At 37.9% G+C, this 72,089-nt stretch overlaps 1 protein-coding gene and 3 pseudogenes across 1 annotated transcript; all 4 read left to right on the plus strand.

The window, feature by feature from the left end:
- Nucleotides 1-17,656: 17,656 nt before the first annotated feature.
- LOC143622763 (L-type lectin-domain containing receptor kinase IX.1 pseudogene) lies at nt 17,657-19,608 on the plus strand (annotated as a pseudogene).
- Nucleotides 19,609-21,617: 2,009 nt separating this feature from the next.
- On the plus strand, nt 21,618-26,605 carry LOC143622719 (L-type lectin-domain containing receptor kinase IX.1-like; annotated as a pseudogene).
- A 6,934-nt stretch (nt 26,606-33,539) lies between these two features.
- Nucleotides 33,540-35,437, plus strand: LOC143622720 (L-type lectin-domain containing receptor kinase IX.1 pseudogene; annotated as a pseudogene).
- A 2,448-nt stretch (nt 35,438-37,885) lies between these two features.
- LOC143622721 (L-type lectin-domain containing receptor kinase IX.1-like) lies at nt 37,886-40,108 on the plus strand. The gene has a single exon (XM_077093784.1). The coding sequence runs from the start codon at nt 37,931-37,933 to the stop codon at nt 39,875-39,877; it is 1,947 nt and encodes a 648-aa protein (XP_076949899.1). The 5' UTR covers nt 37,886-37,930; the 3' UTR covers nt 39,878-40,108.
- The last annotated feature ends 31,981 nt before the right edge of the window (nt 40,109-72,089 follow it).

Raw genomic sequence — 72,089 nt, forward strand, 5'->3', positions numbered from 1 at the left:
TGCGCACTATCATCATGTGACCCATTACCAAATTATGCGTTCAATGTTAGATTGTGCGTGCCCCTGTTACATTGCGCAAACACAAGGCTAGTGAACATTATATGTAGTAGTTGAAACTTGAAATTTAAACCTCAAGAATCATTGAATAACTGCATGCATAACGATGGCTTCCTCTTCATTTTGAAGCCATGGTTTTATCTTCTGTTCTTGGTTTTGGGCGTTTCTAAATCGTGTATTTCGGTGTAACACTTCAAAATTTTCTTTTTCCTTTTGATTTTTTAATGCATTGTAAGGCTTATTCATGAAACTTATGTAATCATTCCTGATAAATAACATGAAACATGTTATCCATTTAATATCATATGTTACAACGTCTTAAACCATTTCCATCGAACGTATCATGTGTATTTTTTTATCGTGAAATGTCATAATCAATTGTTATACCATGGCTTTCCTAAGTAATCTTGTAACAAGCATTTTTATTTAAAACATTTGTTAAATGTAACTATAGTTCTATGTGTCATAATTTTATTTATATATATCACACATATCATAAATAAATTGTGAATCTTGGACGATTTTGCTTTTAATTAAAAGATGAAACAATATTTAAATGAACGGGCTTAGTTTTTCAAAAATAACAAAGCCCAACCTTCATTTCTTTCCTTTAAGCCCAAACCCAACCCCATTCTATTCCTTTATACCCTAATAGCCTCCTCATAAATACAACCATAATCCCTAGCTTCTTTTGCCTAACTATCCTCCCCTCTTGCATGTGTTCTTTAAATTTTCAAGGTAATACAATAGTTATTTAGATTAATCTTGTGTTGTTTTTCATTTAATGTAAATCGTGTTATTATCTTCTTTAAAATGGTCATAGAACCATCACATAATCATGTCTTGGATCTTATATAATCAATACGACACGGTGTATGTGGTGGGGGAGACAAAGAACATAAGGTTCTAAGTTGATTTTTGATGGTCACACCTTAACAAGTTCTTACATCGTTGTATCTTATGTTTTTATTGTATTTTTTTATACAATAGCCACAAGGGTTTGATGATACATCCTCTCTGCATGATGTATCCATCATACCATAGATGACTTACATTTGTTTTTTAACAAAAACAATTTCAAAATGTTTAGAACATTTAAATAAAATAATTTGAATTTGACAGGAAATTTGGTCAACAAATGTTGTGCCATAACTTAACAAACTGAAATGATGCAGAATCAAAGCCTATGATTAAATTCATTGTGTTGTGGTTCTAATGATGCTTTATTTTCATATTTATTCCTTAGTATGACTCCATAGTGGTTGATTCAATGTTCAAATCTGTACCTTCTTAGAAGAATGACAGTTTATGCCTATCTCGGGTCTGAATATGGACGAACTTTTTAAGTGAAAGTTGTTCCAAATAGAATGATTTACTAACCGGAGAACTTTGAAATTTTTAGGAATTTATTTATATATAATTTTCTATTTATTCTAAAACATAAAGTTGTCCAACCCCGATTACACTTTTCATTGCTACTTTTTGACTAAAAGTTATAAGATTGTTATATAAACATATTCCTTAGTTATTGTTCATTTCACTCAACAATGAAGGTGAGTAATCATATCTCTTTTTTACTTTTGAACCACTTTTGGGGTGTACCCCACTATACCATGTACCTGTACAATAAAACATGCTTTTTATTCATTCAAACATGCAATTAATATGTTGTTATTTGTTTATTCTATGCTTGTGTTGTTTTTTACTTGTTATTTAATCAATCAATTTAGTGTGAATCATCAACTTAACAAGCCATCGGTAACGATGATAGATCTATTGTTTGACACATGTCCAAATTTGACCGATTTTGGCATTTGGACGATCGAAACTGACATTTAGAATAACCTTCGGGTTGTGGAATCAAGTCAATGAGGTCTGATCACACATGTTATTGTATCATATGTGCTTAGAATTTCATTTAACTTGTTTGATTTGTGTTTTCATTATATATGTGTGTACTCATAACACCATGGTTGCTCACCAACTATTCATAAAGTTTACATGTTATTTTATACATGATGCGAATACACAGGATTGATATTACATTTGAAGTTAAAACATGAAACCACTTTGGAACTAGGTTAAATAAGTAATGGGCAATGTTATCTTGTTTTGTTTATGTTTTCATTTGAGAGAACATGTATCATGAGACATAATTTAAATGTGTTGAATAAATTATTATAACTTTTAATATTGTCATGAGCTATGAACAATCTCATTCACGCCCCAACGTATAATCTGTCGTCGGTTGGGGTATGACAGATTGATCAGAACCTTGACTATAGGTACTAGGTTATAACTTATTCGACACCATGACTTAGTTTATAGTTGATAAGAATAGGGCCCAAAAATCTCAAGTCTTGCAAGTTATTTTCCTTATATGTTTATATGCTACATGTTTATCTGTTCATACTTTATCCCATGTCTCTCTCTCTCTCTCTCACACACACACACTTATATTATAATATATATTCCAAATGCTTTATGCATATCCTATGTTTATATTCAAATATTTTGTGACTATTTTTGTGATTCATTTGTGTGTTGATTCGAGTTTCGTGAATTTTAATCTATTATATTTTATCCAAACATCCATAACCTAAGTTTCAAAAATCTTATAAGTTTCATATTCTTGTAGCATGTCTTCTCACCATCTTCATTATCATTCTGACAACTCTGGCCGCAAATTGGCAGCTCAAATTGCTCACCAAATGGATGTGGGGATCACAAACATGATGACTTGAATCCAATAAAATCTCAACGCTACTCTTGCCAACCAAGGTGGTGCCAATTGCAACTACAGGACTTTATCTAATGCTAAACCACCCAAGTATGATTAATCTGAGGATGCACGACACTACTCCAATGGCTCGAGAGTATGAAGAATACCTTCCTCTATACTGATTGTCCCAATAACAAAAGACTCGTTATGCTAGAGAGTCATTGAGAAAAAGCGCTCACATGGTAGAATAACGAAAAACACGTTCGTGGCACGAATGAAGCCATGGCTCTACCTTGGAGCAAGCTCAAGGTTATCATGCACAAAGAGTTATGACCTAGGAATGAAGTGATGAAACTTGAGGTTAAATTTTAGAACCTCAAACAAGAAAGTGGGGAAAATTTAGCCTACACCATTGGTTTCAATGAGCTTACCCTGTTGGTTTCTCACTTGTTTACACCACTCTATCGAACCATCGAGAAGTACATTGGGGGCCTTCATATGTGGATCGAAGACTCGGTTTGAGTCGTAACCCATCCTCCTTAGCCGATGCAATCAGGTTAGCTACATACCCACCTGTTAATGGCACACATAATCATAATAAGGTGATAGCGATATAATTTAATAACAAAATATTCATCCGCAAACTAATTAGCATTGACAAGATAATATAACAATGTTAAACCTGGAACCAACCTGCAAAAATATGGCTAAAGCTGCAAAGGAACCTGTCCTCTGGAAGTGGAGGAATTACTTGAGTTTTTTCACTGACCCTTCGATCCACATCATAAATTGATTCAGACCCACAAGGAATATTCTTGCTATGTAGCTCCAGGTCAACAGTTGCAACTTTCAGCTACAAATTAACATAAGATGTTAATTTTTTTTTTAAAAAAATATATAATAATGTCATACACTCAAACTCACCTGACGAAAGCTAAGACTGCCAGCACGGAAAGTTCTAGCAGCAAGGAGCTTCTGATATATCTCTTCAAGAAGGCTCTCTCCAGTTTCATAATGTTTTGCAATACTCATCAGGGTATCCTGCAATAGGCGTTTAGTTAAAATTAGATATAATCTTTAAAAGAACTCTTCTTACAATGTGACAACATAATACCTGTGATAGCACCAATTCTCCATAAATTGATAAGGTAAGTCAACAACATCCCATTCAATACCACGTATACCAGCAACAAGGCCCTCATCTTGTTTTGTTAGCATGTGCTGAAGTGCATGACCAAACTCATGAAATACAGTCTCCACCTATAAGCATCACACATCATGTATTAAACAATTTAAATATTTAAATTTTGCAATGCTTTTCTCCTTATGTAAATATGTATTGCATTTACCTCGCGGAATGTCATAAGGCTTGGCTTTTCTCCAACAGGTGGCATTTGATTGCAGACCATATGAGCAATGGGCAACCTAACCGAGGTTTTGTCATCTGATTATATAATATAATGTAATTAAAATGTCGTGAGTAATTTAAATAATCAATATTGTGAAATGATAGTTCAAAATAAACGAGATTGTTATAAAAATAAGATTTTTTTATGAAACCTTGTATGAGGACTTTGAAGACAGTTTAAAATTTATGTAATGGGACCAATGTTACAAAAGTCGCTAGGCGGTCCCTAGGCGGCCGACCCCCTTTGAGGGAGTACTCGGGGAGTACTCGGACATGATAAATATAAAAAAAATTAGATTTTGGGTAATATATATATATATATATATATATATATATATTTAAATTTCATAAGTTTACTAATATTTATAACAAAATAAATTATTATCAATATAAATAAGAGAAATATATTTTTAAACACTAAATTATTCTAAAAAATGTTAATAATTAATTAAAAATAATGATATTCGTTCTTTAATATTATAGAAATACGAATTATGTTGTATTTTTTAAGTCAAAATAGACACAAGTTAACCGACTAGATGCGATTCAGGCTATGTTGACCACCTTTGACCAATTTTTAGTAACTAGGCGGAGTTAAAGAAACTCCCATCGGCACCATACCTTGTAGCGAGTACTCGGAGAATACTCGGACTTGTAGACCTACTTTTACAACGTTGAATGGGACTTTACCAAGGTAAAATTTATCATAAAACCTTTAACACAATGAAATTCATATGATAAAAATTTTGTTTATAAAAGTCTTAATGAACAAAGATGACATATTAAAAATCATTATGTATAGTTTAAAATATTTTTAACTTACATTGAAGATATCACAATAAACGAAATAATATAATAAAAGTTGTGGTGTGAAATCAAAACGAGAAAATTTGTTTAGAAACTTTACCATGTGAAATCAAGATATAAAAGAATTATTCACAATGAAAAATAAAATTTATAAATGAGAACTTGTGATGAGAATTAATATGACAAAATAAAAGGAAAATTGTTTAAATCTTTGAAATTTGTAAATAATGTTTAAGATTTAAAGGCGGAAAAATTATGCATGAACCACCATGACTTGACGTCTCGACGATAAATTTTAAATAAAAATGAGATAAAATGTGGAGTCGAACATGTGCACGTATCATCGGGTCTTTCATGTTTGCGACTCAAATCACGATAATAACAACCATAAAATTTAGATACAACAAGATGTTAAAAACACTTGTCCACGTATCACCGTGGCTTTTATGTCTTAACATCAAAATATAAGGAGGCAACCGGAACGCTTGCATTCGACAACTTAAAGTGATCGTCTCATATGAGAAAATCTTTAAGGAGATTTGAAACTACGGGATCCAAGTTAAGCTCGTGATCCATAAAACACAATAAAAACTAATGTTTTTGCGGTAAGGTAATAATACCTTAGATTATTATGAGAGTGTGTGTATGTGTATATATAAAATTAAATAAAAGTAAGGTAAGGATACCTTAGAACGTTTTGAGTGCTTGTGTATATGTATATATGAGATTAAATAAAGTACACAAATAAATAAGTAAATAAGCGCAATGAACAATTAAGTAGGGCAATCACGTATAAGCAACACGTATAAGGACCATAAAGCAAAAACTATAATAAGCCGTTACGTCTAACCGCATATCCTATAGTCATGGCTCTGATACCAATTTGTCACACCCCAACTAAAGGCGGCGGAACATGCCGAGGTACAACGGATTTCTCAAGAACACAATGACACTATTAAAGTGACAATATTTACTCAACTTGTTTATTTCATTCAATAATTACAAATACAACTTGTTCACAATAAAATACAAACAATTACGTCAACATTCGTTAAAGTATCCTAAAGGTATGATCTAAGTGATGAGTCTTCAATCTTCACAATCAATCAAATAGTAAACCTATAACATGCATAAAATAGATTTGATCAACACGAATGTCGGTGAGCAATACACTAGTTTTGACGTATGTATATAATGAGGCAAAAATCACAATTTATATGTGAAAATAGAAAAATGCAACAACCATTGTAAATGTAAAGCAATTAATCGTGGCTCCTTTCTACTTGGTAACAACCAAAATACTCGGAGAATGAGGATCCTTTCTAATCGGTAGCAACCGACATACTCGAATAATGAGGCCCTATTCTATCCGCACTTAAGGTAGGATAGTTAGGGGGAGTATGATCATACTTATTGCGTTCCAACAACGACATAAAAATAAACACTCGTGCACATAATCAAATTGAGGCATAAACAAAGATCGAGCAAGTATTCGTACAAACACATAATGTTGAATTGTAGATTTGATAATGAAATCATAAAACAAGTAAGTTGGAATATGGTACGCATGCTACCCCCAAAAGTATAAAAGCGTAAAAAGGGGGGAGTGTTATTACTCACGTGAAATAAATAACTTGAAGGGTTGTTTGGGATACACGGGGATAATAAGTTCAACGAGTGAGGTCTAGGTTAAAAGGGTTTCGGTTTAGAATATGGTCTTGAAAGACTTTAAAGTAAAATAAAATGACAAGTTAAATAATTAATCAAAGTTTGAGGTTTAAAATGTAAATACTTGAGAAATTAAAGTAACGGTTTTTGAAAAGTAAGTTTACTCAAAATCAAGTCTCGGTACTCTATTCATTAGTTTTACTTAACCTATGTTAAGTAACTATGTGTGTATATATTCAATATTGCAAGACCCTTTGTTAAATAGATACTAAAAAAAGATTTTTACGAGTGTTCGGTTTAGTCGGTTCGGGTCTTGATAAATTGTCAAACCCGAACCTGACATTTCCAAAGTGATACATGGCATGATATAACTCAATAAAATTTAAAAGAAACTTAACCAAGTGTGTAGTTCTATTAGGAAGAACCTCTACATCCGTTAAGCGAGTGTTTGGCTTTATCGGTCCAAAATTGTTATAAGATCAAGTTGAATCCGACATACCAAGTATTTTGAGAAAACAATGAAAATTAGTTTCATAATATAGTTTTAAAGAAAAATGAGATTCGGTGACCCAAAACACATCTAGTGTGTCTTAAGCGAATGAACCCGTTTTAGTTCGGTCTTGGTTCGGTCCTTGGCTCGGTATAAGACCAAGGATGGTTGCCACATACCCAATACCATAGAACTTATTAAAATGAACTTAGAAATTATAATACACAAATATTACTTTTAACATATTAGTAAATCATTTTAAATATAAAGCATTTAAACAAGAGTTCGGTTTTGGTTCGGCTCTTGACTCGGAATGAAACCGAAAATGGTGGCCACATACCCAATACCATGGAACTTACAAAAATGAGTTTACAAACTAAAATAAACAAAAACTAAACAAGATTAGTAAACATTAAACAAGTTAGAAAGTTAGTCAAGGATTGCAATAATCCTCCATGTAGCCTTGCCTTATAAGCATTTCACCTCAACCGACCATGACCGGAGAAGTGAAAGCCGAAGGAAACAAGGGGTGAATATTTTATATATGTTGTAATAACAATCTTTAATTATATGGAGTTAGTTAGAATCAAAGAAATGTTCTTGTTTAACCCTTGGAAATCAAACAAGAAAAACTTGAAAGATGGAGTTTGGAGCTTAGATATAGAGAGTGTGTTGGAGGTGAAAGAGCAACCAAAGAAGGGTGTAGTGGTCTTGATTATATAGGGAAAGAGTAAGGGTTTGGGTATAATGTTGCTTTTAAGGTTTACATGCAAATGGATAGGTTTAAAAGGGTCAAACAAGATATAAACAACCAAAAACGAGTTAGGAAAGCTGCAGATGCACCAGTAGGCGTTGCGCAACCCCCTGCCCCTTAGTGGCCGCGCGGCGCGGCGCCCCTAGGGGTGGGGTTGGTCTCCAGCTTTGGTTATTTGGCAGATTTGGTCCATGCAGTTCGTTTCGAGGTGTTTTAAGCGTTATAAGAGCATTTTAAGAGCTGTAAAATGTGTTTTCGCGATCCGACAAGTGTGAGATGATTATGAAACATAAAATCTATCATTTTAATAATATCTAAGGGTTCGGGATACGAATCGGGTCGGTTTACAATAAGGAGGCAAAAACGAATCGAATCGGAAAATGACGAATGTCACAGTAATGCAATAAATATTCAAGCGTAAAGTAAATGAAATCAATTAATGTCATCCTCCCGTTCCTTTAGCTGAGGCTGTAGTAATAGGGGAAATGAGAACCACCTTACAAACAACCGAAGTCGTAACATTAGACGGCGCAGGTACGTCCCGCCCTCCCACTATGCGTATGTGTTTGCGTAACTTCCACCATAAATATAGTAAACACGTTGCAAGCAAGTTCACATATAGTCATAAACAATATGCAAGAATAGTCTGAACATGTACGCTAATTGTGAATCAGTTTATAAATAACTACATAACTAACGAGATAAAACTTGTGAAATGCTAAACCCCAAAAATATTAAAAGCGTTAAATTGGGGTTATGAAGAACTCACTTGGAATAAGGAATACGGTAACAAGGAGATGGTAACGACTAAAGCAACTAGATGAATCCGCGAGAAGTCCCGTTAATTTATCCTAGTTATTAAAGTATATACAAAATAAATATCTAAAACAAAATAAACGAACTAAACACGGGAACAAACATGGGTTTATAAAATTTTATTAATTTAAAAAAATGTATATATTTTTAATCGATTAAATATGTATATATATATATAGGGGATGGATATTTTGAGAACTTGATGAGTTGTAAGAATTTTGAGAACTCAATTTTGGACCACATATATAATTAAATGGTATGAAATATGTGGTTGAGATTATATTTAATTAAAAAATTAATCAAGAGAGAGAATAAGTATTTTTGATGATTACACAAGTTTAAATGTTGGTTACACATGTGTAATAAGTTGATTCGGTGTGTAAAAAATAGTGTAATTTTTTGTACATTACTTACACTTACGTATTATACATGTGTAAAAAAAATAAAAAAAAAATTGTAACGTTGAGTTCTTTCGAGTTCTTAAAACTTAAAGCGGTTTTCAAAAGAAATCAATAATATATATATATATATATATGTATGTATATATATATATATATATATATATATATGATTAGGATCATGTGAGAATTATTTTGAAATTGAGAACTATGAGAACCATTTTAGACCACAAAAAACCCAAAATTTTAAAAAAAATCATTAAACATAAAAAAATGCAAATATGAAAAAAGTAAAAAAAAAATCAAAATTCTTATTTATCATCCCGGTTTCATTAAAAAAAAACGTTTCAGTTTAGCTAAATTATACGCATATGTATAATATGTACATATATGTATATACATGTTTTTTTATAAACATATGTACAATTTAAGGTAAATCATAATGTGCATATGTGTATATTACGTAATTAGAGATTAAATGAAATTATACATATGTGTATAATACGAAGTTTTTTTTATGAAACGGAATGAAATATAAGAATTTGTTTTTTTACTTTTATTAAATTTTTGTATTCTTTGTTTTATAGTTTTTTTAAATATTTTTATTGAAGTTTTTTTATGGCTTCTAATATTTTCAAAGTTCTCAATTTCCAAAGGGTTCTCTTAGGATCCTTACCATATATATATATGGAAAAGATCCAATACAATAATACCTTAACGTACAATAGGTACGCAAATCCATTTTTTCACGAAATCGATCTATGAAATCACATTTAAACATCTCGGAATTGTCAATACATATCCAATTAATCAATGGTTCAACGAAAAAAACAGTTTTGGATGGTTAATCGATCAATTTTTCACTTTTTTTTCACGAAAACCGTTTTTGAGCATTTTAGGTTTTTGGCTGAGCGTTTTAGGGTTTGGTTGAGCATTTAGTACTTTTACCTTTGTGTTTTTCCTTTGAGCGTCTCGCATACCTATCGTACGTTAAGGCTTACCCTCCCACGTTATCACGTTATGTCACTTTAATAACGGAGGCACGTAGAGGCTTGTCCTCCCACGTTCTCTCATTATGCCACTTTAATAACGAAGGCAATTATAGGCTTACCCTATCACACACTATCGTTATGCCACTAACACCCTTAATAGACCCCTTACCACTTTTATCACACTTTCATCTACTTGTCTACAACACACTTCCTATCAGTTTAACATTTACATAATAAGCAAGTCACACCATAACATTCATACACTTATAATCACTTAGAGATCATTTCCTTTGCCGACACGTGCAATATCCGAAGATCGTTCACGTACCGACAAGCTTTCTTTCATAACGTTCATACATCATCCTTACATTACATACAATATTCATATCTTTATTTATAACCTAACAGTACGTGCAATATCCGAAGATCGTTCATGTACCGACAAGCAATCATTCGTATCTATCACATATATCATACATGGCATACACTTACCATTTAAGGTAAGTGTGTATTAACTATCACATCGAGTATGCACACAGCCCTGAAAACATAACAAGGAAAGGGGCTAGAAACTCACCTGATTGCAGTTACGTTAGCCGTTAATGGTTCTCTCTTTAACTGTGCGCGACTAACTGTATAACAAGTACAAATCAATTAACTATCACTACTCTTATCACGTTTCTAGTCTAAGTGCAACCCGGGTAACCATAAAGCTTGGACCTTTATGGCTAAAAACGTTCAAGGCTAGGTCTAGGGTTTCTTTTATGAACCGTTCATAACCATAAGTTCGTTAACTACATTTTAAACATCAAGTTTGCAACTTTATTACATAATAAGCCCTGATTTACTATCCGACTAAGTTTTATGCAAAACCGACTTCGTTTACCCGTTCTTTTCTCAAACCGAACACCACTCTTTTTACTCGAAACGAAACAAATAACCCGTTTACTATCAAGTTCATTACTTTATCAATAATCATGACCCGATCTATCATTCTACCAATTTTCATGTAAATCCATTCATGAAAAGTAAGCCTTTTTAACAAAAACGTACCATTGAGGTTTTTGTCTGAAATCACTCGAGAGGCCCAAAACCATATCAAACGAACTCCGATTTGAGTTATTCAAGCGGCCACGGAACCGTCTCGTCCCATTCTACAAATCCATAAGCTCACCTTTGCAGAAACCCGCCGCTATAGTCGCCGGAACAGCTGAACAGTCGCCGGAATCTTCACTTTTGAGCTGCTATGGTTTTGCTGATAAAAACCAGAATTCCTGACCTCTGATCGTAGATCTAATCTGTGGGAATCTTCATTTATATACCATGAATACTCAGTTAAAATTTGGGACCGATCCGACGGTTAGATCTCCGGGAATCATTGTGTCTTTATGGGTGGTTTTCTCAAAAACGAGAATTAGAGAAGTGTGTGTTTTTGATGGTGTTGGCTATGGTGTAGAGATGTATGAAAATGGAAAGAATTAGGGTTTTAAGGGGTATTTATACTCTCTTAAACCCATGGACCTTAGGCTCATCTTTTCTTTTTGGTCCATAAATAATTACATATAATTAGCATACTTATCATTCCATCTTTATTATTTATTATTTATCTACTAACCAAGTAAACTTTTCCACCATAATTAAATATTATTTTTAGAAATTTCGGGATGTTACAAATTCACTTCTTTTATTTTCTTCACCTTTTCATTTGTTTATATTATGGGTTATCATACAAACTATAATCATAATTCACTTTACTAATTCAAAATGTCATTTTAACCTTTTTTATTTTTTATTTTAAATTTTAGCAAAAGAAATATTATAATGTCTTCATATATATTAAATAAAAGGATCCAATTACAACAGAGAGGTGGGTAAGCGGTCAACAAGCTGCGCCGCCACCCTTTTTTGAATGGTAAACCCGATCATACTAAAAACAAAGTTACAGTTCTTTGGCGTCGATAAGTGTGCACGACCCGTTAAACTCTTTTAAGAAACATAATTGTAACACCCTTGGAAAACACAACAACGTCCCACTCTTATGCTATCCCACATCGGCCGTGGACAAGAGAGATCACTGGTTCACAGGTAATGTCCTGCCTCTTCAATCACCAATGCGTTTTGGGCAACCAAAAACAAATCCGTGAGCTCTTCGTGGGCAGAGAGGACAATATTGGTGGTGCGAGGGGCCGGATGTTACAGTTGGATGATACCACCTGTAACATCCGGCCCCTCGCACCACCAATATTGGCCGCTCTGCCCACGAAGAGCTCACGGATTTGTTTTTGGTTGCCCAAAATGCGTTGGTGATTGAAGAGGCAGGACATTTACTTATGAACCAAGGATCTCTCTTGTCCACGGCCGATGTGGGATAGCCTAAGAGTGGGACGATGTTGTGTTTGCCAAGGGTGTTACAATAATGGCTTCGGGGGAAAGTGACCCAAATATATCAACCGTAAAAAATAATGAAGACTTGTTAATTCTCGGCACATGCTTTCTCATTCTTAGCAATTTTTTCCTAATTTCACCTTCAACACAGCCTGCCTAACAACAAACCCGGTATCCCTAAGCCCAACAAGGGGGGGATACTCGAGTAAGGTCTATACAAGCGTGCTCCCCTTGCCCATATAAACACAAGAACGTCCGTTGGACGGAGAGTCGACCTCTCTTCAAGGGGGTCTGATAGGAAATTCATAAGAGCTTTTTTTTTTGCTGAGATCCCCGCTCGTTTTAACACATCACAAAGGAGATCTCTGACCAAATTATGTGTATATATAAGAAACCAGGAAGCTCCTGGAAATGAATGATATGTTCAACCAAATTATCCAAACAAACTTTACATCACACTAGGCATGGGTCATCAATTGGGAACAGTGGCATCATTAAACGATATTTAAGAATGGCCTGGTACTCCACTACTGACATTTGCTTCCCTAACCCTTCCATGGGTATGACGTTCAAGAAATCTTGAGCATTGGGAGCCTGAAGGGATTCTAACACTGCTCTATGGCGAGTTGATAAGTTAAACTCCTATCCCAAACGTTGAACGATTTTACTATAAAAGACACTCGCCAAAGCATGTTGGGCTTTACGGGGGTTGTCCTTATTAGCGAACCCGCCAAGATCAAGATCGGGAAGGGAACCATACAAATAATCCAGCGCACACCCGTAATCCGAATCCAAACCATCAATAGGAAAATCCCACTAAATGTTGTCCTGTAACTTCCAAAATTGTGCTCTCGATGCTATGAAAGCATATATGGAAACATGCTCAGCTAAATATAAACCTAAGCCCCCAAAACGGATTGGGAGAGAGGCTAGTCTTCGTTGCAAATCCCAAAAAAATGGACCCCCCACATACCACAATATCCTCGATCACCTGTTGGAGCCCGTTTTCAAAAATAGAGACGAATCCTTAACAAACATTGGCTGGCATGTTCGGAGACTGAAACACAATTTAGCAACCTCCATACAGGTGCGAAGCAAGAGGAGCTCACATTGAGGATGACACATACGAGTAAGACATCTCATTAGGTCAACTGTGTTTGAAGCTCTATTAAAGGCCAAGCTACTGATAAAACCGGCGTCCCGGCAAACCGCACCCCAAGGAGTTTCACACCCAGCTTCGACCCCTCAATCGCATTAGGAAATAAACCTATTTTTGTTTTTACCCTATTGCAAGACGCCCAAAAAACTTCAGTTTATTTTAAATTGGAGCTCGAGCCCCGAACATGGCCACCTCAGACTTGATATATCTAAGGCTTTAGCCATTTCAATGGCATCTCCTATAGTCATGCCATCATCTATGTACCATGCATGGAAAAGTAGCTTGCAACAATCTTGTACGTGATGAATAAGAGGGTGTAAAGCTAACACAAATAGGAGGGGTCCCAAAGGATCCCCTTGTTGAAAACTAGTAGTTGATGAAATACAATCATTCCCTACTTATAACCTAGCAAGTTTCCCGTATAGAAAATTGAACCATAGGGAGATAGATGGGCATCGAGCATGAACCTCTTGCTGGAGGGTCGTCCTATCCATCAAATTGAAGGCATTAGAAAAATCTACTGTAAGTAAAGCTAGCGACCCATTAGAATGGAACATATTTAGAAACCTATTTGCACTATGAAGAACCGCCTCCGCCCCGCTCGAGATTCCCACCCCGAATTGAAAGTCGCCATGGTATTTTTCCATCTCTTTCCCAACACTCCTCATAGCCACCTTAGATACAAGTCTTCTCCAAATCGTGCCTACGACAATGGGCCTAACTCCATTGTCGGACTTAAGCAGCGGGGTTAAAGGGGAAGAAACCACAATTTCTGCAAAAGCACGGGGGCATCACCCCCCCCAACCACAAATTAACCACATCCGTAATAGTCTTAATCAACCCCAAAGCAGTCGTTGATCCTTTCCCACATAGGGAATCGATGATATGCTGGGTCTGTAACCCATCTCTCCCACAAGAAGTCCCTTTGGGGAAAGATTTATTACACCACATAACATTTTCGACGTCCACAACCAAATGGGGCTCCGAGAGTAAGGTCTCGGGCAAGGTAGGCGGGGGCAAGATAGGATTCTTATCCAGCAATGCTTTAATAATAGCATCACCAAGAGGAGCAACACCCGAAGAGCACAAAACTGTAACCGCGACCGTGAAGTGCCATCAGCAACTTTCCGAATACACTGCTTAACATTGAGTCTCTCCTTAGAATAGTCACCCTCAAAGGAGGCCTCAACGGGTCGCAGGCTCATATCTGTTGGTTGGTTAAAGAGCGACGAGATTCGTTTCACACCCACACTTCCATCCCCCAAGTTGCCAAGGCACGCTGAATAGACATGCATTGCATGAACTTCTTATTCCCAGACCTACGTTCTTGTCGGCTAGAATGCCCCGAAAAACTGTATTGTGCAACGCGGTAATATCAAAAGTCTAACCCATGCCTCAACAGACTCCGACATTGATGCCACCTTGCACAAAGCAACAGTTAAGGCCTTGGAAAATGCCATGCGACAACTATGAGGGACTCTTTTAACCGTCTTTAACGGAAGGGTGAAAATATGATCAAAGAGGGCCACGTCCATAATAATCTCACCCGTTGCAAGGTGCGGTTTAGGTATTCACACAAGGAAGTCTTCAACTCCTCATGTATGTGCCTTGAACTTTATTACCTTGTCAACATGATGGCAGAACCGACCGGGCGCACATAAAGACATGCACTTCCTGCACAACCATTGATTTGCCACCATCAAGGCGTCAGCCACGGCGACAAAAAGCTCTCAATCCATGGATATAGCATCCCGCATAGCCCATTTCCGTTCATCCGAACCTAGAAGAAGCTTTTTAATATGTCCCACCAACCTTGAGATTCCCTTAGACCCGGCTAACCCATCCGGGCAACAATGGAATCCCCTAAAAGGGCACGGCCAAAAAGGGCCTTGATCATACCCCCACAAAAGAAAACGCCAATAAACAAAACTCGAGTTGAGTTAGAAGAATGAACACCCGAACATAGAGGAAAAAGGGGAGCAATTACACGATCGAAAGTTGATCCACCCCAATTACTTCGCATATGATATTTAAAATGTAATTTTTAGCATTAGAAATGTTACAATTACTATCGAAAGTTGATCCACCCCAATTACTTTGCATATGATATTTAACTAGATAAACCACGATGCACTGCGGCGGAACAGCCAAACGAATTTGGTTGGTATCGTTTCGTTACGGCTTTAACACTAAATTAAAATCGATTACGCTTGTTTTGGTACCGGAAATAAAAAAAATGGTTACATATTTTCATTAAAAAACATTAAATAAAACGAACAGTTAAACCCGGGTGTTGCGTCGGGGAGTTGACTCCTTGGTTGGTTTCAGTTGAACAACGAAACGAATTTGGTCGGTATCGTTTAAATTCGTTACGGCTTCAACACTAAATTAAAATTGATTACGATTGTTTCGGTACCGGAAATAAGAAATTGTTACATATTTTCATAAAAAAAACATTAAATAAAACGAACAGTTAAACCCGGGTGTTGTGTCTGGGAGTTGACTCCACAGTTGGTTTCAGTTTGGTTGAGATTTAATATAAATTCTAACATAAATGAACAAAAAAAACATGAAAAAATACGCTCTCATACATTAAACAAACGCTTGCTAAAAACATAATGTAGCAAAGGAGGTTAGAACCTGTGCAATCAACCAGATGGAATGTGTTTAGTGTGTTGCATCAAAACCACTAGACCAACATTCCACAATCACCAATCTTCTAGAATTATTTCATTTAAGCAATATGTGCAATCTAAAAAGAAATATAAAAAGGCAAACTGTGACACCGGCATTTTGTTTTTTTATCTTATGTCTAATGATAGTTAAATTGTAATCCCTATTGGGACATAACATGTGAGAGCAAAAGTAGATACACAACTTTAGGAGGGAATGAATATTCATGGGTATTTTTATTTTTAGCATCAGAAAGGGGCATTTATGGGTATGTATACCCATACATCACTCAATCATGTACCGCCGTCTCATTTTTACCCTTAATTATCCACAAACCATAAATTTACTGGCATCACCTACCCATATGTACCATAGAACTTTATTAATTTATTTAATTCTTCAATGGTTAATAATGAATCAATTTTATATGACAAACATTTTTCATAGAATGAAGCAGCATCCTTACCCATATGAGATGGGGTGGTGTTGCCATATGGTTTGAAAATCATACACCATACACATATGGGTGCCCCATCCTCTATCTTACTAAAACTATAAGGATAATTAATCTATGTCGTCATTATAATAATATATCACATTTGATAAATAGCTAGTTTTGTGATCTTGCCACAAGTTAAGATCATGCTGTTTAATATAGTATTTGTTATGGGATAAATGAAATTATGCTAACAAATAACTCAGTTAAGCACTTAGGCTACACGATTAGAGAAAAGGCAAAAAATAAAAATAAAAAATAAAATAAAATAATAATAATAATAAAGGAGATTATGTTTGGCAACTAATTAGGTGGCGATGCATGTGGTAGTTCTGGATATTCATTGAACATACTTTTGAAAATGATAAGATAAACTTTCGTATAACTTTAAAATATAAGTTAAGAGTTGCTTATTCAAATTTGTTTGGGCAATGCACTGCCACTAACACTCATATTCAACACCTTATGTCCTTATTTAAAGAATATTGATTATTTTATAGAAATAGCATACCAAATTAGACAAGCATGACATAATATCAAACTATCTCCAGTAACAACTTATTCAAATGAGCTATTTCAGCTTGAACTGAACTTAAAAAAGCAATACAAGATGGATACGTGTCACAAGTTAGTAACGTAATTTAGTTATCCTGTTGAGCACATTTACTTTTGCTTGTGGGACACACAAATTGAAAATAAACAAAGTTAGCATAAAGCTTAATCTGTCTTTAGTTATTTTATTTCGTGTTCATGTAGAACTCATAAGTCATAAATCATATAATAAAATCAAACTAGCTGTTGAAACTTGAACTTTAAACCTCAAGAAAGACTATGGCTTCCTCTTCATCTTGCAGCCGTTGTTTCTATCTTCTTATCTTGGTTTTGCCCGTTTCTAAATCCGTGTATTTTCGAGTACCTCGTTTTGATTCAACCGCAAGCGATGTACTCTATATCGGCGATGCAGTGCCTTCTTTTGGAGCAGTGAATTTCAACAGTGTCGTCTATTGTTGTCGTGTTGGTCAAGTTTTATACAAACAAAGAGTTCCATTATGGGACACGAATTCAGGCCAGCTCGCAGATTTCGTCACTCATTTCACTTTCGTGATCGACACACAAGATTTCGTACCTTACGGCCATGGCATCGCTTTCTTCCTCGCACCAGTCGGTTTCACAAGTCCTCTCAACTCGGCTGCTGGTTTCCTTGGGCTTTTTAACTCCACAACCAGTGATGATCCTAACCAAGGCCCGATTGTTTCTGTCAAATTCGATTCGTATTCCAATCAGGAATGGGATCCCCCCTTCGAGCATGTAGGAATCAACAGGAATTCGCTTTCTTCAGTTAGTTACGCTACTTGGAACACTAGTTTGCATAATAAAGAAACCGCTAATTGTTGGATTTCGTATAACTCCACTACCAAGAATCTTAGTGTCTTCTGGACTTACGAACAGAACCCGAATTTTCAAGGAAATTCGAGTCTTTCATATCGGATTGATCTCAAAGAGGTTCTTCCTTCATGGATCACCGTTGGCATAACAGCTTCCACTGGCCAGTACATGGAGAAACACACCCTCCAGTATTGGGAGTTCAATTCGAGCTTAGATATCACAAACGACGGCAAATCAATATCGGAAAAAGTGAAATTAACAGTGGGATTAGTAGTGCCATCGACAATATTAACGGTATCCATATTTGGATACATGATTTGGTCAAGAATTCGTAAAAGAGATAAGGAGGAAGCATCAGAAACGATGAATGTAAGTTTAACGTCGATTAATGATGATCTCGAAAGGGGAGCAGGGCCTAAAAGATTTACTTACCGAGATCTTGCTTTAGCTACTAATAACTTCACTGATAATTTGAAGTTAGGTGAAGGGGGATTTGGGTGTGTTTATAGAGGGTACCTCACACATGAACGAAGACTAGTTGCGGTTAAAAAGATTTCAAAAGGATCGAAACAGGGGAAGAAAGAATACATAACAGAAGTTAAGATCATTAGCAGCTTGAGGCACCGAAATTTAGTACAGCTCATAGGTTGGTGTTACGATGAACATCAATTTCTTTAGTGTACGAGTTTATGCCAAACGGTAGTCTTGATTCTCATCTCTTTGGGAATAAGCCCCCTCTTGCTTGGAGTTTAAGGTACAAGATAACATTAGGTTTAGCTTCTGCACTGTTGTACCTTCATGAAGAATGGGAGCAATGTGTGATACACCGTGATATTAAATCAAGCAACGTGATGTTAGACTCGGGGTTCAATGCCAAGCTCGGGGATTTCGGGTTGGCTAGACTTATGGACCATGAGTTAGGTCCACAAACCACCGGATTAGCCGGGACTTTAGGGTACATGGCACCTGAGTATGTACGAACCGGCAAAGCTAGCAAGGAGTCAGATGTTTATAGTTTTGGAGCGGTGGTTGTTGAAATTTGTTGTGGAAGAAAAGCTAGAGATTGCATTTATGGTGAGTTTGAAATGGGTTTGGTGGACTGGGTTTCGCGTTTGCATAAAAAGGGAGATATTTTGTTAGCAGTGGATGAGAAATTGAATCAAGATTTTGATGTAGAGCAAGCTAAGTGTTTGATGATGGTTGGATTATGGTGTGCGCATGCTGATCGTGGGTTAAGGCCGTCCATAAGGCAAGCTGTTCGAGTGCTTAACTTTGAGGCCGACGTTCCTAATCTTTCTATGGATGTACCTGTTTTAGAGCATCATGGATCTAATAATCAGACAAGCAGTTCGGGAGATCCGTTTCTAACTTCTTCGAGTATTAATATAGGTCGTTAAACAAGTGCGATTTTGTTAGTTAAATGACAGAGTGTTTTTATTGTTTCATATTTGTGAATATTGTTTATTGTGAAATGGTATTTGTTAATTGATTGTAACTGTTGCTTGGAGCTTAAGGTGTGAATATTTTCTGGGTAGTTGAAAATAATAGTTTTGTCTATGGGCAGATTGAAAACAAGTTCTGGATTATAATAAATTATGTGATAGGTACATATTACTTGCCACCTTGACCAAGCATAGTACAATAACAATTTACCTCAAGAAAAGTTCCAATTTACAATTTATGGACCTATTTTGTGTCCCAGCTTCAGGCATGTGCTCTCGCCATATACTCTGCGGGGAAGGATAGTGCGGTATTGTTTTATTTCTTAGATCCTAAGGCTCTAAAACGATAATCATGTTTCTGCTAAGTTTGACTCTTTGATATGGAACTCAAACAAAATTGAGATACAACAGGGCCTAACAGAACAAAAAGAATTGAGAATGTTTGGTCTTGTTTTGTTGTAGTAGCTTTGAAAGATTATGGTAGAACCTATCTCCAAGTTATTGGACAGAATTAACAAGGTTCGCATGAGCAGCAATACCACGATCAAATTCATGCTCAAACCGTAAAGTGACCGTATCACATGAAAAATATTACAATTCATCAACAAGATGTTATATTATCTCAAGAGTATGTCCACATAAATACAACATGTTTACAAAGGATTTCAATAAACGAAATGATCAATTTTTATATAGAGTTTTATCAAACATCTCTTTTATAAACAAAATCAAGAGAAATTTTCCTAAATGGAGTGTTTATTAACTCAAAACAAGTTAAAGTATATTGGTTAATACACAGGGATAATGAGTATTGATATTTGATTGAGGAAGACACAAGGTGTCAAATATGCTATACAAATAGCTTTCTCCTCTTGGTTAGACTATTCTAAACTCAAAATTCCTCATATTGTCATGCTTAAAACTTACTAATAGGTGTCAAAACCAGTGTTTTGAACATATCACAACAGATTTATTTTTGAGAGGCAAAAAGAGGTCACGATTACGGTCGATGCGCGGGAGCAATGTGTGATCGTGCATTGACCGACAGACCTCTAAAATTTTTGAGGTACACGGTTCGATCGTGCATTAACTGTCAGACTTCTAAAATTTTTGTTGTCACTTTCCTCTTGGCTTCCAAAATCTTTTTACTCACCTCTTACAAGTCAAAATTCTCTAGACTTTTATGCTCTTGAGATAATTCACTGATTCATACGAAGCTGAAGATTGTTAAGCAAGAAAGAGAATAAGAGAGAAGCATATGTTACCTCTACCTTGAAAGAAAGACAGGCACCACCCGTGTTAGTGATTGTAAGTTCTTGAGATGTTACATAAAGTTGTTAAATTAATCAAAAAATAGCTTAAGTTAGTGAACACTGAATGTGACATTTGAAATTATTTTATTTAAATTAAATGCTGTTTTATTTTGATAATATAGTTTGTTATCATATTCAACACAATAAATATACACAATGAACCAACCCGTAAATTTGTCCACTTTGGCCTAAATTTAATTCGAGACATCACCTCTTCCGTCAACCCATTTTTTCGCCTCAAGGTCACAACATATATATAGAAGACCTAGAGAAGACTCTAAAAGGTAAAAAAGGATAGTGGATTCATATACATGCACTCTAGACGATTTATTTCCTTCCATTTGTTGATTGAGCAAGATTATGTATTATGTGTATAATGTCACTGCTGATGTTATACCATTCAATAAGACAAAATGGTTCTGACTTTGTGAATGTTTTGGCCAGTTCCCAGAAAAAATGGTGAAGTTATACCCAGAAAAAAATTAGTATTGAAAGTAAACTAGAAAGAGACCGGATTAATTGTTTTTTATATTGAATTTAAGTATTTAATTGCTCATTGACTAGTAAACTTTGAGATCAAGCATTGAAAGAATAATAATTAATCAGATATACAATATCCTAATTGGTATTTATTAATACAAAAGCAGTGGGATTTAGCTAAATCATGGCTATGATTTTCTTGATCTGTTCTTTGTTATGCTTGTTGCCTTTTTCTAAATCAGTAGATTTCGAGATCAATCGGTTTAATGCAACAAATATGATCTACACAGGAGATGCTGTACCTTCTGATGGAACCATAGAGTTCAATAAAGTCAATTACGTGACTCGTGTAGGGCAAGCCAAATACCATGATACAGTCCAGATTTGGGACAGTAAGTCCGGTAAGCTTACCGATTTCACCACTCACTTCACCTTCATCATAGATACACAGGGTCAGTCCATATACGGCCATGGACTCGCTTTCTTTCTTGTCCCAGTGACCTTCCAAATCCCAGCCAACTCAGCCGGTGGCTTTTTAGGCCTGTTTAACACGACTAATTACACCAATTCATCCCAAAACCAAATGATTGTAATCGAGTTTGACTCTTTTGTAAACCCTGAATGGGATCCCCCATTTGAGCATGTGGGTATCAACAAAAACTCTATTCATTCTGCTACTCATGCTGAATGGAATGCTAGCTTACATAGCGGAGAGACTATTGATGCCAGGGTATCTTACAACGCCACCACTCAGCTTTTGAGCTTGCGATGGCGCAACACTGTCGGAAATGATTCTGGCGGGGATCTTTCATATAAAGTTGACCTCAGGGAAGTTCTTCCTGAGCGGGTAATTGTTGGGTTTTCAGCCTCCACCGGTGCTTATGTAGAAAGACATATCCTCCAATCCTGGGAGTTCAATTCAAGTTTGAATATGCTAAGAAAAAGTGAAGATAATGCGAAGAAACGGAAACTTATAGTTCGGATAACTGTTCCTCTTGGAGTTTTGGTTCTTTTAGCCATGGCAGCATGTTTTGTATTTTGGAAAAAACTTGCAAAGAAACCCATAGTAATAGTTGCCTTGACATCAATGAATGACGATCTTGAACAAGGAGCAGGCCCAAAAAGGTTTTCTTATGGTGATCTCGTTTCAGCGACCAATAATTTCTTGAATGACAGAAAATTAGGCCAAGGTGGATTCGGGTGTTGGGTTCGTAGGCCTTGTTGGCCCGGTTTATTATATGAAGTCAAAAGAGGAGACGGGTGTGGGCGGTCGGGCCCAAGCCCGGCCCGGTTTAGATTTCTTGCATAATAATTTACTAACCCTAGTTCAGTCTCTATATAAACAACATTATGTACTTGTAATATTTGTCACTCAATAAAGATATACCTAGTTGCCACCCGTGGACGTAGGTCAGTTTAGACCGAACCACGTTAAATCCTCGTGTTCGTTTATTGCTTTCGTGTCGTGTTCGGTTTCGTGTGTGCGTTTAATCCTAACAAGTGGTATCTAGAGCTTAGGTTCGGATCACACGAAGAACACGGGAACCAACCTTCCGCCGCCGCCACCCTACTGCGCTAGGGTTCCGCCCGCGTCGTCGTCCGATTCTCACCGCCACAGCAGCCGGTTGTCGCGGTTGATTGTCGTCAACGTTTGGAGTATTGGGTTCTGTTGAAAGCCATCTACGTGTCGCCACCGTATACCGTCGCTAGTTTCCCGCAGTTGATTTTAGTTCAGTGTCGGCAGTTCCATTGCCACCATAGAAGATCAGAACGCGGTGCGACGTTGCTGTTTTGTTAAAATAACTTTTGTGGAAAAAAGGCGGTGTAATCCTCGTTTGACCAAAAGTTTTGTTGTTGCCGTTTCCTTCTTATTGGGCCTAGTAAATCAAGTGGCCTGATAATCTACTTTTGGGTTATACATGAAAAGGGCAGTAGCCCAATTGGTTTAAAGGGGTGGTACGTAATTTTTTGGTAGTTTAGCCGAATATAATTATTTTTTGGTTAAGTTCATATTCTACGAAGTTAAGCAAGAACGAGCGAATCAAGATCCTATTTTCGTTGAAGAACAGTTTCAAGTCAGAAGAAATTTAAAGAAACTTAGAACCAGTGCCAACCGCGTTTGTCAGGTTTATCGTTTTCAGTTTAAAGTTTCGGTTTCTGATTTACAGTTCGTTATTCCGCTGCACGTTTAAAATAGGTTGATTTTTTAACAGAGTTCAGTAGAACAGTCGTTAAGTTCAGGCTCGTGTTGCTGTGTCTGTCTCTGTTTTATCCAGTTTTTCGTTTTAGTCATTGCCATGGCAGAAGAAGAAAGGTTTCGATACAGAAGTTTGACGGACAGAAGTTCGGTTGGTGGAAGATGCAGATTGAGGCACTACTTTGTCAGAAAGACTTGGATATAGTGTTCGAGGATGAAAAACCAGAAAAGTTGTCAGAAGCAGATTGGAAGAAGTTAGACAAGAAAGCTAGGGCTTGTATTACATTGTCGTTGTCGGAAGATGTGGCATTTAACGTCATGAAAGAAACCACAGCCCGTGGTATGATGGACGCACTATCCAACATGTATGAGAAGCCTTCGGCAGCGAATAAAGTCTATCTTATCCGAGAGCTAGTGACAACAAGAATGAAAGAGGGTGGGTCAGTTACAACTCATATCAATAATCTTAATTCGATCTTGTCCCGCTTAGTGTCAGTTGACATTAAGTTTGATGATGAAGTTCAAGGCCTCTTGTTATTATCCTCTTTGCCCGACAGTTGGTCGCAAACAGTGGCTGCAGTTTGTAGTTCATCTACAAATATTACTTTCGATGGGATTCGAGATCTGATTCTGGGAGAAGATTCAAGACGCAGAAGTTCAGGTGAATCATCAGGCAATATGCTAGTCACAGAAGGTAGAGGTAGGGGAAAACAGCGAGGCAGTGGGAGCAGGAAGAGGAGTCAGTCTAAGACTCGTAAGGATATTGAATGTTGGGGTTGTAAAGAGAAAGGACACTTCAGGAATCAGTGTCCGAATGGTAAGAAAGAGGTGAACGTTACAGAAGACGACACAGATGACGGGGTCAGTAGTGATGAGGCTTTGGTTTGTAGTGTTGAGAGTAGCGTTGATGCTTGGGTGATGGATTCTGGTGCATCGTTTCATGCCACTCACTGTAGTGAAACGATGAAGAATCTTAAATTTGGGGATTTTGGAAAGGTTCGACTAGCGAATGATGATATTTTAGAGGTTACGGGTATGGGAGACATTGATTTGATAACTTCAGCCGGTACTTCTTGGACTTTGAAAGACGTGAGGGTTATTCCAAGTTTGAAGAAACGTTTGATTTCAGTTGGGCAGCTGGATGACCAGGGGCACGATGTTAAGTTCGGGAATGGGCAGTGGAAAGTAGTCAAAGGGAATCTCGTTGTTGCTCGTGGCAAGAAAATGGGTTCGTTGTATATGGTCGATATGTCACCGAAAGGAGTGGATCCAGTTTTGGTGAAAGACAAAGTCCGGTTCACAGAATCTCGTGGGCAGAAGAAGGTTCGTTTTGCAAGTAACAAACCCAGAGCCAAAGTGAAGATTCAGGATGAACGAGCTAGGAAGGTTAAATCAGTTGGGGGACATCGTGACAGTGGGAGCACAGGTCGTGTTTCAGTTACAGTTCCAGATCGACAGTGGATTAAGAAAACCAGTATTCCAGCTGTAAAAGTCTCTCCAATGAATTACTTGCTGAATATGGAGAGTGTTTGTTCTCAGGTTATCTCAGGATCCGGTAGTTCGTTACAGTGGGAGCCGGTAGGGACAGAGAACGGGTCAGGGGCAGTTTCAGCCATGACTGACGTGTTGGAGCTCCGGGGAGCTTCAACGGGCCTTCAGGTTAATTGATGAGAAGGCGGTGGCAACTAGAAGAAGTTTAATGTTCAGATTACAGAAGTACAATCAGGAGTGCAGACGAGAGTACTCAAGGCCTCCGAGTGGGAGATTGTTGGGTTCGTAGGCCTTGTTGGCCCGGTTTATTATATGAAGTCAAAAGAGGAGACGGGTGTGGGCGGTCGGGCCCAAGCCCGGCCCGGTTTAGATTTCTTGCATAATAATTTACTAACCCTAGTTCAGTCTCTATATAAACAACATTATGTACTTGTAATATTTGTCACTCAATAAAGATATACCTAGTTGCCACCCGTGGACGTAGGTCAGTTTAGACCGAACCACGTTAAATCCTCGTGTTCGTTTATTGCTTTCGTGTCGTGTTCGGTTTCGTGTGTGCGTTTAATCCTAACATCGGGTGTGTCTACAAGGGATACTTATCACACGAAAACACCCCAATTGCTGTAAAGAAAATTTCACAGGGTTCTAAACAGGGGAAAAAAGAGTACATAACGGAAGTGAAGGTCATTAGCAGCTTAAGGCACCGAAACTTGGTGCGTCTCATCGGCTGGTGCCATGATCAAACTCAATTCTTACTTGTCTATGAGTATATGCCAAATGGTAGCCTTGACTATCACCTTTTTGGTCAAAAGACTCCCCTTGAGTGGGCTGTGAGGTATAAGATTGCTATGGGTTTGGCTTCTGCGTTGTTGTATCTACACGAAGATTGGGAAAAATGTGTTGTGCACCGCGATATTAAAACGAGTAATGTCATGCTTGATTTAGCGTTCAACGTGAAGCTAGCAGACTTTGGTTTGGCTCGAATCATGGACCATGAGTTGAGTCCACAAGTAACTGGTTTAGCAGGAACTTTGGGTTACTTGGCTCCTGAGTATGTAACGACAGGAAAGGCTAGCAAAGAGTCAGATGTATATAGCTATGGGGTGGTGACATTAGAGATTGTTACCGGGCGAAAGGTGACTGATAGTATTGACCCAGATTCTTATCTCGGGTTGGTGCAGTGGGTTTGGGGTTTACATGGGAAAGGTGAGTTGCTTTCATGTGTGGACCAAAGACTGAAGGGCTTCGACTCGAAACAAGTAGAGTGTTTGATGATGGTGGGGTTATGGTGTGCACACCCTGACCGGAGTCTGAGCCATCGATCCGCCAAGAAATTCATGAGCTAAAGTTTGAGGGAGCAATTCCAGTACTTCCAATGAAGATGCCAGTGCCGATGTACTATGCAGAACCAGATGCTCCTAGTTCTGGAGCCAATTCAATAACTTATACTAGCATTGATCTTATCCGTTGAACAAATGTTATATATAAAACTATTTTGGATAAATAAGTGAAAATGTGTTTTTTTCAATAACTTTGGACAAACATAATTATATTTCTTTAAGAGTTGTATGATTAATTATATTTGTGTCTGCATGATAATGTAAGACTGTATTAGCTTTGCAGCAAACAAAACTGTGTTTGAAAGGATTAAACGAAGCAAAAACAAACGAGATATCTATGGTTAAAGTTATTGGCTTGATATGAAACCGTTAGGTGGGCAACATGTTCAAAAATCAAGTCTCTGTTGGAAGGAAACACTTTCAAAGACTACGTCTAAGTTCAGAAGACAAGTTCTTCAAACATTAAGGTTGTTTGTTTTTTCAAAGGTGAAACGGTTACCATCTGCGGAACACATCTGCAGACATCTGTAGCAGAATAGGTGGACCACACTCTACAATTTACAAGAAGAAGACTATTTGTTTTTACGTCTGTAGACTGCATACTAAAATAAACTGGTGATGGCCTACAAATCGATTTCTACAAATAACTAATAATAATTCAACAAATCAATTTATAAAAACTAATAAAAATTTAACATATTAATTTCTACAAAATAAACTAATATTAATTCAACAGATCGATTTCTAAAAACTAATAATAATTTAGCAAATCAACTACCTAGAGTTGTGGATGTGCGGTAGGGGTGGCAAACCTGAGGCACGGAGGAAGGTGGCGTGGCGTGGTGTGGCCGACGTTAGCGTAGGTGGCCGACGGAGGCACGGGAGGGGCCAGAGGTGTGATGGTGGATAAAGGAGAGGAGTTGCTAGGGTTTATTGAGAGTGTTTGATGAAAATGATATCATAAAGAGATGGGAAGAGGTTAGAAGATCTTAGAAGCTTATGGTCCAAGTATGTATTAGAAAGATGGTGCGCAGACCTTTCTTAATGAAAGGTCTTTCAAAAAATAAATACACTACAGACCTAAACGTCTGCACATGGTATGCCTGACGCAGAAAATCGCGGTCATGGAAGACCTTTTCTGTAAAAACAAACACTCCCTAAGTTTTAATTTAGAAGACAACTTCTTTAAACACTTGATTTCAAAGGCCACCCTCGAAGAGATAAAACTAGCCAAATTTTAGCAAATACTTGTGTAGCGATAATCGGTTCACCGAAGCTAATAATGAGGTGAGCGCGGCCTCGTGCATGGGAGCCTGAATAGTTTCCCCTGTGGAGCGACCCAAGTGACCTCTACCGTGATTGTATGATTTGTGACAGGAGGTCCCATATTATAGGTAACATGTTGTAAGAGTGGCAGTTGGAGGGGTGTGCACCGTTCTGTTAATGGCAATAAGTGAAACCATAACAAACACTTTGGTTATTAAAAACAATAATCGTTCAGTTTTGGTTAATTGGTTATTGGTGGTTAATTCGATTTGTTCGGTTAAATAACCGCTAAAATCAACATTTTAACATGGACTAAATTTTTGTTGACCTTTGTTAGGAATTATACTAAAATCAAAACCAAAATGAATATTATAAACAATTAGGTTATACACATTGGTTCCAAAATATACACAAGGATTACTCATGAAGAAAATGGTTCAAATAAAAAACAATTGTTTTGTGAGAAGTGTGAGAAGACTTTAAAATAAAGTACACACCACCTAAATAGGACACTATAACATGTAAATAGGAAACTATACAACTTTTAGAAACCACCAATCTCAATCACTAGATTCTAGATCCAATATATCTATTCTTATGATTCTCACAAAACTATTGTTTTTTACATTAACCCTACCCTACTCATGAACTCAGTTTTAACAAGTTAATTAATATATTTTATCAATGGAATGAAATATCAAAGATCAAGAACATAATGGTCAAAGAAAGTTCCATAAATATAATTTTTAAGTATTGGAACAAAATATCATTAGAAGAAAATGATCTTAAAGATAAAAGCTTCATATTACTATAACCTTTATGTATAATCGGTTCAGTTTGGTTATTTCGGCTAACCAAGGGTAAAAAAAATCGATAACCGATTTTTGGTTAATTTGGTTTTCGCTTAACTGGTTATTGATTATTTCGGTTAATTTCGGTCCGGTTTCAACGGTTTTTTGGTTTTGGTTATTGTTCACCCCTAGATGTATCATGCAAGGATTGAAGATGTAGTTTGTGACCTTCAACTTGAGAAAGAAGCTCCCCAGCGTTGTCTTCGAGAATTAAAATACCTCGGCCAACCAAAAATAAGAAGACCCACAGGCCTTAACGAAAAAATTTTATTCGCTAATGTACATGGATAAAACCATTCAGATCATGTAATTATCTTATAAACCATTACAAATAACCTTATTTTAAACAAAAAAACATATATATATATATATATGTAATATGTACAAAAAAAAGTTTGTGCCCTCTAAACTTATGTGTCGCAGCTGATGGTGACCCTCCGAGCCTCCCCTAAAAGGTCAGGGTTTAAACAACCCAATGAGTAGTGGAGAAGGTCCTAATAGATGTACCTAGCCCATAAAGAAACTAGTGACTTGCCCAATTTAGCCAATGTTGTCAACTTTTGGCCATAGTCAGAATTGTCGTAAACGTAATGAAGTCTTGACTATAAGCTACGTCTAACACACACTCTTTACCATGGCTTCTTTAGTGAGAGAAGACTAAAAAAGAATCGATCACTCGTTGACCAACCTCATGGAAATATCACACTCTCAGCTATATAAAAGCATTGGGTCTGAATCACAAGCCTCTCCCTCCTATTGTAATTATGTTTAGGAATTGGGTTTTTATCCCATTGGTCTTATTAAACAAGGTTTTCACTCCAAAAGATGACACAATATCATTTTCAGCCGCTTTAAACATAACTATTATAAATAATGGTTGGTATGACAAAGAAGATTACAACTGCATGACACTCATTCTTCTTATAATTGGCGAAGCATAAACGAAAATGTTGGAATTGTAGGATATAATATGTATAAAAAGTTTCATAAATTGGGACGACCGGAGCCACCCCGGACCACAATACAAGCTTGGCCCTTGATTCTTTTAAAATGTAGAGTTCGCCATTTTGACACGTCCGTTATTGTAGTTATTTTGTTTATTCAATCATAAATAATATATTAATGATCAATAAAGCATAAAAATTGAGCGAAAGATGTTCACGGGTTAGCCGATCTGTTTTAACCAATTATGCAACCCAATTTACCCGCCCATCTTATAACCTCTAATAAAATGTAATCAAATCTAACAATATTTATCAAAGAAAACAAAATATTTTACGGTCGTCTTTCTTGAACTTAGAGAGGACGGGGCATCCATATTGGTATGGTGTATGGCTTCAAAACCACATGGTAACACCGCCGTCACCACATGAGGGAGGGTGCATGGCTTCATTCCATGACAAATGTTTGCCTCGTAATATTGATTTCATGGCAAAGGTTGGAGAATTAAAATGCATTAATATTTAATTTGTTACACATGTGAGTGATGTAGATGCCGTGCTCCAATAAAAAATAAGTATTATATGATATAAATTCCTATAACTATCATGGGTAAGTAAGGTATTGGAAAGTGCTATTAAGATCAGTTATTACTAATTAATTATACTAAGTGGACAAACGATGTCAAGCAGTTTTAAAGATTTGGTTGTAAAACAAGTTGAGAAAACAGTGACAACACTTCAGGTCAGGTAATGCAATGAACTGACAGATCGATTAAACTTATAACAATTGGGGAATCACATAGACATAATTGTTTTATGAGAATCGAAAAATAATTACTAGACACATCAATTTGGTCACGATGATTAATAGAACCTAATCCGACGAATTGACGCAACTGAACGCAATCTACCTAATTGCATGTTTGTTATTATAAAACGTAGCATCTATTAATGATTAATGGTAAATGATTCAATGACGATAAGAACTTTATCCTAAATGTTGATAAATACAAACCAAATAATTGATGATAAATGTAAATCCAGAAAAATAACTGTTTAACTTATTCATACAAACATATAGATCAACCAAAAGATTAATAAAAACTAAATCTTAACAATCATAAAACAATCAGTTCATTTGCAAACCCTAAACCTTAAGTAGTCATGAGGTTTAGCCTTGCCCCTGCATCATGATTAGCTCAATTACGAATCGAAAGGATGAAACCATGGAAGATTAGTGATTGGAAGGTGTTAAGATGATGAATCAAAGCCCCAAAATCGTCCTTGGTGGCTAGGGTATGAAGATATTTCAACCTAGGGTTTAAAATGGCTTAAATATGGGTGGTCACGCATGATTTAGCCTTGCCTTCGCATCATGATTAGCTCGATTAGGGATCGGATGGATGAACCATGGAATATTTAGTGATTGGAAGGTGTTAAGTTGATGAATCAAAGCCCTAAAATCATCCTGGTGGCTATGTATTAAAATATTTCATCTTAGGGTTTAAAATGGCTTAAATATGAAAAAAAACACTAATAACCGACTTTCCTTGTTTGGCGCGTCGTAAGATATGACAGGGCCAACGTAGCTTACGGTAGGGACCAGATGACCTTAAGACAAATTGATTATACCTTATGATGCACTATACGGTAGACTGATTCTGCCTTACGGTGCACTATACGACGGACTCCACCATAAGCCACGGCCATCTGCCATAAGCTACGGTGGATCCCATACTCAATTTTGTGTTTTTCATTTTCTTAATGTTTGTGCAACGTTCTAACCCCATGGTTGCTTCTTTCATCCATAACTTGATTCTTCATCATCTTGAATGCTCCAAAGTAGTGCCTTTAAGTTCCAAACACCTATAATCATAAAACCAATCAAAGTAATTGTGTTTGATAAATATAAAGAACTAAAATACACGATATTTAAACATTAAAACACACTCTTTAATCCACTCACCAATGGGTAGGTGATGTCAGTATTTTTGTAGTTTGTGGGTACTTAAGAGCAATGCTGTTGAGACCGGACCGGACAAGCCGATCAGACTGGTCCAACCGGGATTCGGTCCACAGACCGTCCGGTTCTATGCAGTTCGCTTGGTTCCCAGAAAACTGGCCGGCCCGACCGGAATACCGGACTGAACCAGTTTTTCTATTAATATATATATATATATATATATATTAAAAACTCTTTTTCCAGCATTTTTAAGCAAAAGTTGTTCGACCGGTGAACCGGTTGCTCGACCGGTTCGCTGTCCGGTCTGGTTATGAAAACATTGCTTAAGAGTAGAAATGAAGTAGCAGTACATATTGATCGGTGCATGGGTAATACCCATGAGTGCCTGTTCCCGCTTAGATAACTCTGCTACTCTTGTAATGCACTCTGCCTGGTTATCATTAATTTCAGTCTCCAACTTTGACCAGGGATATTCTAATTCAGCTTGCAACTTTTAATTTTAGTGGACATGTTCTTACATCAACACAATGTTCAATTACACTTCAATCATTTCTAGCAACACATATATCTTCGGTAACCCAAACATTAGTTAAAAGTAACATACACTTAAATGTTAAAAGAGAACATTTAAGATGATTTATATGGAAAACAAACAATAACATGTCAAAAGCCAAAATAACCTACCAAGGTACCAAATCAAAAGCCCATGGATCCATATAAGAGAGATTACCAGAAGCACAAGGGAGCGAAACTTATGGCATTGACTGAGAAAAACCTGAACAATATGACATTACTTATGGTGTATGCTATAGTCATTATGATGATACTACATGCAGTCATTTGAGTTACTGAATTACTACAGTAACTTATTTAACTAAAATTAACCATCGGTGTCTTAATTGGGAAGTCCATTGTCATGAGAATATAAAAGTCTAACAGCAGGTATATTTAGAATAACGTAAAAGTTCATAAGTCAGATGCTTTATGGTATGTTGAACCATATTTGTGGTGGATTGGCTTATAGTATAAAGGGTCTTGCTGCTTCCATTAAATAACTTCCTTTTTTTTTTGCTCAACCGTCTAACGGGTCACCTCACCAGTCTCAGGACTGGCAAACAGGGGCTGGGTCGGGCAGGCTTGAGACACGTGTCGGAAAGGGTTAGGGTTAAAACGGGTCCAATTAAAAAAAAGGGCTGTTTTGGTTCGGGTCGGAATGGGTCCAAGGCGGAATGGTTCGTGTCAGAATCAATTAATCACCACATATCCACCCTACAGGATTTGAACCCACAACCACTTTGTTGTAAAGTATACCATCTTATGAATGATCGGACCAACATTAATTTGGACTCGAACTTACCATATAATGGGCCAAGGCCTCTCGGCTTGTAATTTCCAGTCTCAGTTGAAACACCATGTTAAACTCGAGCCGAATCGTGTTTTGGTGACCCAACTCACTCTTTTTTATAATTTAGATTATTCTTTAATGTTTCTCAAATCGTATTAGTTTCAAATATCACAACATGATGGTATACAAGAAAAATCAAGAATGGATATTTGTTTACGCGAGCTTCCTTGAGGTAGAACTGCTTAACATGGAAATTTGTTTCATTGGATGATTTTATATATTTAAATAAAAATCAATGTCTATTTTATTAATACTGTTTGATTAACAGTGCTGCTCTCGTTTTCCTAAATTATAAAACCTTTTAAATCAGTATACTTGAAAGCTCATTATTATTAAAGTAATATAATTTTTTATATCATATATGCATAAAATTTGTTGATTATGAGCTCGCTCAGTTTATATCGACCTTTAGATCAATTGTCCCACCAACTCATTTTTGTCAGCTCATGGTCATACAATAATTAAAAGACCGGCCTTCCACATGTGATTGAGGAAAAATAGCTGTATAATGTTGCTGCTGCGGATGCTACAACAATATTCCACAAGACAGCATGGTTCAGGTCCTTCTGGATCGACCTTGTATATATCAACTCAACAGGTTGTATATAAAATGTTCAAGGCCGGTTATATTTGGATAGCATGCGTACATTTATTTCGGTTGCTATGATTTTCTGGGTCTGTTCTTTCTTGTTCCTGTTGCCTTATTCTGAATCGTTAGATTTCAAGATCGATCGTTTCCAAGAAGATGCAACAAATATCCGTATAGGGGAGATGCCATACCTTCTGATGGAACCATAGAGTTCAACAAAGTCGATTATCTTAATCGTGTAGGTCAAGCCATATACTATGATACGGTACAGATTTGGGACCGTAAGTCTGGTAAGCTCACCGACTTCACCACTCGCTTCAGCTTCAAAATAGAAACACAAGATGGATCCTCGTACGGTAATGGGCTCGCATTCTTTCTTGCCCCTGTGGATTTCCAAATCCCAACCAACTCAGTCGGTGGCTTTCTAGGCTTGTTTAACACAACTTACTCCGATTCACCCCGAAACCAAATGATTCTCATTGAGTTTGACTCTTTTGTGAACTCTGAGTGGGATCCTGAAGTTGAACATGTGGGTATCAACATAAACTCCATTCATTCCGCTATTTACGCTCCATGGGATGCTAGCTTACACAGTGGATATATTGGAGAAGCCACGGTATCTTACGACGCCACCACTCAGCTTTTGTACTTGGAGTGGAGATACATTGCTGGAAATGATTCTCAAGGGGATCTTTCGTATCAAGTCGACCTCAGGAAAGTTCTTCCTGAGCAGGTAATGGTCGGGTTTTCAGCCTCCACCAGTGCTACTGTAGAAAGGCATATCCTTGAATCCTGGGACTTCAGTTCAAGTTTGGATACGCCAGAAGAAGGTAAAGATAAGTCAAAGAAATCGAAAGTAGCGGTGTGGATAGCAATTCCTCTTGGTTTTCTTGCTCTTGTAGCCATGGCAGCATGTGTTTTGTTCTGGAGAAAAAGAAGAAAACATGTAGAGGCAATGGCCTTGACATCGATGAATGATGATCTGGATTTGGAACGAGGAGCAGGTGCCAAAAAGTTTTCTTACGGCGATCTTGTTGCAGCAACCAATAAATTCTCGAATGATAGAAAGTTAGGCGAGGGTGGATTTGGGTGTGTCTACAAAAGCGACTTAACGCGCGAAAATATCCCAGTTGCTATTAAGAAAATTTCACCAGGCTCCAATCAAGGGAAGAAAGAATACATAACGGAAGTGAAAGTTATTAGCAATTTAAGACACCGGAACTTGGTGCGTCTCATCGGTTATTGCCATGATCAAGCTCAATTCTTGCTTGTTTACGAGTTTATGCCAAATGGCAGCCTTGATTCTCACCTCTTCTGTCAAAGAACTCCCCTTGAATGGGCTGTGAGGTATAAGATTGCTGTGGGTTTAGCTTCTGCGTTGTTGTATCTGCATGAAGAATGTGAGCAATGTGTGGTGCACCGTGATATCAAAGCAAGCAACATTATGCTTGATTCGGAGTTCAACGTGAAACTTGGAGATTTTGGGTTGGCTCGACTCATGGACCATGATCGATCGAGTCCACAAATAACTGACTTAGCGGGAACCATGGGTTATTTGGCTCCTGAGTACATGGCGACAGGAAAGGCTAGCAAATGGTCAGATGTGTTTAGCTTTGGGGTGGTGGCGATAGAGATTGTCACTGGGCGAAGGGTGATGGATCGCGTTGACCAAGATTCTAATCTCAAGTTGGTGCAGTGGGTTTGGGATTTGCTGGGGAAAGGTGAGCTGCTTTCGGGTATGGACCAAAGGCTTAGGGACTGGGACTCGAAACAAGTTGAGAGTTTGATGATGGTGGGGTTATGGTGTGCGCACCCTGACTGGAGTCTTAGGCCGTCGATCCGGCAGGCAGTTCAGGCGCTGAAGTTTGAGGGTGCACTCCCAAATCTTCCAATGAAGATGCCAGTGGTGATATATTAGGCATAATCAGATAGGGATGTCTAAATTACATACATATCGGAGTTATCATAAAGATATTTGAAATATCAAAAATATGTAAGTTTTATGATCACAGATCCCAAAAGAAAAGTATGTGCTTCATAGCATACAAAAGATAAATAACACGAGGTACGTGCTAATGAAACCAGTGCTAAAGGAAAAAAAATACACCAATCGACCATACTAAACAATGCGTATATATTTTTTTAATTATCTATTTCGATCTCAACCAAAGAAAAGTGTTTGTCCTTGACTTCCTCCAAAATGTTCTAGGGCTTGAAACCAATGTTGTTGAAGACGTTGTCATTTCTTGCTTTCCATATGAACTAAAGCACTGCGGATATAATATCTCTTGAGTTATCTTTTTATATAGATGATTACCATTTATTGAAGATGATATTTGTAGCAAATTCTTAACTGCGTTTCCTTTCAAATTGGATCTTCTACACAATAGATTTGTTCCCCCCAAATTGGTTTTGCCAGACCACAAAAGACAAGAAAATGATCCGGTGATTTACAAATGAGCACAATAATGAACACAACTCGAGTCATCCATATGCATCCACACGTTCTCTTTCCTAATGAATCTTTTGTGGAGATTCTATCAAGAACCTCCCTACAACAAAAGAAGTTGACTTCAATGGTTATCCATTTTACAAGTTTCAAATTATATACAAGAAAAATAAGAAAATGAAAGTTTACTTTAGCGAGCTTCCTTGAGTTCGAACTTAAGATGAAATTTTATGCGAGTCAACTATCTTAACATAAAGTCATAAATGTTTTTATTAATATATTTGTAAATATACTGCTTTATAATGATATATATTTTATTGATTGATTGTATCTAACGCTTGAAACTTAAGGTATGAATACTTTCTGGTATGAACAAATTTGAAACAAGTTCTTGATTACAATAAATTATGTTGCAAATATGTACGTACTACTTTTCTTGGCAATCATGCATAGTATAATAAAACAATTGGTAATTTTGACCGATTCTGTTTAAAACCCAGTTTCTTCTTTTCAGTATGTGAAGTTTTTTTTTTTTCAAAAGGCATATTTTATTAACAAACACCATCACACTCAACAACCGGGCTAACCAAAAATGAAAAAGAAGATTAGAAATCACACCAATCCTTCCTAAGAAGAGTTTTGAGCTTTGACTTTTTAAACCATATATAGAAATCCTAATGATTTTAGATCTTTTAAATATTGGGCCACCTTAACTCTTTTGTATGTGAATTGGACTTCATTCCTAGCCTTTCATATACGCCAACATCCTGTTAACATTAAGCCATGAACCACTTCCGATCCTTAATTACCTTGTGAACTTCAAACAAATCTCTAACTGAGAAAGTAAAGATTTGATTAACTAGTCACAAGTTGCCAAACACTATAGCTATATAACATGAAGTGAATAAGTGTTTCGAAGTCTCGCCCACTTCCCACCACAAAAGGCATAATTGGGAAACTGCATGAATAATTCTTCTAGATGGAACCGATAATGTCTGGAGCCAATTTATCTTCGCCCTCCACCCCAAAAGATTACATTTACCTGGAACCCTTTTACACCATTGAAAATTATAACCATTACCTGTGTTATTTTCCGAGGCAATCATCCTTTTAAATTTTACATATGAACAAGTATATGTAGAATTTCAATTGTACTCAAATTTATTTTACTTTTCCATTATTTACATATCTATCAAATTTACAATTTCTGTTAAAATTAAGTTTCTCAGGTTTTTTATTTGAAAGTACATTAATTTTCTCTTAAGCACGTCATCATTGATTATTGATTTGTTTATTGTATATTAATCTAATTTTGTCAAGGTCCATGCTCGTTCCTATAAAAATATTAAAAATAATAATATAATAATCTTGAAGACAAAGATGATGATGTTGACCAATTTCAATTGCCATCTGTCTTTTGTTTGTCGTTTGTAATAGTCCAACCTCGGACTTCATATGGCTTGCATGAATTAATGGCATTTGTTTTTCATTTACATCTGCTTTTTTTTTTCTCTTTATGGTATATATATATCAACATAACCAGGTGTTTGACTACCACTCATAGCACGTTCTGAAACAACTTCTCATATTGTCAACTCATGGTTATAGCATAAATAATAAACCTCCCAGTTGTTGATTGAACAATATTATCTACATTGAAGTTGGAAAATATATTTTGGGATTTGATTATTTGTATTGAAGCTGGACATGCAATATATTAATTCCCAGAAAAAAAAAACAACTTGAAAATACAAAAGAAAGAGACAAATCCATTATTTTGCAATGTTGACTTTAAGCGCTTAATTGCTCATTGATTACAAAATACTCCACTTATCTCCACGAATCTTTTCACTTTATTTAAAATTAAGACAGTAGGTAACCTTGGTGATCAAGCATTGGAAGAAAACGAATTAAGTTTAATATTTTAATATTCCTTGATGGTATTTATTAAGGTGTCTATAACACAAAAGCAGTGTAATATTAAGCTTAACCATGGCTATGATTTTCTTGGTTTGTATGTTCTTATTCTTCTTACCATTTTCTGAATCAGTAGAGTTCAAGATCGATCGTTTCACAGCCGATGCAACAAACATACTGTATTCAGGAGATGCCATACCTTCAGTTGGAACCATAGAGTTCAACAAAGTTAATTATCTTACTCGTGTAGGTCAAGCCATTTACCATGACACAATCCCAATTTGGGACCGTAAGTCGGGTAAGCTCACCGATTTCACCACTCACTTCACCTTCGTCATCGACACGCAAGGTCAGTCCTTATACGGTCATGGTTTCACTTTTTTTCTTGCCCCGGTCACCTTCCAAATCCCGCCCAACTCAGCCGGTGGCTTTCTAGGCCTGTTTAACACTACTTACACCGATTCACCCCGAAACCAAATGATTGTCATCGAGTTTGACTCTTTTGTTAACCCGGAATGGGATCCCCCGGTTGAGCACATAGGTATCAATAAGAACTCCATTCATTCCGCCACGTACGCTTCATGGAACGCTAGTTTACATAGTGGTGACTCTGCAGATGCTTGGGTTTCCTTCAGCGCCACCACTCAGATTTTGAGCTTGCGGTGGAGCTATGGTGCCGGAAATGATTCTGTTAATACGAATACTAGTCTTTCTTATAAAGTTGACCTCAGGGAAGTTCTTCCAGAGCGGGTAATTGTCGGGTTTTCAGCTGCCACGGGTGCTAATGTAGAAAGACATATCCTTCAATCCTGGGAGTTTAATTCAACTTTGGATATGCCAGAAAAAGGCGAAGATAATTCAAAAGAATGGAAACTGACACTTGGGATAGCAGTCCCTCTTGGTGTGCTAGTTCTAATAGCCATTGTAGTTTGTGGTATATTTTGGAGAAGACAAAGAAAACCTGAAGAGAAACCGATAGAAATAGTCGGTTTGACATCGATGAATGATGATCTGGAACGAGGGGCAGGCCCCAAAAGGTTTTCTTATAACGATCTCGTTTCAGCAACCAATAACTTCTCGAGTGACAGAAAATTAGGCCAAGGTGGATTCGGGTGTGTCTACAAAGGCTACTTATCACATGAAAACATGGCGGTTGCGGTTAAGAAAATTTCACAGGGTTCTAAACAGGGGAAGAAAGAATACATAACGGAAGTGAAGGTTATTAGCAGTTTAAGGCATCGAAACCTGGTGCGTCTTATTGGTTGGTGTCATGATGAAACTCAGTTCTTGCTTGTTTATGAGTTTATGCCAAATGGCAGCCTTGACTCACACTTATTCGGTCACAAGACTCCTCTTGAGTGGAGTGTGAGGTATAAGATCACAACGGGTTTAGCTTCCGCGTTGTTGTATTTGCACGAAGAATGGGAGCAATGTGTGGTGCACCGTGATATAAAAACAAGCAATATTATGCTTGATTCAGGGTTTAACGTGAAGCTTGGAGACTTTGGTTTGGCTAGACTCATGGACCATGAGTTGGGTCCACAAACAACTGGTTTAGCCGGGACCCTCGGTTACTTGGCTCCTGAGTATGTGACGACAGGAAAGGCTAGCAAAGAGTCAGATGTTTATAGCTTCGGGGTGGTGGCATTAGAGATTGCTACAGGGCAGAAGGCAATGGATAGTGTTGACCCGGATTCTGATCCTGGGTTGGTGCAGTGGGTTTGGGGTTTGCTCGGAAAAGGTGAGCTTCTTTCGGGTGTGGACCAGAGGTTGAACAAGGAATTTGACTCTAAACAAGCCGAGTGTTTAATGATGGTGGGGTTGTGGTGTGCACACCCTGACAGGAGTCTAAGGCCGTCTATCCGTCAAGCAATTCAGGTGCTGAAGTTTGAGAGTGTAATCCCAAATCTTCCTATGAAGATGCCAGTGCCGATATACCACGCAGAACCAGATGCTCCTGAAGTTAGTTCTGGTTCTGGAGGCGGTTCGATAACTTACACTAGCATTGAATTTGTCCGTTGATCAAATGCTATATGTTAATTTAAGGTCAGAAATTCTCGGAAATGCAAATATAAGTTGTATTATTACCAATGTATTGAAAACTGGATGGGTAATCAAACTAGTTATTCTAGAGGTTCATTAGTTAAACTGGTTAGACCGAGCCCATTTTCGGAATATTGGTTATTACATGATTCTGAGGATTTCTTAAATTATGTTCTTAATAATTGAATGTTTTAAACTGTTGACAGAATACTTGACTGACTAGTGTGTTTGTTTTGTGTTTGGCTTTAATCCTGACTGTTTGTAACACCGAATTGAAGAACATTTTACATAATACTACCGGTCCTATAAATATGTCCTAATGTATGACACACAACTCACACCCATTCGTTAGTGATAAGAGATACTAAACAAGTTTACAAAGAAAAATTATATACTTCATTAAAAAGAAAACGTTGCAACTATAAAAACTTTAATAAACAACTCCAGCTTTAACTATAAAACTAAATGCCTCAAACTTTCTTACACTTCATATAAACATGCGGTAGGCGGCTTTAGGGGAACGGGTTCGACCGAACTCGTACAAAATTTTGTTTTATGTGTTATATATTAGTGTATTTTGACATCGAACCCGTAGAAATTTCAACATTGAACCCATAGAAAACCCAAATCTAAATGATAGACAATCGGTCGTCCATCCCTCGAAATTTTCAGAACCCGTAGGAAAATATTTCTGGCTACGCCACTGCATGTAAAGATGCTTAAAACATGCCAGCGTACTATATATGATGGACCAAATGTTTAAAGCTCGTTTCTACTTGAAAATGTGCTTAAAACGTTGTTGGCAGTGACGATTGACGAATCAATAATTTTTTGTCATTTAACGAACATAATAAAAGAAAAGTGGATCGGTCAAGACACTGAACACCCTAACTTTCAATAGTTCAAAATTGATATATTCCTGAACTCCAATAAAACTATTACTAACTATACGATCATTGGACTTAAATTAAACCTTAGTTCACATTTGTCTCACTTTATGAATAAACTCATAAAATCCTAATATCAATAACTAATTCCAAATTGCAACAAAGAGGGAAAATAATTAACTCTAAACGGAATTAGGAAAAAAAAGATAAAAAGGAAGGTGCATACCTTTATTTATGGGGCATGCTATACCCACGTCATCTGACATCTAATCCTGTACCGTAGTCCGAACGGTCATTTAGGTTGCACCAAATAGCCCTTTTGAATGGCAGGCCATCAAATCATAGCTCTTTTACCACCTGGTTACCATCAATATAAGTTGATTGTTGATTGCAAGTGTCAACAAGATGAGCATCAGCCTTTTGTGGGTAATTCTAGTGTTGTATATACCTGAATCGCCGCTAGGGAACCAGACTACAATCCTGCAGTCTTAATTAGTCCACATATGAATTCTGGTTGAAGGATGAATGTTAATATTTCAACGAGTGGTAAGTGTTTCTACTGCTCCTCTTTGGGACTTCAGCATGGGTCAGTTTGGTAATCTAACAAGAGAAAGAACTTCAGACCCATACTATGTTTGTAGGGAAAGAAGCAAAGCTATATCTGAATAAACAAACTATTAAAAATGGCACAATAATTTCTAAAAGATTATTGTAGGTTGAGCTAATGATAATATACCTAATAAAGTGTGCCTAAATCAAAAAGTGATATGATACCCATACAACATGACAACCACTTTAAAGCAACATTATAATCTTGACTTGCTTCTGCTGTTGGCCAGTTTGATCTTTGCACTATGAATTGATAAGAATAAAAGATGAAATAGAGATATAAACAAGCAAACTTTTGTTGATTGAATTTGAATTGACGAATGAATGATCAATCAGATGTTGCCCCTCTTTATACATCACCACGGTGAATTAGGGTTACAACCTTTCAATCATCGTACATATACAGACACGTGTTTTGACCAATTACAAACTTTACACTATGACACTCTAGACTAGGGGTGTGCATGGGTCGGTTTGGGCGGTTTTTTGCCAAACCCATAACCGTAACTGATATAGCGGTTAATAGATTACCATAACCATAACCGATCCATCATGGCGGTTAATCGGTTTAATGGTTATAGAGAGTTGGTTATGGGTCGGTTAACCGTGACCAAAATAAACAATCCTTCCATATGATGATGAACACTGAATAGTCGCTAACTATACTGTGGAGTTAAAATATTCTTTATTTACTACAATTTATGAAATATACATATCTAATTGACATATTAAATATTTGAAATGACAATTTGGATGGAAATTCAGAACGACAATTATGAAACATTGGAATGTATACCAATATCATCAATATTATTGGCCTAAATCCTAGTTGGTGTGGAGAATTTTTTAATATGTAATGGCAATAAGTGTAAAAATATCCTATTCATGCACTAATTCTAATTTCCAAACTCTTATTTCTCTATTACTAGTTACATAAACAGGGCAGTTCGGTTATGGCGGGTTTGGAATTAACATTAACCAAAACCGACCCACATACGGCGGTTTTCAAAAATTCATTAAACCAACCCACTAGTTATATCAGTTATCGGTTAAAATCGGTTCGGTTATGTCGGTTGTGGTTCGGTTTGCGGTTATGACGGTTAATTTGCTTACCCCTACTCTAGACCCTAAAGTGACTTTACAGACTTACTTAAAACATAACTAAACATAGTTTTAATTAATTACAATACGCCCTTGTACTTCTTGATGGCGAACGGTTAATACTACATTAACCCATAATCACGATCATCTCCTTGTAGTAAATCTTGAACACCGAGCAATTGCATCATAGTTTCAAACTTGAGTCTTGCGGGTGCCATTGTCAGAATTTGCCCTTTGTAATTCACTGCCGATATGCTCCACATTGATGTGTCTGTCTTCCACACACTCTCTAATGAATTGATAATGTGTGTCTATATGCTTGCTCCTTCCATGAAACACTGGATTCTTCATACGCGCTACAGCTTAATTGCTGTCAACTTTCAGAGTTATCTTCTCTTCCTTTCCGCCAATTAATTCTCCGAGTAAGCGCTTTAGCCATAGTGCCTGACATGAACTTGTTGGCTTGTTTCTGCCATGAATTCTGATTCACATGATGATAATGCCCCCGTTTGTTGCTTTTGTGTACATCAAATTATAGAAGATTCTAAGATTAGTTACCTTATTCTTTGTCTCAAACTTATCTTCCATCTGGGATTTGAACAAGTCAATTTCCTTCTTTGGAGTGCCCGTGACTATCAAGTCATCAACATAGTGGTTTCCATTAACAAAGTTGGCTCTTCGTCTTCTTGCACCAAGATTGACTGTGCTACACCAACGTTCCTCTATGGAAATTCCCTTTTAAAGTGTCCAAACTTCTCAAAGCCGTGACACTTCATTTTGCTCTTGTCAAACTTCTTCCATTATTGTTCATCCTAGGTCTACTTGGCGAGCCATCTTCTTTAGGATTTTTCTTATCCTGCCATCTTTCCCTTGATGGATTGAACTTTTCTCGTCTGCAATTTCCAAATCGCTGTAATACAACAACCTATCTTGATTGTCTCCAGACTTTCCCTTCTTGAGCCTTATCCGTTCTTCACAAGTCTTCAATTTCCCGACAACTTCGTCGATTGAAACTTCATATATGTCGGTACTTTGTTATATTGATGCAACAATCTGGATAAACCGATCTAGCACAGATTCTATGAGTTTCCGTACAAGCGTAGATCCATCCAAGGATTTTCCTAATTCACTATCCATAGTGGCATATGTGTTAATCATCTCCAGGAAGGCGTCTATCAACTCGTACTCCTTCATTTGCATCATCTAGAACTCCAACATTAATGATTGTAAACGAGCCTTCCGCACTCGTTCAACACCTACATGCGTTTTCCTCAACGTTTCCCACACTTCCCTTGTCCTTTTGTAATTTCCAACTTTCAAAATGACAGCCTCCGCTATCGCTTGATACAGGTATGCAATCGTTGCCTTTCCCTTACGAACACCCTGTTTCATTTCCGTAGTAGGGTTAGTCATATCCCATAACGCACTCGCCTAAAGAATAAAATCGATTTCAATTACCTAAACCTTGTAATTTGTAGATTTTAAAATTGGGCATTGAGAGTGAGATAATGATCCTCTGCCTTTATGTGTAACCAGTGTGTTGTTATTATCCAGAATGTCTCCCGAATATGATATTATATTTACTCGTATAACTTTCACTTCAATTGACTAGGGTTTTCAAACTATCTGTATAAGCAAACCTAATGGTTCCATTTACCAAAAATACAAAAAATCGGAATAAGATTTTGCAAACCTGAATTTTATATATTAACCGAAACCCGCGAATAGAATTCCTTCAGTCACCCTCGATTATACTTGAACTGAACTTTTTTTCTGAAAAACGCGTTATACGTACTAACAAAACCGAACCAGCCCTTGATAATCTTTTTTTCAATTTGGTCCTTCAACAAATTTTCCTACTTTGTTGGAATGGATCAGATTTGATCCAAAACTTCGGCTTTTGATTTACATACAAACCACCATTGCCACTGCCATTGATCACCAGTTACCCGCGCCGCCAGAAAAACCATCACCTCGGCTATCCTTTTTAACTGGAACTGAATCACCGACGCGGAAACAATCAGTCGTTGTTGCGGTTCCTCTACAGCGGTAATACCACAACTAATAACAAAAAAAAAGTATTGGCCCTTAAATTCCAACACCCTGTGTCGCCGAATATACCACTGCCGCTGCTGTTCTTTCTTCGCCGGAAACCACAATTGATTTGTATAAATTGAAACCCTAATTGCGACTAACCTTCAATCTGATCGCTGCAATACACCACCGCCGACCACCGTTTGTTCACTTGATATCAAATCCAAATACCTTATTGTTCTAATACCAATTGTTGGCCCAATATGATCTTTGCACAATGAATTGATAATAATAAAAGATTAAATATAGATATGGATAAACACACTTTTACTGATTAAATTTTCATTGACTGAATGAATGATCAATCAGATGTTGACACTTTTTATACATCACCAATAGTCGCGCCGTTTGGTGAATTAGGTTACGACCTTTTAATCATCGTACATATACATACAAGTGTTATGACCAGTTACAAACTTTACACTATATGACACTCTAGACTCTAAACTTCACGAAATTACTTACAACATAACTAAATATAGTTTTAATTAATTACAATACGGACCCTTGTACTTCTTGATGACGAGTAAGTAATACTACATCTGCTACTTATCACTTTATCAGCCACACACTTACACATATGTTCTTAGCGAAGTTGACGTTCTTTATGTATTGGGAATGCATGAATACTTTATGTTTGAGAAAAGCATTACCCGAGAATTCGTCAAGTTCATATTTCGAAATGGAGAATTGTCTATTCAATATATTGATACAAGCTATTTATATTTGCATGCAGAAGGACTTTAAAACATAGATAACCCGAGACAGGAAATTGATCCTATTATGATAAAAAAAACATGCATAATTTATCAATTTTATTGCTCAAGTTTTTAGTATTATATAAAAGTTATAATAGAAAGTATGATTTTTATAAGAAAGTTAAGAAGTACTCTAGTCAACTGATTGTAGACATGAATGTTTAAGATTAATTTTGGGAGGAAATAAAGTGTAAAATAAGGGGAAGACATAAAAAGAATAACACATTTGTTTACTTTATCTCCTCACATGCAAGGCACATGTCAATTTCTCATATCGTTTATATACATATACACACACACAGACTACTTTTTATACGACATTTATGAAAATGAAAATCACCATAATAAAAAGCCTTTTTTTATCTTTAATATGAATACAATATTGCTATATATAAAATAAAAAATAAAAAAGACAGAATTACAGATATTGTCTTTTATGTTTGTCCTCAATTCCACTCATTGTCATTTAACTTCAAAATTGATATTGTCACACCCCAACCAAAGGCGGCGGAACATGCCGGGGCACTGTAACACCTTTGGCAAACACAACATCGTCCCACTCTTAGGCTATCCCACATCGGCCGTGGACAAGAGAGACCCTTGGTTCATAAGTAATGTCCTGCCTCTTAACATCACCAACGCGTTTTGGGCAACCAAAAACAAATCCGTGAGCTCTTCGTGGGCAGAGCGGACAATATTGGTGGTACGAGAGGCCGGGGTGTTACAGGTGGTATCGAAGCCACTCTTGTGCCGTTCGGGATGATGGGACACGCCTCATCGAGGACGATGAGTCCAAAGGGGGGTTGTCTGTAACACCCTTGACAAACACAACATCGTCCCACTCTTAGGCTATCCCACATCGGCCGTGGACAAGAGAGATCCTTGGTTCATAAGTAATGTCCTGCCTCTTAACATCACTAACGCGTTTTGTGCAACCAAAAACAAATCCGTGAGCTCTTCATGGGCAGAGCGGACAATATTGGTGGTACGAGAGGCCGGGGTGTTACAGGTGGTATCAAAGCCACTCTTGTGCCGTTCGGGATGATGGGACACACCTCATCGAGGACGATGAGTCCAAAGGGGGGTTGTCTGTAACACCCTTGACAAACAAATAGCGTCTTCAAACTTCAATCAACCAATAATTAAACTTGTAACAATGCATAAAATATATTTTGTCAACACGAAAGTTGGTGAGCAATTTCATAGTTTTGAGTATATATTATATGAGGCAAAATCCACAACTCGTATATAAAACCATAAATAAAAGCAACAATTGAGGTATATAAATAATAAATAAATGCGGCTCCTTTCTTATAGGTAAAACTACCCAAATACTCGGATAATAAGGCCCTATTCTATTAGCATGTGGCTAAAATAGTTAGGGGTACGTATGATCATACTTAATGAGGCTCAATAACAACATCAATATAAACACTCGTGCACATAAAGCATATGAGGCACATAACACACAATCGAGTAATTATTCTAAGTATCATACACCCTAGAGTTTGTGGTTTGAGGATCCAGTATCTTAAATTGTTCTTGTTTTGATAGGTATGCATGTTACCCCCAAAGTATAAAAGTGAAAACGGGGGATGAAATGTACTCACTTGGAATAAGTGACTTTGATGATGAACTTGATCAAAAGATAGCTTGGGAAAGACGAGCTTAATGAGTTAATGGACGAATCCTAGATTTAAAGGTTCTTAAGTTAGTAGGATGTATTGAGAAAACTTAAAGCAAAATTAAAGACAAGTACAAATAAATAAACAAAGTTTTGGGGTTTAAAGTGTAAGAAAAACTTAATGAATTAAAATGACGGTTTTAGAAAGTAAGTTATCCTGAAATCGAGTCTTGGTGCTTTTATCCAAAAGTTTTACTTAACCTTTGTTAAGTAAATGTGTGGGGATTGGTTTAATGCAAAAGTGCACGACCCTTGTTGGATAGATACCAAAATGGGATTTAACGAGTGTTTGGCTTAGTCGGTTCAGGTCTTGATAGTTTTTCAATTCCGAATCCAATATTCTAAAGTGATAAATATTATGAGATAACTCATTAAAAACAGAAAACTTAACCAAGTTAGAAGTTCTATGAGGAAGAACTCCAACCGTCAATGTTAAGCGGGTGTTCGGTTTTGTCGGTCCAATTTTGTTACAAGATCAAGTTGGTTCCGAAATTCCAAGTATTTTGATAATACATTTATAATCAGTTTAGAAAAACATCTTAAAAGAAAATATGAGCTTCAGTAGCCCGAAACACAACTAGTATGTTTTAAGCGAGTGAACTCGGTTTAGTTTGATTTGTTTGGTTCAAGCCTTGGTATATAACGTGAGGTCGAAGACTCACTCAAAAATAAACCGATTACAACTAATTAGATAACGGTAAGCGGGTGTCGAACACAGAGTTTTTGAGGAAAACGTGTTACTGAGTAGCTTTATAAATTAACTCTATTAAACTAAATTGCATAAAAAGTAAATTCAAAGATTTGGTTGTTTGATTTGATTAACAAAAAGAACTGAAAACAATTTAACGAGTTTTAACTGATTCAATAAAAAAAATGCTCTATCCCGATTTCAGGTTTCCAAGATTGATAATGTTAACTTTTACTTTTGGGATGAACTACATAGACATAGTTCGTGAGTATGTGTTTGATTGTGATAAAAGAGGACTAAGTACTTGGGTTTTAAAAACGCAAGGTTGTCACTAGATAATCAGTTTTATATAGCCAACCCTAATTCCCTTCCAATAAATCCCGATTGCCTATGGCACCAAGAACTGATAGTCAAGAACACGAATTACACTATACTAACAATTACTAATCAAACTCACAATCACCATAGCAATATAATCAAAAGATCAAGTTACTATTCTACAAATAACATAATCAGTTAACAAACATTCAATGGAAAACCTTACAATTCGGGAGAGAACACAAAATAAATTAGCCGAGCATGATTCGGTTCATCATCCCTTCGATTATAGTAATCATATGAATCAAAAACAAGTATTCAATGGTTACACAACTCACAATTGATGTTATTGAACCCCCCAAGATCGCCCCTAGTCGTTCTCCAATGATCGACATGTGAAAAGACAATGAAAAACATATTAAAAACAAAGAAAGCGGATGTTACAGCTCTTGGACCGTGGCCCACGGTGACCACTGTGGCCCACGGTCCATGCCACGGTGTCCAAGAGCTCACGGTACAGTGAAAACTGTCACTTTCGTGCGATTTTGACCGTGGCCCACGGTCAACACCGTGAGCCACGGTGGAGCTCTTTCTCATTTTCTTGTTTTCTTCATATCTTTCTCGTTTCAACTCCGTTTTTTTCGCCGTTTTCGCTCATGTTCTCATGATTTCATCCTCTATCTCCTCATACCTGAAATTATATGAGTAACCAAAGTCAACTAATTCCATAAAATTAATTGGTTAAACATATGAATTTATATCTTTTAGCTCGCTTAACGGCTTCCCTACGGTTCACTCGTCACATTCCCACACTTAACTGTTGCTTGCCCCCAAGCAACACCTCAAACAACAATTTTTTTTCGTTTTTAACTTATAACCACCAAACATACCAACAATTCCGGTATAGTCAAGATCCCAAGTCATACCCTATTCCCTCTTTACTATAGGTTTGCACTAGTATTCTTGATATTCTATTTAGACCATAGAATTCTAACCAAACCTAACATGCTTTCGGTTATTACCCATACATAACACACCTTCACACATTAACCCTCTTCTCAATGATCATTCACACATTTTCAAATATATCCAATTCTCCTAGCATACGCTTGTACAATCATCAAATCTCCACCTATAAAAATGCTTTGACACAAATGTAAATTAAGAGTTCTTAAAACGGGTGATAACGAGGCTAGGTGTAAGGGTATGGAAAGGGAATATTGAAAGTAGCTCAAACAATCCGATCCGGCTTATTTCAAACAAATAAACTAAGTAAACAATAAAATAAATAACTATATACATCACTAACTTCTTTTTTTTTCTCTTTTTCTTTTTCTATTTTTTTCTTTTTCTTTTTTTTATTTCACTCAATACATAATACTTTGAACATTGAATCTCTAACACTTTTTTTTCTTTTCTTTCTTTTTTCTGAGAACAAGCATAATAAATATAATGCTTAATACTTCCTATGATGAGTACTAAAGCAATTACAAATACAAAGAAACCTATTAAGCCGGATCGTCTCGCAATATAACACCTGGGTTGACTGAATGAAAGAATAGGTCCAACAATGTTTTCTAAGGAAGCCAACCCCCCCCCCCCCGCCCCTCTCATTATCCACGCTCATATATGTAAATACGGCATGAGATTAATACTAGCACCAAGATCTGCCAGTGCATGAACAACCGTATTATCACTCAAGATGCAGGGAATCGTGAAATTCCCAGGATCGGACATCTTTTCGGTTAACTTTCTCTGCAAGACTGTAGAGCAACCAGCACTTAGAGGAATGGAAGAGACTTCGGCTAACTTCTCTTTGTTCGAAAGAATATCCTTAAGGAACTTTGCATATTTGGGCATTTGCGTGAGTGCCTCAAGGAATGGGACATTAAAATGAAGTTGCTTCAGAAGATCAAGAAATTTGGAGTTCTGCTCCTCGTCTCTATCCCTACGGACTCTCCCGGGATACGGGAGTCTAGGTTTGTAGACTCTCGGTGGTGTGCTGGGTAATGGTTGGTACTCGGCCTGTGCTGTACTTCCTGGGCTTCGCCTCTTATGCACCTCGGCCGGTGGAGACTCCTTCTGAATCTCCTCGTCTACCTGCTCCTCTACATCTACCGCAGGCCCCTGATTCACTGGCTTACTATGTGCCCCTGCACCGCTCCTCGTCGTCACCGCCTTCGCGAAGGCATTCGGATTCTGCTCAGTGTTACTCGAAAGTGTACCTGGCGGCCTCTCATTCAGACGATTCGCTATCTCTCCCATCTGCCTCTCAAGATTTTGAATTGACGCCCCCTGATTTCTCATGAATGATTCGTGTTCCCGAAATTTCTCTTGAGTCTCTTTGTGACGGGAATCCTCTCGAGTCATAAGCTGCGACAGCATCTGAGTCTGCTGTGCCATCATCTCCTCGAGCGTGGGCTTCTTCTCCCCACCACTCGCTCCTTCACCGGAATCCTGGAATAGGCTCTGACGAGGCTGGAAGCCGGAATGATTTCCGTTCCTCCAGTTAGGATTTTGGTTACCTCTCCAACCCGAATTATAAGAATTAAAAGAATTAGGGTTTCGGTTCGGATTGTTAACATAGTCGACTGCCTCCTCCTGGAAACCTACAAGGCACTGAACGGTATCATGCCCTCCTCTACAGATCTCGCACAACTTACTCTTCACTTGCAGGTCCTTCACAATCTTCGCTAACGCCTCAACCTGTGCCGCGAGGGCGGTACTCGTGTCGACTGAATGCATACCGCGTGATAAAGAATCGACAGATTTGGTGCTCTTAGAAGGTGGTCGCTGGTATCCACTCATGGCTAAACCGTTAAACAAGGCAATACACTCATCCGTATCTTTCGTCGTCAATAAGTTGCCTCCTGCAGCAGTGTCAAGCATATTCTGAGTCGCGTACGTCACTCCGTTATAGAACTTTTCAACAACCGCCCAGTCCTGCAAGCCGTGGTTCGGACATAAAGCAAGTAGGTTTTTGAATCTCTCCCACGCCTCGTAGAAACTCTCAGTGTCCTCCATCTGGAAAGAATGAATCTGGTTACGCAAACGAGCGGCCTTACCCGGAGGATCGTATTTTTCCAGGAACTGGGTCTGCATGGCGGCCCAAGTAGAAATGGATCCCTGTGGGAGGGACTCAAGCCACAAACTCGCATGATCCACGAGTGAGAACAGAAAGATTCGGAGTTTGATGGCGTCTTCGGATACGCCGGCAAGATGAAACGTGTCGCAGATACGTGCAATACGAGTGAGATGAGAATGCGGGTTCTCGTGGAGCAACCCGTGAAACTGAGCAGAATGAGCAATCATGTTCAGAACGTTAGATGGAATCTGCCAAGTCGTTTGAACTCCTATAGCTGGTGGAGCAATGCTGGATCTCGCGCCAGCATCGACCGGACGGGCCCGGTCTACAACTGTCCTCCTCGGTAGTGGATTCGCGTCGCCCATAATCCTATCCCTAATGACGGGTTCAGAAAAAGTAGGAGAAGAGAACGTATTACCGACGGATGTAGATGAACTGGAAGACGGTTTTGTACGACAAGTAGTAAATAAAAGAAATTATAATTAGCTAAACTATTTTAAACTAACAAACAAAACAAATAAGAAAGACAAGTAGTAAACAAGGCAAGTCTTAACTCGAGTCGTTCTTAAAACGCCTCTAACCGTGTCCCCGACAGCGGCGTCAAAAACTTAATGTGTGAAAATGTATAATATAAATAAAGAACGAATCACAATTAAGCTTTAAATTTATAAAAACGAAAAAATCCTATAGATACCACACAAAACCGGCAAGTGTACCGATCATAAATAGTATAGCATCAAGGAAGTCCGGATGTCGAACTTAAAGACACGTGAAAACGTTTATGATTAAGAAAACTCTAACCAAGACTTACCAAAATAATATTTATTTAATTTTCAAGATTTTATTTAACTACTTAAATTAACTAAATGAAAACTTTTAACAAAATACTTTTAAAAACTTTGACTGCAGTGATAAAAACGTCTACCTAGGAATGAATCATGTTGATAGAAATAACAAGACAACGGATTGAAAATATTCAAGACACCGGTTATAAAAGATGACACAACTAAAACTTTTTTAAGAAAGTCAAATTACCTCTCAGTCTCTCTAACAAACTTTAACTTGTTTTAGTTGATTTTTAAAGAACAAACCGGAAAAACAATTATTAACGTGTTCAAATACCGACCCACCTCTCGGTCTCACCGACACACTATCCTAATGGAAATGAATACTACGCAACCAAGGATAGAGGAACAATTTAACTTAACCCAAATTAGACCAACTAATTGCACATAAACACTCAAACTTGACAAGACAAAAACCCGCTCTCGCGCGGTCTTAATTCTAACAAGTAAAAGCAACGAGACAATATTACTTCTTATCACCTCTCGGTCTCAAAGAAGGTGTATTTTAACTGATTTTAGATGATTATATTACCCACTTATCCCTACGGTTGTACTTCCCGCAAATAAACCCAAAACACCAAGTCAAGAGTCTAACAAGCAATCAATTAATCAAAACCAATTCAATTAACTAATGCAAGAGGATTATAAGTAATAACAAATAAAACACAGCCATCACACACAATCTAATTAATGGTTTAGTTAAACTTTACATCAATAATTTAAGTCTTGAACATTAACAATCCATTAAACAAGTCAAAACTATTCAACAATCATCTATCCTAGGTAGAACAAGAAAGATTAGCCTAACATAGATTTTGGACAGCAGCAAACACTTAATAAAAACACCATAAACATCATCATAAACATTATAAAACTCATTCAAGATCCAAACTCAATCAATAACAAGACAAACTATCAAACAATTGCAAAACAATTCAAATCAAAAGACCAAATCAATAGAGTTAGGGTTCTTGAAAGATAAACAAAGTTTAAAACCAATTACTTAGGGTTTATGGCTGAGATTTATGATGTATAAGAAGCCTAGCTACTGTACCAAGATCCTCCTTGATGTCCTCCTTGATCTCCGGCCGTCACAGCCCCTCAGCCGCCTCCTTCTTCTCTTTTTTTCTTTCTTTTCTTTGGCTGCTGGTTGCGATCCGAATGCTGTCAAAGGGTTAGGGTTTTGTGTTCTTGGTTGTATTTCGGGATTAGGATCAGATGAATGGCTGATTAATGATTATTTTAACTTAATATAATATTATATTAGGCTCCTAACTTGTGGGCTTGGACCGGGCCTTGATTAAACTTTGAAACTTTGACACTTAAACTCTCCAAGTTCTCTTTTTCTTGCCTTTTTTTCACATCTTTCCATAACCTACACAAAACATTTCAACTTTGTAAAACTTTTAACTTAACCCCCTAAACTTACATAAATTTGATATTAAATCATTAAAACATTATAAAATTGTAAGGAAATATAAGTGTGTTATTCAACACATCACACGCAGGTGAGTAGATTGAAGCAGCTTGCATAAGAGGAAGCACATGGCATAAACTTGAAGAAGCTGGCATCTCAAGAAAAGTTATATTATCTTAAATACAATGTTTTATATTTAAATAATCTGAATGCCCGTTAAGACAAGAAAGGATGGTTATGTAATATAATGGTTTGAATGTTTTAATATTCCGCGAATGTTTTAATTAACTATGATATTTAGAACTATGTTTATGAGTAAATCCACGGTCAAAAGTGAGGCACCGGTAACGGGGTCTTACAAGTTGGTATCAGAGTAAAGTTCGAGAGATTTAAGCATCCTACATGCTTAGACTCGAACAGAGAATGGGATTAAAGTAAGAAAACGAAAGAAGATGTCACTCCAAGAATGCCATGTGTCACTCAAGCAAGCTCTATAAAGGTAAAGTATATGGTTAAATAATGAATGTAAATGTTAGCTTAATTGCTAAGGGAAAGGTAAGTGAATGTTAGGGATAGGATTAATAGATTGCTTGCTTCGATTGACTGTTTGAAATTAGAACCGGCACAAATAGACTTATAAAGGGAAGTGTATAGGACACGAAAAGTAACGTGATCAGCTAATCACAACTGGCCATTGTTATTACCTGTTAGCCTTACTATCCTTGTACTAAATAGTTCCTTCAGTGATGACGTTTGTGTTATCCCTTTTAGAAAACGATGGCTGGAGCTGGAAAAATTGTTGGGGCTGGAGGTCGCACTGGACGTCGTGGCAGACCTCGTCGTGTCCGACAACCTTCGGTAGAAACAGCTTCCAACACCGAGGCTGAAGTAAGCGCAGCTGAAAGAAACCCTGATAACAATGAATGGGTCAACTCGATCCCTTAATCCAAGAAGCTATTATCCAAGAATTAGCCACGGCTGTGAAAAACATGAATCCGGAAGGGTCTGCTGGAGGACGTGAAAGAACAGCTGAAGGAGCGGGAGGAGGTGGTAGGAAGGATGATGAAGGAGAGAGGGAGGCTTCGAGGGTGGTAAGGTCTGTGAAAGTTGATGATAGGAAGAGGGGCCGAGGTGGTTGCAACTATAAGTCCTTCAAGGGTTGTGACCCGCCGAAGCTGACCGGTTTGGGAGACGCAATCGCTACCCTTCAATGGATAACCGCCATGGATAAGATTATCCGCATCAGCGAGTGCCTTCCCGACCAAGCTGTGGGTTATGCCACTCAGTCATTCGGTGATTAGGCTATGTATTGGTGGGAAAGTGTGGAGCAGAGGAAGACTCGAGACGAGATTAAGGCCATGAAGTGTGAGGATCTGAAGGAGTTAGTGATGAAGAGATTATGTGCTGATGCAGAGGTAGAAAAGGTTGAGATGAAGTTCATGAGTCTGAAGGCGGGTAAGATGACACACTGCGAATACCTCACTGAATTCAATCGTCTGTCAAGGTTGGTGCCAGATGTGGTAGACACCGAGGCCAAGCGGATCAAATGTTACCTTAGGGGACTGCAGAATATTCGCGTCTTGGTCAAGGCGGGTTGACCAGGTACTTTTGATTCTGCTGTGGGGCTTGCAGAAATGGTTTATGAGGACTTGGCAGATGAGGTGGCTATGGAAGAGAAGAAAGAGAAGAAGTGGTTCGCTCCTGACAAATGACCATGTACTCAGTTATGGAACCCCAAGAACAAGCAACCAAGAGTTTGGGAAAAGAGGTCGTGTAAGACCTGCGGAAAGATGCATTGTGGTGAGTGTAAGTGGGGTAAGAGTTCTGATGTGTGTAACAAGTGTGGAAAGGCTCATGGTGGGGAATGCAGGATGGGGTCGAATGCAAGTTATAGGTGCGGGAAGGTAGGGTTTTATGCCAATGAGTGCAATGCAAAGCCAGCATGTTACAAATGTTGCAAGACAGGCCATATGACAAGGGAGTGCACTAATGATGAGGTTGGAGATAGTGGGAAGAAAGATGTTGATCAAGCAAGGTCGAGGACTAGAGCCTATATGTGTGACTGGTACGTTCTTAATAAAGGGTATTTCTGCTTCAGTATTATTTGATTCAGATGCGAATAGAATTTTTGTAACAACGACATTTAGTAAACTAGCTAAAATGAAATGTTGCCAAGTGTCTGAAACCTTCATAGTAGAAACCGCTAGAGACAATTCGGTGAAAATAATGAAAATGGTTAAGAATTGTAAGATAGAATTAGAGGGACATGAGTTCACTGTTACTTTGTACGTTATGACCTTAGGAGGGTTCGATGTAGTTTTGGGAATGGATTGGTTGTCTGAATACGAAGCTCAGATAGTATGTAAGAGTAGGATATTAAAGCTAAAGTCCTTGGATGGTAGTGCCATGACGGTTTATGGTGATAAGGAAAGTTCAGGGCTTAATGTCATTTCGTTGATAAAAGCCGAAGGGTTATTAAGACGAGGGTGTGGTGCCTACCTGGCGTATGTTGTCAACGCTACGGCCGAGACAAAAGAAATGAAAGATGTTCCTATCGTGTGCGACTACCCAGAAGTATTCCCTGGGATCTTCCGGGGTTGCCACCGGAGCGAGAGATAGAATTTCAGATAGACTTAGTACCGGGAGCCCAACCCGTCGCGAAAGCACCCTACCGTCTAGCGCCGTCCGAGATGAAAGAATTGATGTCCCAACTGCAGGAACAACTCGACAATAATAATAATAATAATAATAATAATAATAATAATAATAATAATAACTAATACTGAAAAACGAACAATATAAAGGTTTACTTGTATTAAACTTGTTTGTATGAACAAGATGTGTTGTTTATTGATTTTATGAAATTAAATGAGTTGATTAAATATTGTCGCTTTAATAGTGTCTTGTGTCTTGGAAAATCGGTTGCACCCCGGCATGTTCCGCGACCTTTGGTCGGGGTGTGACAGATTGGTATCAGAGCCACAAGACTATAGGATAGGTGGTTAGACGTAACGACTTAGTATAGTCTTTACTTTAGGCTCCCTATACGTGTTGCCTATACGTGTTTACCCTACTTGATTGTTCAATACACATGTTTATTTATATACTTATTTTTTTTATCAAATCATAAATATACACATACACACACTTTCATAGTACTCCAAGGTATCCTTACCTTAAAACGCAAAAACATTAGTTTTTATTGTGTTTTTTGGATCACGAGCTTAACTTGGATCCCGTTGTTTCAAATCTTCTTAAAGATTGTCTCATATGAGATGACCACTTTAAGTAGTCGAATGCGAGCGTTCCGCTCGCCATCCTATATTTGGGTGTCAAAACACTAGAACTGAGGTGGTACGTGGACTAGCGTTTTGTCATGACGTTGTATTCTGATTTATTATTTTTGTTACAATCGTTATTTGAGTCGAAGACATGAAAAAGACGCGGTGGTACGTGCACATGTTTAGACTCCAACATGGTATTTTTGTAATAAAGGTTTTTAGTGTCGGAATATCAAGTCATGGTGGTTCATGCACGATTTTTCCGCCTTAAAATCTTAAAATCATTATTATTACGTTTCAAGAATTTAAACCATTTTTCCTTCATTTTGTTATAAATTCGTATCACAAGTCTTCATTTATATATGTTATATTTATTTTATTTTTATTTGTTAATAATTCTTGTATATCTCGATTTTATATGTTAAAGTTTTACACCAATTTTCTCATTTTGATGTCTAAATGATTTTTATTACAGATTTCGTTCATTATGATCTCTTCGATATAAGTTAAAAATATATGTGTGTATATATATAGCTAAACCTATATATTGTTCGTTTTGCTAATAACCTAATAGTCTTGGTAACGTTTTTCGTCAAGTCCTCAAGTCAATAAAAGTCAAACCTGTAACAATGCATAAAATAATATTTGTCAACACGTATGTTGGTGAGCAATTTCATAGTTTAAGTATATATAATATGAGCAAAGTCCACAAACTTATATGAGACTATAAATAAAAGCATCAATCGTGGTATATAAAACATATGTAATGAGGATCCTTTCTAATCGGTAACAACCGACGTACTCGGATAATGAGGCCCTATTGAACTAGCACAAAGCTAAGTAGTTAAGGGAGCGTATGATCATACTTAATGAGGCTCAATAATAACATAAAAATAAACACTCATGCACGTAAAGCATATGAGGCATATAACACACAAAGGAGCAAGTATTCTAAGTATCATACACTCTAAAGTTTGTGGTTTGAGAAAAGTGTATAATAAATCATTCTTTTTTTGAATAAGTATGCATGTTACCCCCAAAATATAAAAGTGAAAACGGTGGATGAAATGTACTCACCTCGATTGACGAATCGAGAAATAATAAATGATCTACATATAGAAAGCTTGTGAACGAAATGAACGAGTCTGACTTGAAAGCTAATTAAAAACGAATAATTAAAATATATTAATGAACTTGAACTTTAGTTGAAACTACATTTGAAAACATTGAACGAGAAGATTCGGTTGTTAGTCAGGTTACTGGTTAATTTATAAATGATTAGGGACTCGTACTTAATTTATAATTAAAATAAAATAATATTATTTTATTGGGATTTTAAATAGCTAAAACCAATATTAAAAGAAACAAGACTGGTTTTAAATCAAGGGTTCGGTTTTAGAAATATGAATAGATAATAAAGCTTATAATGATGTTATTAATGATAAAGATAGTAATGATAATAATGGCTATAAAAATAGGTTATATATATATATATATATATATATATATATATATATATATAAGATAATGATATTAATAATAATAACAATAAGTATTTTTAATAATACTAATATAGTATAATAATTATAACAATAATTATTATTAATAATACTAATATTAATAGTTATAGAATAGAAATCTTGGTATTAATTATAATGTTGTTAATAAAAATAATAATAATAATAATAATAATAATAATAATAAATAATAATATTGATAGTAATAACGATACCATACTCTATATTGGTTCGATTTCTAAATGAGTTCACAAAATAAATATAATAATATTATTGTTAATAATTAATGATAAAAATATGTTTTTAATAAATAGTAATAATTTGGTCTTAATTAATAATAATAACTTTAATATCTATAAGAATAATGATAATAATAATATTAGTAATTAATACATATAATAATAAGTTAAACATAATAATACTAATAATAATTTTTATGTAGTAATATTAGTATTAATAGTAATAAAAATTTTGTTAAGTATATAAAAAAACAACACATATTGATAAAACAATACCAGCAATTGGAAATTTTGGGGTTGACCTTTTTAAGTAAGTAGGAAAATGGAATAAATAATTGAAACAATTAAAATCTTAGGTTGTGTTTGTTTTTTCATATAAGGTGTGCAAAGAGCCTATGTCTGCGGGCGCGCAGACATAAACTCTTGAAGAATGTTCGTTTTAAAAAAAAAGATCTGAAAACGGCTTCTATTGTCTTAAAAAATAAGTTTTTTTCACCATCTTCACAAATCTTCACACTTCTTAACATCATACCAAGTACCAACACCCAATATCCAACACCACCACCACCCACCGTCTGCCACCACCACCACCATCCACCGTCCGCCGCCACCACCACCCACCACCACCGTCCACCACCACCACCCACTGTCCGTCACCACCACCGTCAACCACTCACCACCGTTAACCACCCATCACCACCACCACCCCCGTCGGCCACAACTACCGTCCACTACCACCACCATCCACCACCACCACCCACCGTTCGTCTCCACCACTCGCCACCGCCACCACCCACCGTCCGCCGCCACCACCATCCACCACCACCACCCTGCCACCACCACCACCCGCCACAACCATCCACCACCACCATAGTCCACCACCCACCACCACCACCGTTCATAATCACCACCACCCTTTGTCGGCCACCATCACCGTCCACCACCACAACCGTCCATCACCACCACCCACCTTTCACCGTCTACCACAATCGTCTACCACCACCCACTTCCATAGTTCGTATACCACTACCAATTATTTTAGCAGTCTACAAACGTTAAATGACTTTATCTACTGTAATATATATGATAAGTAACTAATTTTCAGCTAATGCAGACGATTTCCAGTTTATAAAACAAACAGTATTATATTTTCAGATTGCAGACCTTCAGACCACATCTTCAGTTGCAGACATTAAATCAAATGAAATCAGATTGCAGATATATTTTGTCTTCAAAAACAAACAGCACCTAGTGAAAATAACTATTTTGGTTTAGATAAGTATAGACGATCGAATGAGAATTGAAGTTAAGTGTCCTCAACGTGAAGGAATAAGTAAATCATTAAAATCCATGGTTTAAAGTCGGGTCACTAAATTAGTATAAAATCCGACGGGTGAAAGTTAAGAAAAATCCAATAAGTGAGTACATGAGGTCGGGATAAACAACGATACAATTAATAATAGCATCGTACGATGAGTTTCACACGTGAACAAACTTGAGGTTATGAGTATTTGAGAATATGATTACATAAAATGTAACAACATGAAAAATAAGATAAGTTTCTTTAGGGTGACGCATACGTGTATCAATATAAATAAAATAGTATTTGATTTACAACTGTAACATCCTGTTTTCTAGTTTCGGTTAATAAACGAAAGTATGAGTTATTATGAGTCGGGCTAGTGTTGGGTTAAATGAAATTGGGTTATGGACTTGGGTTAGAGGAAAGGAGGAAAGACCATGGGCTAAGCCCATGATCCATAAATATATAAACCATAAACACACACTTAATTCCTCATTTAAACATATTCCATACACCATTCAAAACATACACTTAGGCCTTCTCTCTAATCCTCTCCTTATCTTAGCCGAAATCAAGAAGGAAACCAACCACCGATCCAAGGTAATGATAGTATGATATTGTATGAGCTTAAGCCCGTTAGATATAATCAAGAAACGACAAACCGACACTGTTAAACTGTTAAGTCACGAGATCCAGATGGAATCGGGTATAAACCAAACCTAAGATGAGCTTAGGGATCACCCTAGCTCAGATCTGGATCGAACGGGACGAAAAACGACGAAAAACGAGATACAACTCGTTTTTCCGGCGAATCCGCGGTTTTCCAGCGGCATTCCGGCGGCATCGCCGGAAAGGTGGCGCCGAAAAAGTTAATAAGAGGTTAGAATGTCAAGGAATGTTCTGACATTCCTGACCTAACCCTAGTTCTCTAGGGGAACTTAACGAATTGGAAAGTGATTCGTTAGTTGATTCACATAAGGGAGCACAACGAACTAGCTCTAATTCGTCTCTGATTCGTTAAGGGAAAGGGGTAACGAATTACCCTTGATTCGTTATGACCAGTTCGTTAAGAGAGATGACGAATTAGATGGACCGATTCGTTAGATGGACTGTTTCGTTATGGACTAATTCGTTAAGGGTCCACTTCGTTAGAAGGTTCAATTCGTTACAAGGACCAATTCGTTATGGCAAGACAGTTCGTTAAGGATAAGTAACGAACTATGAGATCAACAGAATTACGGAATGGTCCCTAAACTTAAAGAAGAATGGTTTAGTTACAAAGAAGCCCTTGGACTTTTTAAGTTAGCAAATTTAATGATGATTCAAAATTCTAATGGAAAATGTGTTAAGACAGTTAATGAAAATAAAATTTTTCCAAGTTGACCTGTAGCTCGACCCCAGCTAGGGGCTCTGCCCCTTGAACCCTGCTAGGGGCTGACGCCCCTAGACCCCGCTGCCGAGGGCGCTGCCCCCGGACCCTTGTTCGTTGAGGGTTATAATTAGACTAGAAACGCGAGATGAGTAGTGATAGTTAATTAATGTATGTAATTATTATACAGTTAGCCGTGCCCAACTGAAGAAAGCCATAACTATTAACGGTGAACGTAACCGACTTCAGGTGAGTTTCTAGCCCCTTTCCTTGTTATGTTTTCGGGGCTGTGTGCATACTCGATGTGATTAGTTAATACACTTACCTTATGTGGTAAGTGTATGCCTTATATGATTATGTATAAATGATTGCTTGTCGGTACGTGAACGATCTTCGGATACTGCACGTACTGTCAAGGTATAATGTTATGTATAATGTACGAATGATATGTATGGATGTTATGAATGAATGTAAGAGATAGTCAGGTACAGAGGAAAGGGACTGAGCCCCAATAATACTCAAGGTAGACAGGGACCGGACCCTAATTATATCCGAGGCAAAAAAGGGACCGAGCCCTTTATAAATCTCGATGCAGAAAGGGACTAAGCCCTAATAATACTCAAGGCAGAAAAGGGACCGGACCCTAATACCCGAGGCAGAAAAAGGGACCGGACCCTAATAAAATGTAACATCCCGAAATTTCCAAAATAATATTAATTGTGTTACTTAATTATAGATGGAAAGTTTACTCGGGTTATCGGTAAATAAATAAATAGAGTAGGAGTTGGTATGGGTCGGGCTAGTGTTGGGTAATGGATATGGGTTATGGACTTGGGTTATGAAAGAAGGAAGGAGAGTCCATGGGCTTAAGCCCATGATCCCTAAATATAAATACCATTAATCCCCATTTAATCCTCATTCTCACATATTCCATACACCACCAAAACACACACAACACCATCTTATAACCCGAACCAAGATCCGATGGCGAAAACCCGAGCTTGTTGGTGCTGGAACGTCGTGACGGACCAAAACAACATCAAGGCTTAACCGGGTTCGTAGTTCGACTCGTTCAAGGTACGTTTATAGTTAGAAATCGTTCGTATAGGTTCGGTTTGATTTGGGAAATCATAGATCTGTGTTAGTTTGTTATAAACGAACCTAATACAACAAATATTACTGGAATTGATTAGCAATTGATAGGTTAATTGTTAACCTAAAAGAACCCGTAACTTATATGCCTAAATCGCACCCTTTAAACATCGATGTTAGGTCGATTTGATGGTTGGGGTTTGTAGGCGCTGGTCAGACGATTCCGTGGATACCTAAATCGAGTTATTTGGTTAAGAAACGAAGGATTTAAGAGCGAACAGTAGCTGCAGCCGACAACTTCGCCTGCAAGCCAAGTTCGCCTGATGAACTTCGCCTGCAAAGCTAAGTTCGCCTGATGACAACTTCGCTTAAAGCTAAGTTCGCTTAAGGTTTAACTTCGCCCAAAGCCAAGTTCGCCTGATGACAACTTCGCCTAAAGCTAAGTTCGCCTAAGGTTTAACTTCGCCTAAAGCTAAGTTCGCCGAAGGTTTAACTTCGCCCAAAAGCCAAGTTCGCCTGATGACAACTTCGCCTAAAGCTAAGTTCGCCTGATGACAACTTCGCCTAAAGCTAAGTTCGCCTAAGGTTTAACTTCGCCTAAAGCCAAGTTCGATTAGAAAATAGATTAAAAACGATAAGTAAAAGTAAGCTAATACTAGGCCACCAGATTAGATCAGGCGAGTATTGATACGTGTAACTTATACAGTCAGGCGAGCTCAGTTAAAGAAGGGATTTACAACTATCGGAGGAAGAAGCAGAGTTCAGGTGAGTTTCTAGCCCCATTTATGTGTTATGTTTTCGGGGCTGTGTGCATACTCGATGTGTTGTTAATACATTTATCCTAAGTGATAAGTGTATGCCATATGTGATATATGTGATGGATATGAATGATTGCTTGTCGGTACGCGAACGATCTTCGGATATTGCGCGTACTGTCAGGTTAAAAATAAAGGTACGAATATTATATATCGAAGATGTATGAACATTACAAATGAATACTTGTCGGGGCGTGAACGATCATCGGATATTGCACGTATCGACAAGGGGTATGGTTGTTAAATGAATGATGTAAAGAACGCCTAGAGTGTTCTTATGCTATAATGTAATTATTGTATATGTGAAGTATGTGTATACAGGTACACGAATGGTATGTGAGTTCTACGTTCGACATAGTAAGTCAGGATGGCAAATCCCTCTAGCTTCTGTCGGACATAGACTCGGCTGGTGGTGGCGTAGTTAAGGACTGCGGGCCTTATACGTAACGTAGATGATAGATGTAAACGTAGATAGGGACGGTGGGCCTTATACGTGTTACAGATAATAGACGACAACGTAGTTAAGGACAGCGGACCTTATACGTGTTATAGATAGGCATCAGCATAGGAAAGGACTGTGGACCTTATACGTGCTGTATTTGTAGCATAGGGGAGGATTGCGGACCTCGTACGTGCTATGAATTAGGTTGCAACATAGGGAAGGACTGTGGACCTTGTACGTGTTGTGGATGTAGGATGGTATAGGAAGGACTGCGGACCTTGCACGTGCCATGAATGGTGAACATAGGTAAGGACTGCGGACCTTTTACGTGTTCACGACCTTGAGTACAGGTATAGACGGCTGACTATGAACGTACTCTCGGTGGACTGAGGTTAGGGATTGTAGATATGTATGTATGGTAGTAAGTATGTATGTAGAACAGAAGGGTAACTAGTTAAGTATGGATATGTATGTTCGGATATGTATGTATGTGTATGTATTGTATGGCGTCTGATTAACTAGAACTCACTCAGCGTAGCTGACTTTTAGTATGCACGCAGGTGATCAGACCAAAGGACTAGCATGAGGATGGCACATGGCATGGATTGAACGGCTGGCATCTTAAGATGGAAGAAAAGATGTTTTAAATATAATGATTTGTCTTATAATATCAAAGAAGAGATTGAATGTTTTGTAACGAATGCTTCAAGTAAACGTTTCCGCGAAAGTTTTAATGAACTCTGATTTGTAAGAACTGTGTTTATGATTAAATCCGACGCAAAAGTAAGGCTACCGGGTTCGGGGCCTTACATAAAATCCGAGGCAGAATAGAATAATGTAAAGTAGAATTTTGAGTAAAGTATGAAGGTAAGTATGTATATTACGAACGAATTACGAAAGTATAAAGTACGTATGGAAGTACGTAGTTATGAATGAATTGAATGTTGTATGATTAACTAGAACTCACTCAGCGTAGCTGACTTTTAGTATGCACGCAGGCTAATCGACTGAGGCAGTTGGCTTGAGGAAGACACATGGCAGGATCCGAAGAGGCTAGCATTTGGAAATATATCGTGATGTTTGAAATACTATGCTTTATGTTATGTTTTTTGAAAGACAAGTTATGGATGTTTGTAATGAATGGTTGACTTTTATATTATTCCGCGAAAGTTTTTATTAACTCTGATATTTGGAACCGCGTTTATGAGTAAATCCAACGTCCAAATGTGAGGCACCGGTACAGGGCCTTACAAGTTGGTATCAGAGCAAAGTTCGAGTGATTTAAGCATCCTACATGCTTAGACTCGAACAGAGAATGGGATTAAAGTAAGAAAAGAAAGAAGATGCCAGTACGAGAATGCCATGTGTCACTCAAGCAAGCCAAGTAAAGGTAAAGTATGTGATTTAATTTACATGTAAGGTAGAATGATTTAGGATGATTGCGTAATTGCTACATAAAGAATGTATGAATGCTAGCTAAATATCTAGGGACAGGGGTATGTGATGATATGAACTGTTTGATTGTCTAACTGTTAAAAGTAGAATTAGCACAAATAGACTCATAAGAGGAAGTGTATAGGACACGGAAAGTAACGTGAGCAGCTAATCACAGCTGGCCACTGTTATTACCTGTTTGCCTTACTATCCTTGTACTAAATGGTTCCTTAAGTGATGAAGTTTATGTTTCCTTATAGAATACGAATGGATGGAGCTAAGAAAGCTGCTGGAAAAGGAGGGTGTACAAGACGTCGTGGTAGGCCACGTGTTGCCCGAGAACCGTCAGTAGAGGAAGCCACAAACAATGAAGGCGAAGGAAGTGCAGCATGTGGAAATTCGAGTAACAACGAAGGGTATCAACTTGACCCTGCTGTTCAAGCTGCCATTGCTCAAGCGGTAGCAGCCGCTGCGAAGAACTGGAATGCTGAAGGGTCTACTGGAGGCCGTGAAAGAACCGCTGAAAGGGCGGAATGAGATGGTAAGAAAAATGATGAAGGGGAGGGGGAAGAATCAAGCGTGGTTAAGTCAATGAAGGTTGATGACAAGAAAAGGGGCTGAGGTGGGTGCAACTATAAGTACTTCAAGGGTTGTGACCCGTCGAAGCTGACAAGCTTGGGAGACGCAATCGCTACTCTCCAATGGATAACTACTATGGACAAGGTTATCCGCATTAGCGAGTGCCGTCCCGATCAAGCTGTGGAGTATGCTAACCAATCGTTTAGTGAGGAGGCAATGTACTAGTGGGAGTCGGTTGAGCAGATGAAGAGTCGAGAAGAGATCAAGGCTTTGAGATGGGACGATCTGAAGGAATTGGTGATGAAGAAGTTTTGTGCGGATGCAGAAGTTGAGAGGGTTGAAATGAAGTTCTTGAGCCTAAAGGTGGGCGAGATGACACACCGCGAATACACTACTAAATTCAACCGCCTGTCTAGGTTGGTGCCAGACATGGTGAATACTGAAGCCAAGCGGATCAAGTGTTACCTTAGGGGACTACCGCAGAAGGTTCGCGTCTTGGTCAAGGCTGGTAGACCGGGTACTTTTGATTCTACTGTAGGACTCGCAGAAATGGTTTATGATGACTTGTCGGTATATAATGTAATGGTGGAAGAGAATAAGGATAAGAAATGGGTCGCTCCTGTCAAGCGCTCATGTACTCAGCTATGTAACCCTAGGGACAAAACGCAGAGAGTATGGGAGAAAAAGTCGTGTAAGACTTGTGGCAAGGCACACGGTGGCGTGTTCAGGTGGAGTAAAGGTTCAGACGTTTGTTATAAGTGTGGGAAGAGTCATGCTGGTGAGTGCAAGTTTGATACGAATGCTTGTTACAAGTGCAGGAGGGGGGGCATTACACTCCAGAGTGTACTGCAAAACCCGCATGTTACAAGTGCGGTAAGACGGGTCACTTTGCGAGAGACTGCACCGATGGTGAGGCTGGAGGTAGTGGAAAGAAAGATGATGATCAAGCGAGGCCGAGGACTAGAGCTTACATACTGACCCAGGAACAAGCTAGGCAGATTCCTGATGTTGTGACCGGTACGTTCTTAGTAAACGGTATTTATGCTTTAGTATTATTTGATTCGGGTGCGAATAGGAGTTTTGTAGCCACGACATTTAGTAAGCTAGCTAAAATGAAATGTTGCCGAGTGTCTGAAACCTTCATAGTAGAAACCGCTAGTGACACCTCGGTGAAAATAATGAAAATGGTTAAGGACTGTAAGATAGAATTGGAGGGACATGAGTTCCCTGTTACTTTGTATGTTATGATCTTAGGAGGGTTCCATGTAGTTTTGGGAATTGATTGGTTGTCCGAGTACGAAGCCCAGATAGTATGTAAGAGTAGGATAATAAAGCTAAAGTCCTTGGATGGTAGTGCCGTGACGGTTTATGGCGATAAGGAAAGTTCAGGGTTTAACGTCATTTCGATGATAAAAGACGAAGGGTTATTAAGGCGAGGGTGCGGTGCCTACCTAGCGTATGTTGTCAACGCTACGGCCGAGATGAAAGAAATGAAAGATGTTCCTATTGTGTGAAACTACCCAGAAGTATTCCCTGAGGATCTTCCGGGTTTGCCACCGGAGCGAGAGATAGAATTCTAGATAGACTTAGTACCAGGAGCCCAGCCCGTCGCGAAAGCGCCTTACCTTCTAGCGCCGTCTGAGATGAAAGAACTGATGTTCCAACTGCAAGAACTCCTCGACAAAGGTTTCATAAGACCAAGTGTTTCTCCTTGGGGTGCACCAGTGTTGTTCGTGAAGAAGAAGGATGGAAGTATGAGAATGTGCATAGACTATCGCGAGTTGAACAAGCTTACGGTAAAGAATAGATATCATTTGCCAAGGATTGATGATTTGTTTGACCAACTGCAAGGTTCAAGTTGGTTCTCACGAACAGATCTTAGATCAGGCTATCATCAGCTGAAGGTGAAGGAGGCAGACATCCCTAAGACATCGTTCCGAACGTGGTATGGACACTACGAGTACCTCGTGAAGTCATTCGGTCTAACAAATGCTCCTGCAGCATTTATAGACATGATGAATAGGGGGTGTCGGCCAATGTTGGATAAGTCAGTTATTGTCTTCATCGACGATATATTAATTTATTCAAAGAGCGAGTTTGATAATGTTGAGCATCTGAAAGAGGTATTGGAGACTTTGAAGAAAGAGAAGTTGTATGCTAAGTTTTCGAAATGCGTGTTCTGGTTGCGAGAAGTGTAATTTCTAGGTCACGTGATTAATCCTGAAAGGATTACCGTGGACCCAGCTAAGATTGAAGCGATAACGAATTGGAAGACTCCACAGAATCCGACTGATATACGAATCTTCTTAGGGTTAGCTGGCTACTATAGGAGATTCATCAAAGGTTTTTCCAAGATAGCCGCACCGTTGACTGGTATGACCCGAAAGTCGATAGTATTCAGTTGGGGGAAGTTTCAAGAAGAGGCTTTTCATGAGTTAAAGAAAAGACTCACGCAAGCTCCAATCCTTTCTTTGCCCGATAGTGACGAGGATTTGGTTGTTTGTACTGATGCTTCGCATCGTGGGATAGGTTGCGTGTTGATGCAACGAGGGAAAGTGATAGCTTACGCGTCTAGACAGTTGAAAGTCCATGAGAGTACTTATCCGATGCATGATTTAGAGCTAGCAGCAATAGTGCATGCTCTCAAGATATGGAGACATTATCTGTACGGTACTAAGTGTACTATCTACACGGACCATAAAAGTTTAAAATACTTCTTCGAACAGAAGGAGCTAAACATGAGGCAGAGAAGATGGTTAGAATTGATAAAGGATTACGACTGCGATATTAAGTACTATCCTGGTAAAGCCAATGTGGTCGCCGATGCGCTAAGCCGTAAGAATGAGGAAGTCATTGCAACGGTAAAGTCATACCAGTTGATTATGAATTCAAGTCTTTTTGAAGAAATAGTCAAAGTGCAAACAGAGGTGCTGGTAGACGAAGGGCTAGTGAAGAAAGAAAGAATTTTCGGTCAGCAAGACGAGTTGATGGAAAATAAGCATGGTGTTAAGATTAGGTTTGACCGTATGTAGATTCCACGCCATGGGGATCTCAGAGGTTGAATCTTAGATGAAGCTCATAAGTCAAGATATTCGATTCATCCAGGAGCTGCTAAGATGTACCAAGACTTGAAAAGAGATTATTGGTGGCCGGGTATGAAGAATGATGTAGTAGATTATGTCAGTAAGTGCTTAACTTGCTTGCAAGTCAAAGCAGAGCATCAGAAGCCTTATGGGAAGATGCAACCGCTAGAGATACCAGAGTGGAAATGGGAACACATCACCATGGATTTCATAACTAAGCTACCTCGTACAGCTAAGCATCATGATACCATCTGGGTGATTGTGGACCGTTTGACTAAGAGTGCTCACTTTCTGCCTATACGAGAGGATATCTCGTCAGAAACGTTAGCAAGCTTGTTCATTAAAGAGGTTGTATCTAAGCATGGAGTACCGTTGTCAATCGTGTCCGATAGAGATACACGGTTTACTTCGAGATTCCGGAAGAAGTTCCATGAAGCCATGAGAACAAGATTGAACATCAGTACGGCGTATCATCCTCAAACAGATGGACAGTCTGAAAAGACAATCCAAACCCTTGAGGATATGATGCGTGCTTGTGTTTTAGACTTTGGTGGAAGTTGGGATGATCATCTGCATCTAGCAGAATTCTCCTACAACAACAGTTACCATTCAAGTATTGGTATACCACCATTCGAGATGTTATATGGAAGACGTTGTAGAACTCCGGTATGTTGGGGAGAGATTGGCCAAAAGGAGATGGGAAGTTTGGAAGTTGTTCAAGAAACTTCTTCAAAGTTTGATCAGGCAAGAATGAAAGCTGCTCAAGACAGACAGAAGTCATATGCTGACAAGCGGCGACGACCGATTGAGTTTAACGTTGGTGACAATGTGATGCTCAAGGTCTCGCCTTGGAAAGGAATTATTCGTTTTAGGAAGAGGGGAAAGCTGAGTCCGAGGTACATTGGACCTTTCAAGATTTTAGATCGAGTGGGTGAAGTGGCTTACAAGTTAGATTTTCTAGAAGAGTTAGAAGGAATTCACTCAACCTTCCATGTTTCTCATCTGAGAATATGTCTAGCTGATGACACGTCGCACGTGCCATTAATGGACATTGAGGTTGAAGAACAGTTGAACTACATTGAACAACCAATCGAGATAGGTGACCGCAAGGAAAAGCAACTACGACACAAGGTTATACCCTTAGTGAAAGTGATATGGAAGCACCGCAAAGGATCTGATGCTACATGGGAAGTTGAAGAAGAGATGCGCAAATTTTATCCAAATTTGTTTATGTAATAGTTAGGTTTCGGGGACGAAACCTCTTTAAGGAGGGAAGACTTGTAACATCCCGTTTTCTAGTTTCGGTTAATAAACAAAAGTATGAGTTATTATGAGTCGGACTAGTGTTGGGTTAAATGGAATTGGGTTATGGACTTGGGTTAGAGGAAAGGAGGAAAGACCATGGGCTAAGCCCATGATCCATAAATATATAAACCATAAACACCGCTTAATTCCTCATTTACACATATTCCATACACCATTCAAAACACACACTTAAGCCTTCTCTCTAATCATCTCCTTATCTTAGCCAAAATCAAGAAGGAAACCAACCACCGATCCAAGGTAATGATAGTATGATATTTTTTGAGCTTAAGCCCGTTAGATATAATCACGAAACGACGAACTGACACCGTTAAACTGTTAAGTCACAAGATCCAGATGGAATCGGCTATAAACCGAACCCAAGATGAGCTTAGGGAACACCCTAGCTCAGATCTGGATCGAACGGGACGAAAAACGGTTTTTTCGGCGAATCCGCGGTTTTCCGGCGGCGCCGGAAAAGTTAATACGAGGTTAGAATGTCAGGGAATGTTCTGACATTCCCTGACCTAACCCTAGTTCGCTAGGGGAACTTAACGAATTGGAAAGTGATTCGTTAGTTGATTCTCATAAGGGAGCACAACGAACTAGCTCTAATTCGTCTCTAATTCGTTAAGGGAAAAGGGTAACGAATTACCCTTGATTCGTTATGACCAGTTCGTTAAGGGAGGTGACGAATTAGATGGACCAATTCGTTAGATGGACTGTTTCGTTATGGACTAATTCGTTAAGGGTCCAGTTCGTTAGAAGGTTCAATTCGTTACAAGGACCAGTTCGTTATGGCAAGACAGTTCGTTAAGGATAAGTAATGAACTAGGAGATTAACAGAATTACGGAATGGTCCCTGGACTTAAAGAATAATGGTTTAATTACAAAGAAACTCTTGGACTTTTTAAGTTAGCAAATTTAATAATGATTCAAAATTCTAATGGAAAATGTGTTAAGACAGTTAATGAAAATAAAATTTTTCCAAGCGGACCTGGCAGCTCGACCCCAGCCAGGGGCTCTGCCCCTTGGACCCTGCTAGGGGCTGCCGACCCTAGACCCCGCTGCCAGGGGCGCTGCCCCGGACCCCCGTTCGTTGAGGGTTATAGTTAGACTAGAAACGCTAGATGAGTAGTGATAGTTAATTAATGCATGTAATTATTATACAGTTAGCCGTGCCCAACTGAAGAAAGCAATAACTATTAACGGTGAACGTAACCGACTTCAGGTGAGTTTCTAGCCCCTTTCCTTGTTATGTTTTCGGGGCTGTGTGCATACTTGATGTGATTAGTTAATGCACTTACCTTATGTGGTAAGTGTATGCCTTATATGATTATGTATAAATGATTGTTTGTCGGTACGTGAACAATCTTCGGATATTGCACGTACTGTCAAGGTATAATGTTATGTATAATGTACGAATGATATGTATGCATGTTATGAATGAATGTAAGAGATAGTCAGGTACAGAGGAAAGGGACTGAGCCCTAATAATACTCAAGGTAGACAGGGACCGGACCCTGATAATATCCGAGGCAGAAAAGGGACCAAGCCCTTTATAAATCTCGAGGCAGAAATGGACTGAGCCCTAATTATACTCAAGGCATAAAAGGGACCGGACCCAAATAATATCCGAGGCAGAAAAAGGGACCGGACCCTAATAAAATCCGAGGCAGAATAGAATAATGTAAAGTAGAATTTAGATTAAAGTATGAAGGTAAGTATGTATATTATGAACGAATTACGAAAGTATAAAGTACATATGGAAGTACGTAATTATGAATGTATTGAATTTTGTATGATTAACTAGAACTCACTCAGCGTAGCTGACTTTTAGTATGCATGCAGGCTAATCGACTGAGGTAGTTGGCTTGAGGGAGGCACATGGCAGGATCCGAAGAGGCTGGCATCTGGAGATATGTCGTGATGTTTGAAATACTATGCTTTATGTTATGTTTTATGAAAGACAAGTTATGGATGTTTGTAATGAATGGTTGACTTTTATATTATTCCGCGAAAGTTTTTATTAACTCTGATATTTAGAACCGCGTTTATGAGTAAATCCAACGTCCAAATGTGAGGCACCGGTAACGGGGCCTTACAACAACCAAAACAATCGATGAAATGTGATAAAACATGAATACGGACACTATTGTGAAACCATTTATATAATCGTCATTATAATAACGGTTTCTAATAGCGCCAAAACTTGTAGACAGTCACACATAGGCTGTTAATAGATTAGA

The sequence above is a fragment of the Bidens hawaiensis genome, unplaced genomic scaffold (assembly GCF_021521415.1).
Source record: "Bidens hawaiensis isolate Kalapana, Puna unplaced genomic scaffold, B.hawaiensis_p1.1 tig00003241_1, whole genome shotgun sequence".
Classification (NCBI taxonomy): domain Eukaryota; kingdom Viridiplantae; phylum Streptophyta; class Magnoliopsida; order Asterales; family Asteraceae; genus Bidens; species Bidens hawaiensis.

Excerpts from the sequence above, each read along its gene's own strand:
- LOC143622721 (XM_077093784.1), top strand. The coding sequence starts at position 37,931 with ATGGCTATGATTTTCTTGGTTTGTATGTTCTTATTCTTCTTACCATTT.